Source organism: Sinohyriopsis cumingii, chromosome 5, assembly GCF_028554795.1.
Source record: "Sinohyriopsis cumingii isolate HCF-2022 chromosome 5, ASM2855479v2, whole genome shotgun sequence".
NCBI classification, from domain to species: domain Eukaryota; kingdom Metazoa; phylum Mollusca; class Bivalvia; order Unionida; family Unionidae; genus Sinohyriopsis; species Sinohyriopsis cumingii.
Genome location: NC_142965.1, coordinates 35,714,056 through 35,771,360, shown reverse-complemented (window position 1 = coordinate 35,771,360; position 57,305 = coordinate 35,714,056). Strand labels below are relative to the sequence as shown.

The 57,305-nt window shown below is 34.7% G+C and overlaps 1 protein-coding gene across 3 annotated transcripts; it reads right to left on the bottom strand.

Moving 5' to 3' along the window:
* Positions 1–586: 586 nt before the first annotated feature.
* On the bottom strand, positions 587–53,213 carry LOC149798936 (metallo-beta-lactamase domain-containing protein 1-like). 3 transcript variants are annotated; one of them, XM_089957848.1, is made up of 7 exons: positions 53,130–53,189; positions 46,617–46,714; positions 44,655–44,772; positions 40,949–41,047; positions 37,725–37,888; positions 17,074–17,188; positions 587–5,962 (listed from the first exon to the last, which is right to left on the bottom strand). In XM_089957848.1, exons 3-7 carry the CDS (start codon positions 44,704–44,706, stop codon positions 5,703–5,705), a joined length of 690 nt encoding a protein of 229 aa, XP_089813974.1. In that variant the 5' UTR covers positions 44,707–44,772; positions 46,617–46,714; positions 53,130–53,189; the 3' UTR covers positions 587–5,702. The 3 variants fall into 3 exon arrangements, with proteins under 3 accessions (XP_089813974.1, XP_089813975.1, XP_089813976.1); XM_089957849.1 differs by lacking the exon at positions 37,725–37,888 and adding an exon at positions 34,684–34,847; XM_089957850.1 differs by lacking the exon at positions 46,617–46,714 and having other exon boundaries at positions 53,130–53,213.
* Positions 53,214–57,305: the final 4,092 nt, after the last annotated feature.

The following is a 57,305-nucleotide window of genomic DNA, read 5'->3' as shown; positions in this document are numbered from 1 at the left end:
CAGTACTTCATGCCAAAACTCTACATCACTGCAACACTAGGCATGAAATTTCAAGGTCAGCTCTCCGAACCCAAACTCTGCATCACTGCAATAGCTAAGCATGAAATCTCAAGGTCAGTTCTCCATGCCAAAACTCTACATCAATGCAATAGCTAAGCATGAAATTTCAAGGCCAAACTTTCCATAAACTCTGCACCACTGCAATAGCTAAGCATGAAATTTCAAGAACAGCTCTCCATACCCAATGAATGCAGTAGCTAAGCATGAAATCTGAGTATCAGAAGTCCAGTTCAAGATGTTGCTGACATGGTTTTATACCCACTTTTGCACAAAATTCCAAAATAGTGGCATTAGTATGGTAACATGCAATAATATATAGTGATGCTGGATCATATCATAAATGGCATGGACCTCTGGCCAGTTAACCTATTGGGGATAAAATATGGACCTCTGGCCAGTTAACCTATTGGGGATAAAATATGGACCTCTGGCCAGTTAACCTGTTGGGGATAAAATATGGACCTCTCGCCAGTTAACCTATTGGGGATAAAATCCCTTTTATATGAAACAAAACAAACACTTGTCCTTATAATTAAGTCTAATAAAACAGCTTTAATGCAACAATCCGCTTATCAACAATTTAAGTGACACAAAAATATAAAATGAAATATGCTAAAAAGAAAGAGAACATCTCATCAGTGAAAGCCTCATTAGTATGCGACAAAATGAACATCTGTTCTTGCCAGGATTTCAATCCTTAGTAATTCAAATTCATGGAAGTCAGCAAATTGAACATACAAATGTAAGTAAAATGGTAACACACAATGGCATGATAATTTGAAAAGTTTTGGCAACATAAAAAATAACAATCAGATCATTTAAATAAAGTAAACACACATTATAACTATCAACAAATCATGTCACATGACCAATTTAAAGTGTTATACTTTTCAGCTAAATCTACTCAAAGAAGTAAAGTTACAATATTCATTTTGGTACAAAATTTAAATTTATTTCTTTAAACCTGAATTTTACATAATTCACCATCAATTGTATTCTCATGTCTTTTGAATTTAAAAATAATTAAGATGTGGATAATTATATAAAATACAACCATTACAGATACAAGTAAGCCAACTTTTCTTGCCTAATAATCAAAATATATTTCCAATTTGTTTTCTCTGTGGTGCCATCAAAATTAACAGTTTATTCACCTCCCTTTAGAAATAGTCAAATGCTAACAACTTCAAACCAACTTATTTGCACAAATTTTATTTTGCATAGTTTTTCATGCCTTCTATTATTATATCAAATAAAATCAGTTTGTTGTCATTTTGTGTGTGTGTGATTTGGATTTTTAATGCAGCTTTAACAATTTATCAGTCATATCATTATGTCTGCAGTGTGGAAGTTTATAGTGATGTCTAGCTTTGGGACATCATGCCAAAGACATGTAGCATGATGTCCCACCCAGTCACATTATCCTGACACCAGGCCGACCATTCCTAACACTAAATTCTTAATGCTGATAGCCTAGCGAGGCAGCTGTCAGTACCATTTTTGTAAGTCTTTGGTAGGACTCAGCTGGGGTTTGAACCCATGACCTCCTGCTTCCGAGGCGGACACTCTAACCACTAGGCCACGGAGCAGTCTTGTGGTCATTTTAATACTATTAAAACAACAAATCAACAATTTTCTTTAACTGACGATAATATATTTGCATTAAGATGCAAAAAACAACCTCTCCCATGAAAAACTGACGTCCAACTATTAACATCCAACGTCATTGACTATTCAGAAAAGAAAGTTTTGTTTGCATTAATTGTACATGAAAATAATTATATATTATGGTCAATATCAGGTGTGATAAAATATAATGTACTTTTAAGGTCAAGAAAGTAATTATAGGACCAAATAAAAGCCTGACATCATTCAAGACAATAATATCACACTACTAACAGTATTCAAATCAAAAAAAAAATTCCATTAATTTTAAATGTAAACATTATCTTATGCACTGCAAATAATGTTTGAAGAACACAAGATCAAAATTATCCTTCATGAAAAGAGACAGGAAAGCGTTGTTAAAATGACAGTAACTTGATGCAGTTAGATTCAGTGATTTACCAAAATTGAATAAAGAATTGAAAAATTCCAAAATTTTGAGTGGCTGAAGTTTAAAGTTTTGTCATCTAACAAAAACTTGCTGGATACAATATATTACTCACAATGCTTTTTTCTGTCATATTTATGCGCTTCTTTTATACAAATGGTGTTTTAAATCAATTTTAACACTGGGATTTTTTAAAACTTATCTGAAGTTACACCAACACATATGTATGATTCATTGATATTCTAGAGATTGTCTTTAAATTTAAATCGGATGAATTTGGATTTTTAGTTTCTCAGGAAAGTCAGTTTTAATTTTTGAAAATTGGATGAAAAATAATTCTTTACATCTAGAGAGGTAACAATGAGAGAGATACAAGATAATCTCATTCAAAATTTCACTTTTACAAGTCCAGTCTAAGATGGATGATACTGTACAAGTTTATCGACCAACTTGGGACAAAATATTTGAAATTTTGTCACCAATGTGGTAACAAGCTCAACTGATCAGATACAAGATCACCTCATAAATATGTGAAGATTTTGCTCAAAAACATATTGATAAAATAAAGCTTTTTAAATAGTTTCATAAAAATCTTATTTAAATATAATTGTTAAAGTCTTGACAGGCTCAGCCAATCAAATACAGTATCATATCATCAATATGCATTGATCTCACCCATAATTTTTCTCAAAACAGATCATATAAGTCTATTTAAAAAGTCTGATCAAAATCTTATGAAAAATACAGCCTCTTGAGTGATACAAAACCCAGCCAATCAAATGCAAGATCACTGCATAAATATGCATAGGTCTTGCTCATAAAAATACTCATAAATATCTTGATAATATTAGCCTATTTACCTTAAGTTTTTTTCAAATCAGTTCTTAGGCACCATCTCTGTAAAGTGGTAAAAAGATGCAAAAATCACCTCATTAATATATACAGGATCTCAAATGGGTAATGATTTAATACTGAATTTATGAAATGAGTTCAATAATGTCCAGCTTTTGGAGCCAAGGCTTGCAAAAGCTGGACATTATTCAAGTAGTTTCATAAATTCAATATTAAATCATTACCCATTTGACATTCTGTTTGTCACATAGATTTTGTTTTCAATGAAATAGTTTAGAGAGAAAAAGGAAGAAATAATTTCATTCATTCTGACTCGGTCACTGCACTTTCATTTGTAGCTCATAAAAAATAGTCCCAGACTCTAGTAAAAAAATTTGCATAGCTGTATAACCAGTAACATTTAAAAGCAGATTTTTTAATTTCTGCAAATTATAATCCAAAAACTTCTTCTGAATAACAGAACACTTGACTAAGTCATCATTTATCAAAACAGAATGTCCAATGAAAGTTCCATGTTGTGTCATATAGTTTGACTCAGGTTAGGTTAAGTGCATCAGTTTCACTATTAAGCATTCCAGTTGTTGGATATTCACATGAAGGGATGATTACTCACTCCAGAAGTTCCAGCTTTACTGTAATGCATTTGTGACCAGATATTTGTATTATCTGATTTGGAACAGCAGAGAGTCTGAATTGCAGCACATAAGAAACATTAGATTGTTTGAGCTATTTTGCAGCACAAAAATGCTGTGGTTTGACAACATTATGTCAGCTGGAAGACCAGTTTATGTTCATATTCTTCTATGAACAGAGGGTGAGTTTATTTACTCCAAGATGTTAACCTTTAAACCACTCTTGTATATAGGATGGATTCCATTTTAACAGGTATACCACCACCCCCACCCCACATACACTAGATCAGAAATATGGCTTCAAACATGGTAACAAACTTACTCATTCGCATGCAATTCTTAGTCATTCATAGGTGAATCTTATTCATTCCCAAACTCATCAAAACTCTTGATTATACAAGTCCATACTCCGATAAAAATGGACGAGACATGCGGTCTCCAGCAAAGTAACAAGCTCAGACAATCAGGTCCAAGTTGAACTCCATGATATGTTTGGATCTCACTCGATTTCAGATTTTCAGAGACCTTGAAGATATTAACCTACATTCCAAGTTTGATAAAAATCAGACCAGAAACAATACCTCCTAAGTAGTAAGAAGCACAAAGGACCACATGATGGCCAGGAGAGCTAAGAAAGTAAGTCTTAAAGCTAAGTTTCAAAAATCAAAGAGTCTTTCTTTGGGCTATTAAATATGTTCTTTTTCTGGTAGCCTGATGGACTACAATCTGAAATCTGTCAAACAGTATTATTCCCATGGTGCTTTGCAGGGTAGATTGAATATACTATAATTTGATCCTAGTTCACCTTTTGGTTCCAGCTCACCATAGTAAAAGATTACGATATGAATATATAATCTTTTGCAGAAAATCTTCATGACAACAAATCAATATCAGCAATCTGACATTATGTATATAAAGACACCTGAATCTAAAAATAGTAACATGCAGCAATGATGACACTTGCAACAGCTCAATTCAACCAACATTCTGCACATTGCTGTCAAAACAATTTCAGTGGAAATATAGAGTGTTCAGGTTACGGAATCAGTTTTTATAAAATTACTACCCGAGTGACAGATAATGCTTCTGATATCTTTCCAAGAAATAAAACACTTGTCCAATGAAGAGGTTCCAAAAACGCTAAAGCCATTATTTTCCATGTGCCAAAATCCATATTACCTGTCAAAGATGGAGTGGTATGGAATTGTCTGAGTTATTAACCAATTAAAGTTTATCAAGTTTCTATAAATAAGGATACATAAGACCCTTGTTATAAAGTGGTATTACAATAGTGGTAACAATATAATTACTATAGTCATTGTTACCAGAGCTGTTACAATAACTATATCAAGAGATATTCCTGGATGACAAGTTACAGTCTTCATAACTAACAAATGCATCCCATACCTACCTGATTAATTTCATCTATTACACAAACATCTGCATGCTTACTGATAAATAAAAATACAAATTTTCATACATGCTTGAATCATAATGTCATTTGTAGAACCTGTACATGAAATCTTAAAAATTACCATATTTGACATAACAATCTGTTTAAGCATTCAAAAGCCATATTTTTGAATACATTTTTATGTTTTAATAAAGGATAATTTTATGCAAGTGTTGAGCAAAGAAGATGGCTGTCAGTTATTATGACCAATATTTTATAGGTATGACATCAAATACAGTAAATAAATATATGAGGCAAGTCCAATTAAACATTGCACACAAGTTATGCTTCAAATATTATGGCAGTATGACCATTTGGAGACTGGTGCTAAGTCAATTTCTAGTAGCACAGTAAAAGTCAAGATCACATCTAGAAGTTACCTAATGTGAATATAATTCTGGAAATTTTGCTGAGCATTGCTTATGTAGTGTCGATCATGAGTAAAATGCTGCTGCAAGTTTCACAAAATATGTCAATGCTAGAACTATGCCAAAGAGTTCAGTCACTGTTTGCTATGCTTTTATAGCTAACCAATGCACAGAAATAGGCTTTGCCATGAGTTCTCATAACATGCACATTTAAAGGACAACATGAAATAAAACTGATGCCAAAAATCAGCACAAGTGAACAAAGCAGCGCATAATTTAACTTATCAGAATTCTTCAAAATATTCCTTATATTCTCTGGAGGTAGATGATCCATCAGTGACTTCTTTATACTCGTAAAACATAACCATCTTCATCTGATGTTTGTACTCATCAGGAACTTGGAACATAGGGCCATGCCCTGGGATAATGAAGTCTGCAATTTGCAGAATTTCAATACGATTTTGCTGCTGAAGCTCTGGATGTTCACTGTTCCTCTGCCAAAGATTAGGGTTCTCCAGATCATCAAGGCACTCAAATAAATCTCCTGAAAAATAATTTGGGAAATGTTCTTTGTACTTTGATTAAAACAAAGAGACCCATATTCCAATGATATCTCTAACCTGGCATGTAAAAGTTTTTACATTTTACTTAGTGTTTACTTTACTCCTTGGATTGTATTAAAAACAAAGACAGACATTCAACATCTTTCCATTAAGGCAGAATCATTCCAAAAGAAATTTCATACCTATGAAACACCACTGCTTGCCTTATCTACCAATAGTACCATATAGTCTCACTGTATTTTTCTCAGCATTTGATGATCCTTTGGTTTTTACTCCATACGACTAAGTGAAAGTGTAATATGTGTGATATGGAGTTTTAATGTGGCTTTAAAAAAAGTTCAGTCATATTGCTATGATGTTTGCAGTAAAGCAGTTTATCATGATGTCTATCACTGGGGCATCATGCCGCAGACATGTAGAATGATGTCCCACCCAGTCACATTATCCTGACACCAGGATGACCAGTCCTAACACTAACCTCTTAATGCTGAGCACCTAGTGAGGGAAAGTGTAATGACATGCATTGCTGGCATCAAATAATAAATACACTGATACAGTAAAATCTGTTATGAGAGACTGTCCTTTCTGCCAACAAAAAGCAGTCTCTTAAGACAGGTGGTCTCTCATAGCAGGTTGTAAAAAATAGACCAGTTTCCAAGTCCAGTTTCAGAACAATTTAAAGAAAAATAACCACAATCACTGTTACATATATTCTATTCTTTATTAATAGTTCTTGCTAACATATTGTATGCATTCATCTAAATACAAATTTAGATAGCAATAAAGATATACTTCTCTCATTAAACATGAAATCGCATTTATATTTGAAGATCACATATTTTAGCATATGAAATCATTTCTGATGTATTCCTTTTTATACCATTCAAAATTTGTTTTAATGATTATTTAAACTGCTTTTTTTGTGAGTTGTCTGCTCTTTATCACTTTTTTCAGTTACAATAATTGTTTTCTCCAGCCTTAAAATTCATATCTTTTTAGTTGGAGGTTTGTCCATTGTTATTAAAGTTCTAGGTGTTAACATTATTAGTGCTCAGTTGAATGTAAAGATGGATTTGAATGGGCTTTGGGAAAATATGAAAACTCTATACATGTGCATTGCATATCTAACAACTATTGAAATAAAAAGAAACAATTATCTCATCCAGAAACAGAATCATTTAGACGAAAGTCTATGGCTTCATTTAAAGAAGACATACAAGGATTAATTCTGTAAACAAAGTGTGTAACCTGGTCACTCCAACTTGAATAGACAACAGCTCTGTGATTGGGATGTAATCACTTAACACTGGGGGGAAATACAACAAACATCACATGTCTTGAACATTATCAATCAAATCCCACAAATGATTATCTCTTGCGGGTTTAATAGACAATGACCTTATTCACCCCCAGTTAATACGGATTAACTCTAAAGACAAATAATATATGCAACCACTATGTCAAGTTCGGCACTACAACGGCAATTCGGTACATGTACATCAGCCTGATTTATGGACTTTAGCATCTATCACCAGTAGCCACATCCCTTTTTTTCATTTATTTATTCCTTTTATGTTTGTTTTTTTATCAGAACAATTGTTACTAATCAGGTGGCTGTTGTAAGAATTGATTACATATAGGTCAGTGATGTTCTCGTGATACAGTCGTTCATAGGGATGCTGGGTCCTACACATACATATGATCTACGATAAGGTCAGGAAGCAGGCTAAGTTCAGGAATAATTAGTCTGGTTCCCTGCTTCATGTGCTCCCTGCATTGCTCTCCCGAATACGAATAATGGAGAACAATGCATGGAGCATATGAAGCAGGGAACCAGACTAGGAAATAATCTACATGTACTTTAGTCTCGTTTACAACAGAAACTATGAAACACTACAAGCATACCTAAAAAATTTCACATATCAGTAGCCAGGCTATTTTCTTTTACTAGAACGGTATGAGCGGTCATTGCTACAGGGATTAAATAACGGTCAGAGGAGATTAAACTCTTTTTTGCGATGTGGTTGTTCATAGCAGTGTTGAAATGCACATTCTGCCAATACATCACAGTTGCTGGTTGCGTTCAGAAGGTGGTTGCTCACAACAGAACATTTATATAATAAAATCGATCCATGCATTATGAATGTGGTCAGAAATGACAGGTGGTCACTCATAGCAGAGGTTACAACTGGCTAGACCAGGGTTAGCAATAAATGATATCCACATTTTGTATTATATAACCCTGTATAGCCAGTTATGAACATCTGTCTGAATTTGGTCTCCAGAGTGGTGACAAGCCCAGATAAAAGAATATCTCATTAATAAAGATAGATCATGATCATAATGAAATGTATCCAGCACTTTGATAGGATAAAACTAATCAGCAGGTTCATCAAACTCTTGGGAAGAAATATAGTTGCTAGTGTGCTGGCAAGCTCATCAATCAAACACAAAGTCCAATAATTAATATGCATGAATTTCATTCATACTCATTCAAAATCTTGATGATGTAGACTACTTATTTGCCAATCCTGATCAAACATCTATACAATTACAGTCTCAAAGAGTGGTTAAAAAAAGCCTCAGTCAGTCATTTGCAAAATCACCTAATAAACTGGCTCAGTTCAATTACAATCTGATCAGGTTCTTTGGTTTTAATTACACTTTTGACACATTATGGACTATATCATACCAAGAAAACAGAAGCCATTGCCAGGGACACAATAAGGCAGCCAACATATTGACCGGTATTATACCAGTGACCCTTGGATTACAATTCTTAGAATCTACCAAAACCTGATCAGAGGGTACAGTTACTTGAGTGCTGACAAGCTCAGCCAACAAAATGGAAAATCACCTCGTTATTATGCATGGATCTTAACAATAATTGTTTTGATGATTTAAGCCCATTTATCAAGTCTGATAAGATTTTGATCACAAATTCAGTCTCTTGAGAGGTAGCAAGCTCGGACAATCACCTGATTATTATCCATGGATCAACACATTATCAAACTTTTGTACAAACCTGGTCATGTAAGCCTATATTCAAAGCCTGATCTATATCATATAAAAAATATTTCTTCCACAGCAGCAATGAATTTAGCCAATTAGATGACAAAAGAGCACTTCATTACCAGTGGATATTACTCATTACCTGTCTCAGCTATCCAAGATCTTGATGACATAAGGACATCTAATACTCTGTCACTGGGACCATTAGATGACACCCATAATTCATGTTCCTTGTCAGATGGCTCGACCATGACTCGGTCTTGTGCATGTTGCTTTTAAGAAGCTATGTGTACTAAAAATGCCTCAAGAGTCTATACAGCATGCCAGAGATGGTCAGAGTGGCTGAAATTCCAATCAGCTGTGTGTTGATGTTGTGGCCTTCATACTTAATGGACTTTATACAGCATGCCTTAGATGGTCAGAATGGCTGAAATTCCAATCAGCCGCATGTTGATGTTGTGGCCTTCATACTTAATGGTCTCTATACAGCATGGCCGAGATGGTCAGAGTGGCTGAAATTCTGATCAGCTGCATGTTGATGTTGTGGCCTTCATACTTAATGGTCTCTCTGGCAGAAAGAACAACAGATGCAAAAGAAAGCTGAAAGGCTTTCATGTTAGACGTTAGGTTGTAACTGCAAGTCTGCTATCATGTACAATTAAGGTTCTGTTTAAACATGTTGCAAGGGATGTCCATATCCCATCACTGCATCTTCCACTGAGGTTAATTAAAGTAAACACATGCATACAGGATGGTGATAGTCACTGACATTGCTGAGAGTAAAATCACAAATGTTTTGAAAGTCTTTAATCCCAACCATGGTAATTGGATATATTTATCAACCCCATTAACTGGTGTGTTTCATCTGAAATATGCATTAAGAAGTTGTGTATAGAGCCTTCACATCTGTGCCAATATGGTTTCTCACAGGAAAATGTATGCTTGTCCCATAGGATTCACCACCTATAACTGTGTTTATCTGATCATGGGATGTTGATTAATGACGGGGGATTCAGTGCCATGTGCATACTTCATCCTAAACCATGTCAGGTTGAAACCTACAGATGGAGGCAAGTGGCCCAGAATGCCTCTTTCAGTAGTCACGCTGCTGTCCTGCCACTTGCCACAATGTATTCTGAAGATATTTCAGAAATGGCAGGGTGTATTTTATTTTGGTCCCTTTTAGGGTGTAATACCCACTAGAATGGTCATGGGTTAAGCTCTGCCATCCAAACCAAACTTCACTTAAATACATAGTTTCCAAGCAGTTGAACCATCCTGCTTTGTGCTAAATCTCCTGGAACATGTATTTGAATGAGTGCATCAGTTATTAGCAGCCATGAACCAAACAGAGAAATGGTCAAAACAACTGGTTATATGGAAATGCAAATTGCTGGATGAAGTTTTGGCAGAATTAGCTTTACTTTACTTTGACCATTGGTTGTTGTGGGATCAGTTCAAATGACTACTCATTGTCAGTATGGTAGAACAGTAGTGGTAACGGAGAGGATAACAAAGCTTTTATTGGTTCCATGCCTACTACCATGTGAAAAAGATCCTCATTCATTTGCCCCATGCCAGGTTTGACAGTGGAAAGCAGTCATAATGACACCAACATGATTGTCTTCTGCAATAAGTTTAAAGTGGTCAGAAACAGACTCATGGCAGCAGCAAAGCACAAATCGAGCCTGGGTATGATGTATGACTGCAACAAGAATAGTGTCCACCATCTGATCATGCCAATATGTATGCATTTGATGATTCATAGAGACACCAAGTTAATTACTTTACACAGGGTGATAAGGCTAAAAGTCAGGGATTTGCTAGAGCTGGAGTGGCATATCTCAATGACAGCATTTTAGGTGCATGTTTAGTCAATCTTGGGTGCACAAGTTGGTATGTGTAATTTGATCATGGGGTCAGATAATACAGACATGCACTCTGGAGTTAGATATTGCGACCCACACAGAGAATGCAAGCAAGACCTGGTAGCAGTACATGGGGAAAGTGGACATTTTACACCACAGTGCTGTGTAGGGTGGTGCTAAACATGATGATACAAGGACATTAAAAGACAAAAAGCACTGATTTAAGATGTGATACTGTTTCCATAAATCCCTTATTGACAACATGTTGGTGACAAATGCAGGTGTCCCAAACTAGGTCTGTGCTCATGGGCAGGTGTGACACCAGAAGTGGGAAGAGGCCTTAAAGATAATAGAGAGGAAGTCTATCAAGGATGCAAAGCTGCCAAATATCAAGATTGGCAATTGTAATACAGCAAGCTGAAAAGACATCCCAGGTGGCAGGCATGTTGACAATGTACACACACACACACACACACACACACATATATATATATATATATATATATATATATATATATATATATATATATATATATATATATATATATCATGAACATGCAGCTGAACATACAAAATGTCCCGGTAATGTCAGCTGCCTGGTAGCCTGACATTTTGGTAGGCAGGCAGCACAAGCATGGGAAGCCTGCATGAGAACATTGATAACTTACTGCCACACTGCATGGTGATCATCAGTCTTTGTGGCTGTGGGACTCACATGCATGTGATTTGGCAACTGTACTATATTCTCTGTGTCACCAGCCATGCCATAATACTTGTGAACCATACCAAAAATATAATATGATCTATGGCCGAAGGTGTGGGTGACCTTGGCATTGAAGAGATATTACATGGGTTTGTAGTAAAGCAGGAAGATGCAATGGCAGCTTGCACTGTCCAAACAGCGTAACACCAGCATAGATGCCAACCCTCCAGGCTCACAATTAGTGAAAATAGGGATAAAAATTAGTGAATTTTGATATGAATTCATGAAGTGATCTTCGAGTCTGGGAATTTTTGTTGGAACAAATGTTTAGCATGGTCTCCAGCTGATAAAGGTAGATTGTGTTCAACAAGAAAACTCACAAACAATGCTTCAGTGTTGGAAGCTTGCAAGTCTTCCGTCAATGGCTTAAAATATTTCAGAGCTGAAACCTGCTGCAAGTTCTTAATTTTCCCAACCTCTATGTGTTTTTTGCTACCAATGTGCTTCCTCACATCGTCTCTGCCACCATGCCCAATGCTAAAATTTGTGGCACACTGTGCAAAAAGCATGATGTATATCGGTTTGGATGGCTGAATGCACAGCCAAGTTATGGTATATTCCAAACTAAACTTCACTTTTTGTGCAATACAATTCTTTTTCCTTAGCGGTGAAGACATTTTCAAGATGCGATGCCAAATGGTAATTCAAATGAGTGCTGGCAGTGCATGCGCAGAGCAAAATTCCAGTTAGGCCCCAGTTTCTCTCAAAAGCATTTGTAAAACTAGTCTTACACATATAAATTAAAATATGCTAAAATGCTTGCTACCAGGTCAACTGTACCAATTAGCTATAGTTCAACTAATACCGCAACTAGCAGTACTGGACTGTTTTTGGTAACTGCCGATATCATGACTAGCACTTAATGGGAAATCGGTTATTTTATTAACGATTTAAAATAATTGAGAATTGGGGAATTCGTGATTTTTTTGCATACGGCATGAATCAGTGAATTGCTTAAATAAAAAAAGCTGAAAACATTTTAAGGGGTGTCTGGGGGTCCTCGCCTAATGGGGTCTCGAGGGGCAGCATCCCCCATCCGGGGGACCAAAAGCCCACTACACACCCACCCAAAAATGCATTTTACACTCATTAAAAACTGCTCCTGGTGCAACTTATGATCATAAAATAAACCAAAATAATAATTTTAAAAACTAATAAACTTACCAAAAATGTTCAACTTCAATAATTTCACAATATTTATAGTCACATGAATTTGTTCTCCAGTATTATTGATGCTGAAGTTATTTCATGTGCATGTCAGTGTTCACATTGTAATTAAGTCACAATAATTTCTTAATTTTTGCAGCAAATATATTATACTTCTCTCTTTTCATAACAAATCTGTTAAATAAACACCCAAGTACATCAACTACATACCAATAATCCCATACATTCACTTGTCTTTTTCTCCAGTGGACACAACCTATTGATATGCTAGTTGAGTTCTTTTATTGGCTTTGGCAAAGATTTCTTTGGCCTTCCTTTTTGTCACCACTGACTTTTTGGCTCAATGTGCAGAGGACTCATGCAAAAAATCTTTCTTCTTATAGTAATTAATTGCACTTTTTCCAGATGCCTTCAGAGCTTAAATTTTTCCGTATGCAGCTTCTTTCATAGGTGCTGTTCCAAACATTTCCAACCATGATTACCACAGAGCAGAGGTCACAAAATGCCAGTCCTCTAGCGTTCATTTTTCTTGTAAACTGACCAACTAAATTTCCGTCAACTTTTTGCTAAAGCCATTCCCATTTCCATATGTTTATTAAATCTTTAACTCAACTTTTTGTGCCATGGTCTTTCTCAACAACACATGATGCCATGTTTTGCAAGCATGCTTCTGCTTTCCATGGCCATCAGTTTCCATTACATGAAAATTCACTGGATGAATTTAAACCTTTGACCAATCAGAATACTCTTTACAAGAGTCATGTGCTAACTAATATATGAAACAAATAATTTACAAGGGTCGTTGCGGAATGGGAGCAGACAGACCGTTTTTTAAAAACCAGATTGGAGATATAAAAAATGGACTGTATCAAGAAAAATCTGATTCAAGCCAGGAGAAAAGCGGAATTCTGATTTAAAATGGAGAAAAATCATGTCTTATCACTGAAAAAGTTGTGAAATTCATGCCAAAATCATGAGGGTTGGCAGCTATGCACCAGCATGACTGTCTGTCTGAGTCTGTGGATTCTAAAGCAGCAAAAGAATACATATGTCAGGCTCATACTTTTGCAGGCCTCTAGATGATGAGCAATGAAGATGTAGCAAAAAACTATGGCATAATGATACTGGTGAATAAACAAGGGGCCAGGATGACTGCTTTGTTGCATTTGTATATGCTTGACCCGTAGTTGACTTTTTGCCCAGATGACAGTGAACACATTGTGAGGGATTTAAAAGATGATCTGGTCACCCAGGCCTACTAGAACTCTCTACTATAGGTACATCCCACCAATAGTGCAAAATGCACTTGGCATAACATACTGGCATAGTGATAAAAGGTCAAAAAGTAGCAAACAATGAATGGGGCAGCAGAATCAACAGTGCAATCCATACAAGTGCAAATAGAAATGTCAGCGATACTGAAGTCAACTGTGAGTGGTAACTGCACAAGTGCAACAGAAAATGACACAGTTCACATAGGTTAAAAAGCTCAGTTAATCTTGCTGATGGTATGAACTGCAAAGATGAAATGACACAAGACAGAGAAAACGCTGACACTCATGCTGTTACCACTTGAAGAGTAGTACAGGCAAGCACAGTGTGAGAACATGATAGCAAGGCACCATCTTGTTTCCTCATGGTTGGCACACCTTTGGCAGCTGATATGAATGCCTTATTCCAAAACACGCTTTCAGTTACAGCCACTGGAACATCAGGGGTGGTGGGGGTGTAGGACAAACTGATCAGGATATTATCAAAGCTGGCCTTGTGTATGTGCAGATAAGGGTCAAAACTACACAGGATGGCAACGAGCCCAAACTTTCTAACTTTTATATGCCCTTACCTAAAAAAATATATTTATTACTTATAGCCCTGCTACATAGGCTACATGGCCTACAGTGAAGCAGGCAAGTACAGGCATTATTTTGATGAGAGGCCCAAAGGGTTGTATTGTGGCTTTGTGGCTCAATCTTTGTGACTTTTACATGCCAACACTTTAACATAAAAAATATGAACTGATATTTATTGCTGGGGGCCTTGCTGTCACAATTTACATGACCTACAAATATTAAAACAATGTTATAAGTAGCAAATGACAGCAAGGGCTTCAGCAATGAATATCAGGCAAGTGCATGCAGTTTTTTGGTGATTTCTCCCAAGGGCAGTATGGTGTGGTACATGCAGCTGTTCCTGCATGATAAACTAGTAGCTATCCATACCAATATATGATAAAACTACTGTGACAAAATGATGGATTCAGAGTTTGTGGTGAGATTACTGGAAGTCTGTTGGAGGTATAAAAAAAGCTGCAGAAGCTGCCATGATATTGCCAGGGTATGGCTCAAGAAAAGCAGGTTATGCAGCAGATTTACCTACCTGTATTGTGCAACGTTGATATTACCAACCCTTACAAGGTGCACCAGGCCAGTTTCTTGTTTCTGCCACACAACAAGGTTCATGTACAAGTGTGTGTGTGCGTGATTAGGATTTTTAATGTAACTTTAACAATGTTTCAGTCATATTGCTACGATGTCTGCAGTGTGGCAGTTTATAGTGATGTCTAGCACTGGGGCATCATGCAGCAGACATGTAGCATGATGTCCCACCCAGTCACATTATTCTGACACCAGGCCGACCAGTCCTAACACTAACCTCTTAATGCTGAGCGTCTAGTGAGGCAGCTGTTAGTACCATTTTTGTAAGTCTTTGGTATGACTCGGCCGGGGTTTGAACTCACGACCTCCCGTCATGTACAAGTATGTGCTAATTGGTTGATATCAACAGCTGTTACAACAAAGACAAGGCCTTGGCCAAAAAGAAGGCTTCCAGGTTCATCAATGCATCTGCAGGTATCTACAAGCAGGGGATGCTTAAGTGGTCTAATCTGCTGCAGGTTGACCCCAGTCGTAAGTTTATAGGTGCTTTATTGCAACTCTTGGCCAATCATAGCATGCACGTGAGGCAGGGCATTGTGGTGAGGTTTAACGGTACTCTAGCAGAGCAGTTGTATTGGCACACCTATACACCCTGGAAATGTTGCTGGTCTAGATGACATGAACCACAGACAGCATACAACAAGGACAAGCAAAACATAGCACTGAGTGGGTTTGGCAGCTGCCTGCTATCAATGGTGAGGAAACATGGCTCACATGGAAAAAGCTACTGAAGATGTTCATGCTGTGACAGTGTGGGCTGAACTTGCAACCACTGTTTTGACTCTAATGCCAGTCTGAAAAAGAAATGCCTGTCCTCAGATATTTTGGTGTGATAGTTATATGTGCCAGGAGAGCTGGAAGGCAGTCAAAAATGTATCACTGACCCTGTGAGGTCCATAAAGGTGTATGGGTTTGAGTTAGTGGTTGCTAAAACTGGCATGTCCATACTATGTTCTCTGCTTAGCACTGATGATGCAGGGTCTAATACTGTGTTTGTGCATGAAGAGCTGCTGCAGCTTGTGCTCCCTGAAACACAGCTACCACCTAACAGGGTCTTCAGTCAAAATACATGTCACCAAGATCAAAACCACTCTTTTGCTGTACTTGAGGATTAATATTCCAGATGTAAGATAATATGCATAGATGTATGTTATATCAGTGATGGCCTGAAATGAATAACTTTACATTATGAACAATAAGTTTCTAGCAAGACTTGTCACCAATGGCAGTACATGGTACATACTGAACAAATTATCATAGTTTTGAAAACAAAATGAAAAAAAACCTCAATGAAAATGCAACCATTATTCTTTATTTCTTGAAGAACACTGAAACATTATGATGCAATTGTTCTTTATTGACTATCAAGGATATAATTCAGCCTTGTTTACCTACCTAGACATTGTACCTACCAATGCAAACACACAGACAATAATGAATTGTCCTAACAAAACATTTGGGAAAACTGATAATTTTCATTAACCTATGAATTTTTTGGACAGGGAGAAAAGTAATTATTCTTACTGTCTGGATCTTTAGGTCAATGAAAGTAACAATTAATTTGTGTGTGAATTTAATTTTATTTTTTGTACTGTTTTTTTCAGGCCTAAGAGCTACCATCATACAATGCTGAATTTCACAAACATGGCCAACAAACTGATCTGGAACAAAGCATGTAATTTGACATGACTAATTTATCTCTTTGTATAGCCTTCAAAGCATGTGGTATTTAATTTTTAATAGCCGTAGGCAACTCTTGTCTGAACAAAGAATGAATGGTGGGAAAACTTTTTTCATATCCCCTTTATGAAACAAAATAAGTTTGGAAAAAAAGCATTAACACTCACCTGTAATTGCAACTGTTCCTTTAGATGTTTTCTTAACTATAACAGACACATCTGAACCTGTATGACCCGGTGTTGGCATCACTTCTACAAATTCATCTATTTCATATGGAATGCCCTATAGTAAACAGATTATGACATTCAATTACAAATGAGATAATAACAATGAAAAATGTACCCCACCCAATAATTACAATGAAAAATGTACCCCACCCAATAATAACAATGAAAAATGTACCACACCCATAATTACAATGAAACATGTACTTCACCCATCAATAACAATGAAAATCTCTCATACAGTACCTAGTAAAAGCAACTCAACTCAGAATAATGAATGCATGATAGAAGCGACTTTTCCTTTAGTACACAATACATATACATGCCATTTAAAGTTGTCTGTCTCCATGACATTTTATTCCTTCTCAAAAACTTAATTTGGCAAAGTAAAGATCAATAACCTTTTCAATGCTTGGGTCAAAATCTAGATAAACACTGGAAATAAATTTAAGCTGTATTTTTTGTACAAAGTAATTCCTAAACCTCTTTTTGGCAAAACAAATGAAGAACTTAAAATCATATTTGCATTCTTCATTTCAAGTTGGTCAATGCAAAACTGTGGAGGATTAGAATTATGAAGAATGTAACAAAAGTATGCCAAATTCTGATGCAACTGGCCAAATTCTTGTATCCCACTTCAAACATGGCATGAAGTAAAACTTGATCTTTGTACCACCCAGGATGATTATTTTACATTCAGGTGCAATTTCTGTGTTAATGCATCCTCTGCAACAATGCAAATACTTTTACGAAGTATGAGCTGATAGTAATGTTCATACAAAAACGACTGATTGAATTCCAATTTACATTGACTCCTAATGTTAAACTAGAAACGTTTGGTCCCCTTAGTGTCCATTTTATGGAAGTTTTACTGTCTGTCTGTCTGTCCCATGTTGACTACAGACATATTACTTACCCCAAATTGAATACATTTAAATGACGACAAATAGCAAACACTGAAAGAAGAGCATTGTTATATAAAAATACCCTGCAATTTTTGTGTTTCTTTAACATTTTAATTTTAATTTGACAAAAACATACATAAACCTGATGTATGCAATCTAGTTCAAAATTAATAACCAAATTATTATTTCCTCATTTAGATAAAAACTGATGCATATTAATATATGATATAGCTGTCAACTGTAACTAGTGCCAGAATGTACCCGAGTGTTACTGCAAAAAGGGCCTTTAGAAAGCATGCACATATGTGTTATTCCTGGAAAAGCCTTTAGAGAGCACGTACCATAATGACTGTAAGTCTTGGGACATGGGAAAAAATTTGTCCAAAGATTATTATGAATTTAAAATTGATAGCATTCTTGGTGTAGCAACACTTTCAGATAAAAAAGTCCAGACAAAATTAGCACACTGCAGAGACAGTTCTTATTCCTTTACCACATCAAAAAGCTGTTACAAACTACAGTACTAGGATTGTTTTTAAGATATTATTTTGCATGTGCATATTTTCTTATGTTTCCAAAATGAAATAAACAAAATGGTAAATAGGAACTTCAATAATTAATTCACATGGCACTTAGAGTTTACTGGGTGACCTGTGCTATATATATTGCACAGAACACTACTTACACGCAGCAAATCATACATAGTGTTACTTATATCTTTGTTCCGACCCAAAATACTAGATGTAGATTTTGCTTTATTCATTGTTTTGGCAAATCTCATTCTTCCAAATCAAATTTAAACAAGACATATATTGCTGTTTTATCTATTTTGGCTCATGTGTTCAAGAGTTACCATTTTACAGAGATATAAGCAATCCAACAAAGTGATGTAAATCACATGAAAAGATACATTTTTAATTTTACAAAGCTCATAATCAGCACATGGTATATTCACATAACTGATCAACATCAATATGTTTTAATTTTATGTTTCGACTTACCATGACACAAATTTGTAACTTTCAACAATATATTCACACCACCTTTAACTTTGGGCAGCTAGTTGTTTTGGCATTTCCTTTCGTTTATAAGTGGCACATTTGTCTTTTGTTTTCTGACAGGAGCCCAGGGAATTGTTTCAACCATGAAACTGGCTTGGGAAAAGAGGGATTTTTGTCTGGCAGCAATCCACACCAATTGACTGTTGTAAAATCTAAAGAGGGTTGAACAGAATGAGATGCCATGCATAAATGTGATACAAAATTATTTTGCCCACAAAATTCATATTGGACTGATCACCCATTGACTATCATCATTAATCAATTAGGGTATCAACACTTGCATGATTGAGCAGCATGATTACCACAGCCAAGTAAGCAGGCATTTATTTATGGTCGCTTACATTATTTTTAGGGTATTAAAATTATTTTCTGAAACTTCTTCTGCATTGTATTTTGGAGGTATTATTTATATTCAGTTCAAGTCAAAATCTTCGATGTACACGAGGTGACACCATGATGTAAACATGCTCAATAAATGTTTGTACTGAACCATCCCCTTATCCCAGAGATACCATCTCCAGTTCCCTAAGGTATGTGAGACAGCTTCTAGGTAACCTGACTGGGTGAAGTTTCAAATAGGGAAACAATTTTCACCCGCAAATCCAGCAGAAGTAATGTCTTAAGAAGCTGTCGATTGACCTGCTGAACTGCAGATGTATATTCTACCAGATCAAACTGAGCCCTATGTGATGGCAGATCCTGGAGATAAAAGCGAGAGAATGTGAACTCCGATCTTCATCCCACAGCCTGAATGATATCAGTTAGCAAACAGTTCCGGTCTAATGCTAGGCTAGTGGCAGCTGCTATAATACCATGAGCCAAAATGCATAATAAGCTCGTTTGAGTTGGGATTATTACCCCATATGCTGAGCAAATAACCCACTTAATCCAGGACAAGATAGTCTGTGTTGATATATAATAATAATAATGAGGACTTTGTATAACGCCTAATCTTTAGAAGCTCTAAGCGCTTTACAACATTAGACAACACCTATAAGATGAAAAAAACATATATAATGATATGATTACAAAAACAAACACCATGAAATTAGAAAACATAAAAAACATGCTGAGAATATTTAAGGTAAGAAACATTATTAGATCTTTAAATTTGTTCTTGCAGTCGAAATAAGTGAGTTTTGAGAGCAATCTTGAATGGTATCACTGTGTCTTTGTGTCTAAGTTCAGTGGGCAATTCATTCGATGTTGCTGGGCCCTGGTATGCAAAAGAACGCTGTCCATATGACTTTGTTTTCATAGTGGGAATAATGAGTATACGATTGTCAGAAGAGGAGCGTAAATATCTTGCTGGTGTGTACACATGGGTGAGGTCAGATAGGCATGTTGGACTAGAGTCCGTCAAAGAAACGTAGCACAGAGAAAAAATTTTGTGTTTGATTCTGGATCAAATGGATAGCCAGTGTAGGGTACAGAGCAGTGGGGAGGTGTGCTCTGATCATGGTATTCTAAGTATGATCCGAGCAGCTGTGTTTTGAACTTTTTGAAGTTTCTGGAATAGATATTGAGATGAACCAGACAGAACTGAGTTACAATAGTCCAGTCTTGAAAGTACTAATGAACACACAAGTGTTTTAGTGGCATCAACTGAAAGATATTTGCAAATGGAGCTGATGCATCTCAGCTCAAGATATGCAGCCTTGCGTATGTTCATGACATGTTGGTGCAATGTGAGAATACTGTCCAGAGTAACACCTAGGTTTCGCACTGATTGTGTGAATTTAATGTTGGTGTTGCTGATATGCATTGTTTGAGGTAAAGGATGTGAATGAGAAAGTCTTTGTGTTGTGATGAGAATGGCTTTAGTTTTATCATCATTCATCTGCAGCTTGTTACATGTCATCCATGATTTCACATCAGGAGTGCACCTCTCTACACCTTCGATGGTAGCATCAACTTCAGTTGGGTGGCTAGATTTGTATATTTGCGTGTCATTAGCGTACAATTGGTGAGACACTGGATGATGATCTATGACACGAGAGAGCAGCTGAGTGTATAGAATGAAGAGAACAGGTCCAAGAACAGAACCTGTGGAACACCACAACATAGATCAACTGGGCTGGAGTGTATTTCATTTGCAGATACAATTTGTGTCCTGTTGACCAAGTAGGACTTGAACCACAGTAAGGCTGTATCATGAATGCCAAATACATGCTGGAGACAGTGAAGTAATATATCATGGTCTATTGTGTTAAATACTGCAGACAAATCAAGGAGGGTGAGGACTGTAATCTTTCCGCTATCCAATGCAGACAGAACGTCATTAACTACTTTTAGAAGAGTAGTTTCAGTACTGGGGCGATATGCAGATTGTACATTGCTAAAAAGACAGTTTGAATTCAGATGAGATACAAGCTGGGATAGAACAACCTTTTCTAAGATTTTTGATATGAATGGGAAATTAGAAACTGGGCGGTAGTTCTTTAAATTGTTATGGTCTAGTGTTGGTTTCTTCAGCAGAGGCTTTACAATTATGGCAGTTTGGAAAAATGATGGGAATTCCCCTGATGAGAGAGAGACATTAAAAAACATCAGTTAGTGAAGGCAATCCTGGATCTATGCACTCAAGCAGCAGTGATGTTGGAATTGGATGAAGTTCACATGACTTTGGTGCACTCTTCATCAAGACTGTATGCACGAAATCCATAGAGACAGATTCAAATGCTGCTAATGGTTGCCACTCAAATTCTGTATCCCAACTGTATGGTGATGAGTCAATTGAAATTGTGGTGTCAAGCTTATCTCTGTACTTTGTAACAGAAGAAATTTGCAAACATGTCCGGAAGATCGACTGGAGAGAAGGTAGTTAGAAGTGGTGTAGATTTGTTCCTTGACATTAGCTTGTTAGTAATCTTGAAGAGCTCTTTGCAGATAGAACTTTCCATGATCATAGCAGTGTAGTGGGCTGATTTCGCTGCATGGATTATATTTGTGACATTCTTTTTAGCGGCTTCATAGATTTGCTTATGAATAGTGAGTCTGGTGGAAAGCCAAAGCCTCTCAGCTTTACGGCGGTCTCTTTTAGCAAGTCGAAGCTGGTCCCTAACACTGCTATACAAGGAGAACACTTTTGAATTGATACCCTGCACTTGGTAGCTGGGGCACGTTTGTCAAGCAATGAACGCAGGCAGTTATCGAGTTGTTCTGCTGTAGGAGGTAAGCAAGTTGTTAGGTTTGCTTGGATGTCATGCATTAGTTTGGTTCTATTTATGATATGGAGGGTTCTCTTAGTAGCAGATAAAGATTGGGGGTTAGGGACTGATATGTCAAGATGGCATATAATGCAGAGGTGATCTGATGCAAGTTCATGAGATACCAGGGAGGACCATAGAATGTTATCATCAGGTGTATGAAGAATCCAGTCTAAAATGTGACCATGTTTATGGGTGGGCTGGTTAAATGAGGTTGAAAACATTAATGGAATCTAGAAGTTTTGATGTGTTTGGGTTTCCAGGGCAGTCAAAGTGAAAGTTGAAATCTCCAAGAATAATCAGGTCGCCACCTATCGAATTTCCATACTCAGGAGATTCAGAAACTGCTCCAAAAAGAGAGATTCAGTCAGCTTGTTTTTTCTACTAGGAGGAGGGTGGTATAGGCAGAAAAAATGTACTGACCTTTGCTCAAGTGTGAGTGTGGTTTGTACTAGTTCAAACGATGTGTGGTCAAAATTGAATGCTGTGGTGTGGTTAAGACATTTGATCATGGAGTTCTTTGTGATTACACCAATTCCACCTCCACGAGAGTTACAGGGGAATGATGGAGTAACCAGTGGGTGTTAGATCCGCAAACTTGGGCTCATTGCCTGATGTTTTTAGCCATGTTTCTGTCAGGAAAAAGACGTCAATATTCTGATCATTGATAAAATTAACTATTTCTGTGCGCTTTTCCGGTGGTCCTACTTATTGGGCATTGAATAATGCAATACGCAGAGGTATCTCTTGGATAGTTGACACAAAGGTTGACGAATTAATAGGGATTTGAATTAGGTTATCTAAATTAACGGTCAAATTTTTAAATTGTTGAGCCAGAAAGGGCATAAGGAAGATAACTGGAATTCTTTGTGTTCTATGCTGGCCAGCTTTGAAACGTTTCTTTTTTTCACTTCTGTTTACATTTAGGTAATGATGAATGTAGTCCCAGTTTGTTTAATCTAGAGCACAATGTAGTGTGGAGAGCCAAGGAGTGGTCATTTAAAGAGGGTCCATCATAGCATAAACGGGTTGACTTGTGAGTATCACGTGATGGCGGTTTGTTCAAAAGTTGTAGCAGTGAAGCAAGACAGCCGAGAAAAAGTCTAATTGTTCTCATTTCCAAAACAAGGAGATGACGAAACACATACGAACTGAACAGCCAATACATAATGAACACAATAACGTGGACAAAGACAGGCAACAAGCAAACATATCATGAAAACAGCATAAAAAAACGGAACAGCTGCTTTAAGCCGGTTAAGCGATAGAGGCCATCTTGTCACAGTACCTCCTGTCCTGTCTTGAGAGGTAGAAAGAGGCATCATCTCCCTCGACACAATGGCTCTTAAGGTACCACTTCAAAGCCCGAACTGGCTCTTGTAGGTGGACTTCAGCTGATATGTCCAGATGACACAGTGGTTTCATGACAAAAGTTGGGTTACCCGTGTAAGGAAGGTGGTTCACGGCAATGAAAGAGGATGCTATCATAAGTAAGACTGACTCATCCTGTCAGAACTGCATGAAATTTGGGTCAGCTGACAGGGCATGTATTTCGCTAATTCTGCCTGCAGTCACTAAAGCCATGAGGATGCAGGTCTCATAGGAAATGTGTGCCAGAGATTAAACTGGTTCAAAAGAGTCTTGTTCAGCCAGGTAAATACCCAAGATAGGTTCCACTTGGGCATAGGGTTAATATTTTCAGCTGTGTATACTCAAAGTTGGTGAGTAAGTCGGACAAGTCATTGTTTTGTCTGATATCCTCTCTTCCATGATGATGAAAGGTGTCAGTGATCATGGAGTGGTAACCTATAATTGTAATCAATGCAAACTTTTTTGAAGAGTCAGAGGAAGTTAGCTATTTGCGGTATAGATGTCTGGAGAGGTATGTCATGTTCGTACATTAATGTACCATGTGCCTTCGTATGCTTTCAGAGTGGAGGGCCTTCTTGCCAGAGTGATTCTCTCCATGATTGTTTGTGAAAATTTTTTATTTTCTGAGGGCCTGTATAATATAATCCAGTTGTGCAAGTTCCATAGTTCTGAGTAGGAATGAAACAACTGCCATCATTGTTGTTTGAGTAGATGATGGAAAATCTGAATTCCCTGAGGACTTCCCATTGCAGATTGATGAGGTCGTTGATTCACGGTTTCTCCTATCTGAGTACTGCAAGGAGGATAAGGTGACACTCTGATTCTCTTGCTTTCTGTATCATTTTCAGAATCAGAGGTGTTGGATGGTAGGCGAATGCAGTCAGGCCGTTTCAATCTATCAACAGAGTTTCAAGGCTTTGAGTCTGGGACTGGAAATCTAATGGTTGGGAATTTGGTATTTCACCTTGTCACAAACTGGTCATAGGAAAGGTTGGCACAAGCAGAAATAGTAGCTGAAGGGTTCTTAGTCTTTGCTATAAAGTCTTATACCTAAGAGGAGATCAAGTAGCCCCACCACCACATATGTTGGCTGAAAACCTTTTGCTCCGTTTAGCTAAAAGTAGTATCTGGGAGGGCTGGATTTGTGAGGTAGTAGTGGTTCTCCTCAGTTATTATGATTGGACAATGTATTTAAAGAAGAAATGAAATATATTTATTGATGTTTCAAACAAATGATATTGATTTAAAACATTTCAATGTAATAATTCATGATGATAGTGCATTAACAGCCATGGTTATTTTTTCTTCATTTTTATATGTCTTTGTGATTGAGAAAATACATTGGTTGATAGGTAGAAAAAAACGTTGAAGCTGTCCCATGGCTTATAGTACATGAAATAATTTGCCATAAATTTGTGTCTAACATTAATAGGTCATAAAATGACCTCTGAATGTAATTCAGGCTGTCCCAAAATTTACAGTGTCCCAAACCTTACAGTCATTATGTTACATGAGTGTTACTACTCACATAGCCTTCCAACAGAATATTTCCTTGCTTATGACATACTTTGTTGTAAACGAATATACAAAGAACAAGAAAATTCTCATATTTTTGTTTAAATTTTAGTCTGAATTATGGAGTCAGGGAGGTACAAAATCTATGATAACATTTGAATAGCTTTGTCATCACAATATTTATAAGAAAGCTACTGTTAGCTTTATATCATTTTCTGCCCACCCCAATCATATTTAATCTCTGCCTAACAAGGTATGTTTATCTTCATGTCTGCTATTATATGTACTGCTAATATGAAAATAAGTTGGGGGATTGGGTACTAGTGATACACTGTATGAGTGTTTGTAAATTACTGTTACTAGTCATATGAGTGTTTGCAAATTATTACAAGTCATATGAGTGTTTGTAAATTACTGCTACTATTCATGACTGTCTGAAAATTAGTTACAAGTCATACGAGTATATATAAATTACTGTAACTAGTCACAGTGTTGCAAATTACTGTTACAAGTAATATGAGTGTTTGTAAATTACTGGTACTAGTCACATGAGTGTATGTAAATTACTGTTACTAGTCACATGATTGTAAATTATTGCAAGTCATATGAGTGTTTGTAAAATACTGTTACTAGATATATGAGTGTTTGTAAATTACTGTTACAAGTATTACAAGTGTTTGTAAATTAGTTACAAGTCATATGAGTGTTTGTAAATTACTGGTACTAGACATATTTGTGTTTGTAAATTACTCTTACAAGTAATATGAGTGTTTGTAAATTACTGTTACAAGTCATATGAGTGTTTATATTTTAGTTACAAGTCATATGAGTGATTGTAAATTACTGTTATAAGTCATATGAGTGTTTGAAATTTACTGTTACTAGACACATGAGTGTTTGTAAATTAGTTACAGGTCATACGAGTGTCTGTAAATTATAGTTACTAGTCACATGAGTGTATGTAAATTACTGTTACTAGTCACATGAGTGTATGTAAATTACTGTAACTAGTCACATGAGTGTAAATTACTTTTACCAGACATATGAGTGTTTGTAAATTACTGTTCCAAGTCATATGAATGTTTGTAAATCACTGTTACTAGACATATGAATGTTAGTAAATTAGTTACAAGTCACATGAGTGTTTGTAAAATAGTTACAAGTCATAAGTGTTTGTGAATTACTGTTACTAGTCACATGTGTGTATGTAACTTACTGTTACTAGACAGCTGAGTGTAAATTACTGTTACATCATGAGTGTAACTTTGTAAATTATTTTTACTGGACATATGAGTGTAAATTAGATACAAGTCATATGAATGTTTGTAAATTACTGTTACTAGTAGTCATATGAGTGTTAATAAATTAGTTACAAGTCGTGAATGTTTGTAAATTACTGTTACAAGTTACACGAGTGTTTGCAAATTACTGTTACTAGATATATGAGTGTTTGTAAATTAGTTACAAGTTACATGACTGTTTGTAAATTAGTTACAAGTCACATGAGTGTTTGTAAAGTACTGTTCCTAGTCACATGAGTGTATGTAAATTACTGTAACTAGCTACACGAGTGTGTAAATTACTGTTACAAGTCATACGGTTGTTTGTAAATTACTGTTACTAGTCACATGAGTGTATGTAAATTACTGTAACTACTTACATGAGAGTTTGTAAATTAGTTACAAGTCATATGAGTGTTTGTTAATTACTGTTGCTAGATATGAGTGTTTGTAAATTACTGTAACTCATCACATGAGTGTTTGTAAATTACTGTAACTCATCACATGTTTGTAAATTAGTTACAAGTCATATAAGTTTGTAAATTACTGTAACTAGTCATATGAATGTATGTAAATTAGTGTTACTAGTCACACGTGTATGTAAATTACTGTAACTAGTTACATGAGTGTGTAAATTACTGTTACAAGTCATACGATTGTTTGTAAATTACTGTTACTAGTCACACGAGTGTATGTAAATTACAGTTACTAGTCACATGAGTGTATGTAAATTACTGTAACTAGTTACATGAGTGTTTTTAAATTAGTTACAAGTCATATGAGTGTTTATAAATTCCTGTTGCTAGATATATGAGTGTTTGTAAATTACTGTAACTCATCACACGAGTTTTTGTAAATTACTGTTACTAGTCACATGAGTGTATGTAAATTACTGTTACTAGTCACATGAGTGTATGTAAATTACTGTAACTAGACATAAGAGTGTTTGTAAATTAGTTACAAGTCACATGAGTGTTTGGAAATTAGCTACAAGTCAAATGAGTGTTTGTAAATTACTGTTACTAGACATATGGGTGTTTATAAATTACTGTTACTAGACATATGAGTGTTTGTAAATTACTGTTACTAGTAACACAAGTATTTGTGGGGTTTTTTTTGCATCCTTTAAAAGGTAAATTTAAGCTTCAAAAGGAGGGTTGGGGATAAAAGTTGGAACAAATAAAGCCTGCTAATTCTGAAACAACTAGATTTAAAAGCACCAAACCAAAACTCAGAATCATCAGTTCATGCACTACAGTTCAACTAAGTCCACTGACCATTTTCCATTCATGCATAACTGTACATGATAACTAGTTTGCACCCAACTACACTGAGTGTCATATACAATGTGTTATAGTTACTATAAAAGTTAAACACCTGCCAATGAGTTAAATACAAAAGGTTATCCAGGAATTTGCCTGGTAGACCCCTGTTTGTGACCATGATATTGAGTGTACTTATGCCCTCATGCACGAAATAACTGATTTAATCCAGCTGTCACTAACTACATACAGCAACACTTTTATCACTACAAATGTTGTAATCAGAAACCAAGAAGCTAGTTATCCACATTATTCAGTAAGTAGAGCCAATATTCCCTCCCCATCTCATGATTAGATATGGTCCAGCTTGACCCATATACTGTTTATACCATAAAGATTAGGTACAATGATCTGTTACTATTTTAAAGATAAAGTAAACAAGCTCAGTCCATACTGATAGGCGAACTGCAGTAGCTCACTTAATAGTGTGTCAGACTCACAATCCAAGAGTTCCATGTTTGATGCCAAGGCTGGGTTGGCTGTTTCAGTGTCTCCTTAACCAAGGCACTTAGCTCCTATTTCCATGGCATAATATGGTCAAAAATAAAGTGCTCAAAGTGCTGTTGTGTAAAAACAAAATTACTCAAAACGTACTAAAAAAGTACTAATCTGAAAAAGCCAACTCTTATATTGTACAAACTTTTATTGTGATGCAAAGGCATACCAAGTTTCATGAAGATATCTCATATGGTTCTGGAAATCTTAACCAGACAAGTGGGTAGTGGACTGACTGGCACAATTTGCAACAAAAATAAGGATAACTGTTAATTTACACCATTCTATAGACCAGTTTTTACTGGACACGGTGTCCAGTTAGGATATTTCAAGTGGTTCAGGCGATATTAAGTAAACAAACATGACAGATGGAGCAGTGTTGCACCTAGAGTGCCAGCCTGCTGGTTTCCTGCAGATTTTTGTCCATTGTCCCCCAAATTTTGACCCACTTTTGCATCTGTAACAGTTCAGAGAAAATAATTCTCAAATCCCATTGGTGTATGTCCATTTTGAAAGTAGATATAAACTGAAAAACTTGTTTATAATGAATTCCACGCCTTACATCGCTTGTCAATGTTCAAATCAACACTGATGAATATGAATAGGAGTGGCCTATTTGTGATGCTATCCTTTGAAGAAAATATCGTAATCAGCTGAATGATGTTGCTGTTGTGGGGTTTAACGCCATTTTTCAGCACATGATAGGCTATGCTTGGCTGCCAGTATTAATGGTGGAGGAAGAAACCGGGAAAACCCCGGGAAAAACCACCGACCCACAAGAAGCTACTGGCAAGCTTTCTCACATACCTACATTGGCCGAATCCTAGACTCAAACCACACAGACAGAGGTGAGATGGCAGTGATCCGCAACGGATAGCGCTTTAGACCACTTGGCCACTCTGGGCCCCATCAGCTGAATGAATGTTTCTGTATGTAATTCTTGCCAAGAAGGAATGCGGTAATTCAATAAAACTAATACTCTCCATTATTTGCTGAATCAGATTTGTCTGCATGGCATCAAAATCAAACAAGCAGTCTGTTGGTAAATCATAGCTTAGAGGAATATGTCCGATTCACCAATACTTGCCAGTTACTTGAGCAACCGTGACAAATATTTTACCCTAGCATATTGCCAAACTAGGGCAAATCACATGAAGAAGTTCCCACTGAAGACAGCAGCGACAAACTGTTATATGTACAACTTCTTTCCATGCCCAATAGGGACTTGGAACATATCACCAAATAATTGCTGAAGCTTGACATCTCGTAAGCAGGAGCTTTAAGTTTCTCATTCTAATGCAACAGTCAGCCACAAGTAAGACCTAGTGATTCTCAGGGATGTCCTGGTTGAGTTTCACATTTCTTGTGGCAGCTACAGTTGCCAGATTGGTCTCAGCTTAAAGGGACGAAAACTCAGACTAACACTCTTTCACTTACTTCTACCTTTTCTATTATTACTCTATCACTCATGGGGTTTATCGTTCATATGACACCTGGACTTCTGATATCATGGTCATTCCATTGCGAGATATGAGTAGTCATGTGACTAGCATAGCAAATTCTGAGTTACAGGTCAAATTTCAGTCAAAATGAATTTAGAGTTGAGGTTTATCGGGGCCTCCATTGGAAACCCTTTTTCTTTGCGCCATGAAATTTGCCAAATTAAAAATTTGGAGTCACTTTTCAGCCAATAGGAGCCATTTTATGCCATGATCCAGGGACTTAAATATATATGAAATATGGGCCCTATTTTTAATCTTTATAAACACGACAATAAAACAGTTTTTACATGTTCATATTACATTTCAAAGCACAAGAATAATTAGCATTAAATATTACCATACCATTATATACACGTGAAGTTCAGTGTATAGCAATATGAAAAGCAAGAATGAATAAGAATATTTCTTTATAACTGATAGTTATAGGTTGCTGCATTTGTATGGGAAAATATGAACTAGTTTTTCAAATGGAAATACTGCATGACCTTGGGAGTGCAGTATATCCATCCAAGAAAACAAGTTAATATTTTCCCATACAAATGCAGTAACCTTTTTATTATATGCTCATTTTTTTATTCTACCTAATGCTTAATTATATTAACAAAATACACTACGAGAAACAAAGTAACTGAATGTATGCCGTATTCCAAACTAAATACACCAGCGCAGATTCATCATTACACAATAACAACATTATTACTGCGCACATAACTCCGCCCAGATAAATTTGAACTTAGTCGCACACTCGACATAACTTTCGAAAGAAAGTGGCGTGTCTAGTTAAAATTGAAATTTGGAGTCATATTGTGAATGAATGTGCATTGCAACAACTTTTCCATTTGATCTGGAATGAATAGATTTTGGTATTTTTTTCGATTCTACGAAATTTTGTGATTATGGACTTGGATTTATATGTGACATTTCCACATGAAATACATTGGATTGAAAAAGTGAGGGACAAGTGTGTTGACATCTGCAAATGTGTTTCTGTTTCTGTCATTGAATGTTTGAAATCTTAATGTGGGAAAAATATGAAGTCTTTCAATTGCAATTATCAAAAAGACGCTATGGAATTTAATGCTTATTTCATTTTGAGTGCAGTAAGGAGGATGTAATTACACTTATATTCGAAATTACAGTACAATTTCAAAATGTGTAATCAAGATTGAGAACCAATGACATGCTATGTAATTCAGATTTGCAGAACTAATAAAGTACATTTTGAAGAAATTCAGGATGTAAAACTAAGTATATTTTTTTGCCATTCCTATCACCAGCTAAAGAAGACAGTATATGCCTTGTCACTAGTATGTTATTTGTAAGGACTCTTTCTTGTGTCTGTTGTATAGCTAGCCTAAATCCGAAACATTGTATCAAAAAAGTTAACGCGGAATGTGCCAAAACAGCTAGTATGTGGCAGTCCACAAAACATCTGCTTTACTTCATTCAGAAACAAATTTAAACAACCACAACGTAAAACACCTACTATGTGAGTGTACATGATTTGTTTACAAATCAAAAGTGCTGGTGTCTGCATCCATTGTTTGTTTACAATAGAAAGTAGTTCCTTTATGCACGTGAATGCAATACATGTATTTGCATGCGAGTTAAGTATCGGATAATATTGCATGATTCTGACAATGTAAAGTTAAAGGAGAAAAAAATCAGTATATGATAATGCAAAATACTGCTTAGTCTTTATGAATAATGTCACTGACACTTCACCAATATCAACACTGGGCCAATCAATAGAAATTCTCATTAAATTTTTCAGAGTAGATATACCCATAGAATTTCATAAGTTTGTTTTAATCAGATTCTGGCGACTGAATCCCCTCTCAAAGTCTGCAGTAGAAATAGGGGCAACAAGTAACCTGGTAGCGGCCTCAGATGCAGCTGAATATAAATCTATGTTTTTCAGAGCTTGATTAGCCATATTCTTTGTGCTTCATACAGACTTGTTTTATAATGTAAATTTTTAATTTTTCATTTATATAAGCAACTTGGGCTCATTACAGTCGATGACCGGCATCCTTGTAGCGGCATCCTGTGTTACTCAATAAAGTTCAAACCACAAAAACGTGTTATCTAAGTAAATAATCCCTAAAACATAAAGTAATCCCAAGTGCATCTCACACTCACAGTTTGCAATAAACATTAATTAACAACAAGTGCAAATAACACCAAATCTTTTTGCCAACCTGTTCAACAATAGATTATATCCCTCAGTCATCCCTTATTTGCTACTACAATAATCAGAATTTAACTGCTTCTCAAAACCAACATAACTTGTAGTTAGCTGCAATCATGTTCCAATAATATCTCAGGTGGTGCTCTACAGTTTCATATTTTGCATAGGGTTAGGATTTTAAAGAAAAACAATTTCCCCGGCTTTCCTCACTGGTTATACTGGCTATTTAAAAAAGACCTTGTATATCTTTGGTATAATTCAAAGAACCTTTAATTCCCTTTATTTTGGTGTATGATTGATTGGTGTAATATGGGTTATAGAGTATACAGCTTGGCCTTACTCCAGATGTGCACCTTTCAAAAAAGTGCTAGCTCCACTTGGTCATTTTCACTTCCTGAACTTCAGAGGTAAATTGTATAAAAAAGAGCCAATAACTTTTTTTATGTTTTACATATTTGGTAATTCATTCATTACACTTTCAGAAGCTGGTATTGTCTAGTCTGGCAAAATTCATTTCCCCTATTTTAATAACTGCTATGGATAGTGTACTTTAGACTAATTCAGGCTGATTTTTGTAGCACAAGGGAGCAGTCACTTTAGTTAGCAGTGTGTTTAAATCATGTACAATTTCCAAAGAAATGTCATCCACATTAATGTAGCATAGAGGTATGCCAACATTCTCTCCATTGTGCATGTTTTAAATGCAAACAACTTCACCTTACATACGTCACTCTCTCAAAAGTACATAATAACTGGTGAGCGCTCCCTTATTCATCATCTACCAACAAGATCACCTGACTGCTGCCGATAATGAAAACAGGTTTTAAGTGGCCCCAGTCACTTATATCAATGAAAAATGAAAAATTTAATTTAACATATTTTTTCACCTGCAGCTTTCAAGTCAGTAAAAATGTAGTGCCACTTTCAAAATTCTTTTGAATTTGTCGCCAAATGTGAAGCCTAGCAGAGGCCCTGGTTTATGACTTCTTACCTAGTCTTAGGCTATGGAGAGCAGAGAAAGACAGAAGACTATTTCAAAACTGATTAGATAAGATGATAGTTCTACATGTAATCTTAACCCTTTACCTCATAGAGCATAGTGACAAAGTGCAGCTTGCTATAAATAGAACACCTGTTACCTAGCCGACCACATATGCATAGCCTGCCTGTGAAATGTTAAGCAATGTAGTGTATGTTACGTTTAACAGCAATTTTAACCATTTTACATTTTTGGTACACATCTATTATATGTGGAAAAATTTAAAAGTAAAGTCTGAGATGTTATAGCTGTGTAATTATTTTTCACAGAAGAATTTTTTATGTGCTTTAAAATCTTGAGAGAACTCATTCACCGTAATGTCAGTGAGGCCGCGTGACCAACCATAGCTGCCATTTTTCATACTCGAAATTTACATGTTTTTCATCTGCGTCTACATCACTAAGTCATCTGAATTTGATAATTTATAAAAACTAATTGCTGCCTACATCAATATCAAAGCTTTTACCTAAGTTATTGAATCTTTCATAGTTGTGATTCTAATCGTGAAAACTTCGTAAGTACTGAATGAAATCCTGCCTGTGAACTGTTAAGCAATGCAGTGTATGTTACGTTTAACAGCAATTTTCACCATTTTACATTTTTGGTACATGTCTATTATATGTGGAAAAATTTAAAAGTAAAGTCCGATTGTTATAGCTTGTAATTATTTTTCACAGAAGAATTTTTTATGTGCTTTAAAATCTTGAGAGAACTCGTTCACCGTCATGTCAGTGAGGCTGCGTGACTAACCGTAGCTGCCATTTCCCATACTCAAAATTTACATGTTTTTTGTCTGCGTCTACATCACTAAGTCATCTGAATTTGATAATTTATGAAAACTAATTGCTGCCTACGTCAATATCAGAGATTTTACCTAAGTTATTGAATCTTGCATAGTTGTGATTCTAATCGTGACAACTTCGATGAAGTTCGTAAGTACTGAATGAAATACACGACCGCCATTTTGGAGAGTGGAGATTATGACCCAGTTACTTTAAATAGCAGATATCGACCAGTGCATAAACAGCGACCATGTGATCTGACGCAATTGTCATTCTCAGAAATGAATGTAGTATCTAATAGGGGGGTTTTCCCCGAAGGTGGCGCTACGGAAACCAGCTCAAAATGGCTGATGTTTACAGCAGGCGTCAAAAGGCGCTTCCATGCGAATGGAGTAGAGGCATCAAAAGGCGCTTCCATGCGAATGGACTAGAGATGTCCAAAGATGCTTGCATGAGGTAAAGGGTTATGTAAAGATATGTATGCTACAAAATGTACATGTGTAATTTGAGCTTTTTTATTATAAAATTCAACATCTCTTTTAATAGTTTTCTTGTCCTTTTAAAAATGTGCGTGTCCCCTTATGCCTTGCCCATAGAATGTTAGGTGCAACACTTGATGGAGGGAGAGATAATTATACTCTAGTATACTCCCCCACACTTCATTAGCATGTGTATAGCTTAAGAAAAATGCAAGAGCCATGTATAAAAGTGCTACAATGGAGATCACATTTAGAAAATCTCTGAATGGTGTCTAGAGTCTACCAGCACAAATGAAAAATGATCAATTCAATTTGTGTGTACTGTATGTGTAGCGCAACAGTTACAACTGGCAATCTCCAAGATAAGACATGCAATGTGTTAGAAAAGGTGAAGCTTGATACCTGTTTAAAGTCATGCAGACTATAGTTATCTCCTACACATACATCATATGACACAATATGAACTGCATTGGTGAACACATTCAAGTTGCCCACATGATCTGAGTGCCCGTGGGTACATATTGCATAACTTATTTGTTCAGGTGACAGCTCATTCTTTTTCAACTCTGAAAATACAACAAAAGTCAAATTAAAACCAACTTGTATGCAAGCATTTCAGCCAGTGGATAAAGTAAAATAATTTTTGGTACAAAGGAGGCATTATGAATGAAAAGAGTTTCATATTTAACATAGTTCTCAGGCGTTGTTGTTGCCAAATTACCCTATATGAAAAACAATGCTGACAACATGTAAAAAGGGATTTCTACCTATCACTGATAAAATCCATGGGACCAAAAATGAAGTACAGAGGGCATTAGCAATTCTTGTTTTTTCCTTCACATTTCAGGTGGAAACTGACCATTCTAAAATATCTTGATGCCTTACAATATTCCAGACCTGTCAACCCAGAAGAGTCCGTCCCAGTTAGGTAGTTGTTTTCCGTAAGATTGACCAGTTTTAGTAAAATGCAACAAAAATATCAATAACTGCTATTGTAAAGCTGGAAAACGTAAGTAAAAGTTTGACGCATTGACAATAAACATTATGTTCAACTGAAAAGTTTGTAAAGTATGCTTAGACTTTATTTACCACTAGTACAGTTGCACAAACTCTAGTTCCAAACCCTATGCAGCTCAATGGCTTGTTGCTATCTCTGAACATATAATTCTTGGAAATTCTTTTCCATTTCACATGACAACAGCAATCATATCTCCCACCATGAGACATATTCAAATTGGCATGTGATGTCCAAAAAACATTACTGTGCCCTTTCCAGCTTTTATTCACAAGAATCTGAATACTCCTTCTTCTGTGTTGATTATTAACACTTTTCTAGAAGCTTATTTTCCCTTTCGTCTTAAACATGCATCACTTTCTGTATGCCACTTTATAAAAGTCTATAATCAATTGTTTGATCATGCAGATGCTAATAGGTGCAGTTTAAAGATACTGGGGTACTGCTGTAAAGTTAGTCTGGTTCCCTGACTAATTTTACTAATTCTAAGATGAAACCCAGATCCAAATAAAACAGATGAACCAATTATCTGGATTATTCGGCAATGACCATTTTTCCGTAGTTTTTGCTAGTATGCTGTAAGTCTGTATTTTAAGGATAATTTTCATAAGACTTAGGCAAAATCGTGAGAGGTGGCAGGTCTGATATTCAAATGAGGTTTTACAATAATTTAATGCCTTGCAATATTCTGGATGATGTTTTACAATACTATTCTTCCTGAACTTAAGCTTTTGGACAGAATCCATGAAGATCTGGTGTTTCATTTTTCAGTGAAAATTGCATTGTGTTCACCAGTACTGGAAATTAAACAGAAACAATGTCTGCTTCTGTCAGAAGTTAAGAAGTACCTAATCATATCTGAAAATACATTTAATTACATAGCAAAACATATTTAATCTAATCATGAACTTATAAGTAAAAAATTTTTAAAACCTTTACATCACTTGTAATGATAGATTTGATGGTCTTTTTACTGTGCTGGGACAATTTCAGTAGCATAGAGTACAATGAACTCCCACACCCACCAAAGAAAAGGTGAAAAATTTGTTTTAAGGTAAAACCAGTGAATTTTGTAGCACTTCCAGTATTAAAATAGTTATTACCAAAACTGTATTTTTCTATTCCAGAAAAACTATATGTGCACTGTTTAAAAACAGACATAGTAAATGTCTAATCTTGTTCATTTTGACTAACAGTCTAAACTTGTGCCAGCATTGAACTTCATTCAAATGGTTGATAAATATATAGGGGCACATTGTAGGGGTGTTAGGACTGGTCGGCTTGGTGTCAGGATAATGTTGCTGGGTGCGACATGATGCTACATATCTGCGGCATGATATCACAGTGCTAGACATCATTATAAACTGTCACACTGCAGAGACTGTAGCAATATGACTTAAAAATTGTTAAATCTATGTTAAAAATCTAAATCACACACACACTGTAGGGGTATTATCAAGCTTTTCAAATACATGTAGCTGATTATTAAGTAAAATAGGTACATGCTGGTTAATATTTTGAGAACGATAAAGAGAACTGGTATTCCCTGCAAAAACAAGCTTAGATAATAAAATATTTTTCATTTAAATAATTAATTATTAATCATACAAAAATTATGTTAATTGCCATTACTCTACATTAACCCTAACTATTGAAGAAAAAGAAATTCAAATTAATTTTCTTTATTATAGAAAAATGCTCAACTGTCTTATAATTTCTACTTTACATGATGAATGTTTAGTCAAGATGACAATGTAATTAGCGGTAAGAGCTGAAATGTTTATACATATGATTATGCACTACTACTATTTTAACAAATGGATGAACCCGACTTGAAACTTAGATCCAAGAATTTTTCTTTTGCTCATATTAGTGGAAAGCAAGACACATCAGTCAGGCAGTGTTTACATCATCAATAGCTACATGAAGGTGTTTAGTAATGTTTGTGCAATATTAGATACAACAGTTACAGCAGATTGATAAATATAAGCAAAAATTTGTATATTTACATTCTTATTTTAATTTATTTTTTATATTTCATTAATTTTCATTAAGGTTTAAACATTATGTTTAGAAAAAATGAATAACTGTCTGATAATACATGGAAAAGTCCCATTTTACCCCATGTTGACTCTATAGCTTGCATGATCATTTGATACATACAGTATACGGTCAAATTGGATGATGCAAAATAGCCTTTGCTGTTATTTGCCAAGCTGGATATTACATCGAGTCTGCATCAATAACTTCCACAGATAAGACTTAATATTATATTCCATTTAACTACAGTCTGACAATACCCCAATTTACATTATATGATACTGTATTATGCACCAGTTTCTTGTGATACTTGCATGCTGCACACATCATGCCGAATTGACAGAATTTGAATAATGAGCATATACACAGCATGCCACTGATGTGATACCTGACCAAATCCATGACACTTATAACTGTCACCATGCGACACTTCGCCGGACACAATATGTGTGGCCCTTGTAAAGAGATTTAGATTTCCTAATTTGTCAGTGTTTCCAGATGTGCCAATGACATAGTCAACATCAGCAGGTGTCATGTCCAAGGAAGCAAGCCCTAGCAATACCAATAAAATTCATAACTGATATAATTCTAAAATGGACAGCCTGAAAATTAACCAAAGGAAAACAAAAAACCCTCAAAGAGACTGATACTCTACTGGTTGATAAGAACTTCCAGGAATCCAAGGTAAGTGCTGAGTACTGAACATACTTGTAAAATTACAATATACAAACTTTGCTAACAGAGTAATTTCTCACATGTTCACAAGATACCTGTATTCTCAAAGCCCAATGAAACAAAAATGTGTGCAGTGACTTCCAAAATGACACCACAGTCAATCAGGTCTGGTTTTCCAAATTTGTTCCCTGGAATGTTGGTATGACTGGCATCATTTTCATTAGGACCCTACATATAGTTAAAAATACATATCAGTATGACAATGCCTTTAAGAGGATCACTAATAAAATGATTTTCATTAAGGCCATCATGGTGAAGGTTTGATCAGCACCATTTTAATTTTTATCTCAAAGTGAAATGACCCTGTTTCTATGACTATCTTTTCAGAAGATATGGCTATAACAAGTTTTTCATGATGGCCAAACAACTGTCATTGTCCTGGAGGTTTGATCAGCATCATTTTCATTTATGACAAGCTCAACATTGTAAGATGTCTTTTGGTGAAAATCACATGTCAATACTACTGTCTAAAGATGGCTAACGTGGCCACAATGGAGGTTTCATTGGCACCATCTTCATTTGGAATCAATTAAACATCATAAAATGATCTGTTACTGAAAACCATGACTATCCATTAAGAAGAAACTGAAAAAATAAAATTTTCAAGATGGCTGCCATGATGGATCTTTGCAGTGTATCATTAACTTTTGGGACCAACTCAACATCTCAAGAAATACTTTAATAAAAACCACAGGTTAGTATGGCCATCTGTTCATGAGAAGAAGAAATAAGAATTTAAATAGAGACTGTCACATCTGCACAATTTTCAAAGGCAACTCAAGAAGTCTCTTAGTAATACCCTCTGTAAATATGACCATCCATTCATGTTGGATGTCCAAGATAAACCATTTTCGTTAAGGGCCAACTGCGCTGATAAAGCCCTGCAAGTAGTTTAGGAGGAACAGCAATAACTGATGCAAAATGATAACATACACCACACAACAGCCATCACATGAGCTCTTAGAACCTATAACCATTCTAGCTTAAAATTAAGTCTAGAATATACTGACCGAGTGCTAACTGGTTATTCAACAATGAAATCCCTCATTGTCTGATTATTTCATTAGCTGCACCAGCACCATTAAGAGTTAAAATTCAGGGGTCAACTTAATATAGAACTGCATGAAATCAACTTGCCCATCCAAATCAAATAATATTAATTTCATTAGCATGTTAACCCACAGTATTTTAAAAACATGCTTGACAAAACAATGGAATATACCAGCATCAGAAACTATTGTCAGTTAAAATTTCATGATTTTATAGATTTAAAAAAAATAGAAACTGTAAAATTTAACTGGCCCCATGAATCTACTGTTCCTTCAATCAGTCTGCATAACAAAACTATGCATAGCTCTTGTTCAAAATACATTAGTAGTACAACTGAAGACGCATGACCTTTCTTCCTTTCTTGCATGAAAAACACACTTTGAAATATCAAGGTACAAGTCTACCAACTATATACAACTAAGTCTAATAGCTTTTGCATATATATATATATATATATATATATATATATATATATATATATATATATATATATAATGGGAGGACAAGTGCCACTATTACTTATTAACTCCATTAATATGTCATTTTACATCACAAAAAGTTGAAAATTGTCGGTACATTTAGGTATGAAATATTGTGACTTCTACAGGTTCTGTGTGAGTGCAATTCAGATTTAATCATGACTGAAGGGAAAGGATCAATCTTGTGCACGTGTCCAATCATAAATAACAGTTGAAAAAAACTCTTTTAAGCAAAGAGATGCTAAAGAATTAGGCACATAAAGATGGAATTAATAAATATATAATGAATAGCCTGGATTGTAGCTAAACTCAAAAATTCAGAAACTCCATGCTCCTCACAGCTCATAACCCTTCTGAGTTTATGACTGCCTTAATGCTGTTTAACCATTTGATCATTTCAATTTTTGTTCTTAAACACTGTTGATTAATTAGTTTAGAAAAAAAACAATTTCAGTTGACCCTTTTCTTGTTCTTTTATGACAATACTATCCAGAATAAAGCTAAATGAATGCGACTAAATGCTTATATGCACATCATTATCATGTCATTGGTTGTGTTAATCAGATCATATATTATGTCACTATCCACATGCGTCTTCTCTTGACAATACTACATTATCTGACTGAAATTTCACATTCTTCACAAAAGATAAAAGATTGCAAAAATGCAGTCTCAATTTAGATTGACAAAGCAACTGAAGGGTATGATCTTTTTAAGCTGTTTGTACCATAACTGTCACTGTTTTCATTTTAGTCATATTTTTGGCTAACCTTTATATATGGCATTATTATCAGTATTGCCTTGTGTCTGAATTGCCAGGCTACCACTCTCTGTACCAGGAACTGATGCTGAGGATATGTCATATTATCATCATCACTAATATCAGCTCAGTCATTTCCTTTGGTCACTAAATGCATAGTAACAGCTTCTATATCAGACCAATATCATAATTACATTAATCAATCTAATTAGTCTGAGTGACAAAATCCATTATTCTTTAATTACTTATGATTTTCAGAGGTCTGTCAAACCAGGAGGTAATCTCATTCAATGAGAGCCCTGCCTTGTGATCTGAACATATGAATGGGGAAAACTAACACAATAAGACTGAAATTTTCCAGGAAAAGAAAAAAATACTGACAGGCTCCTATTATTTAGTCTTGTTTGCAAGGTGATTTCTGACTAAGAATGAAATTTTGATAATTTTCTTTCTCACTTGAATTTTCAGGCGATAATGGGAAAATAAACATTGTTTTTGAATTGGGAATGGGGCCTATATCTGACCCCAAAATTTCTATTATAAAATCTCTGATGTGGTACATATAATCTGCAAGATTACTGATCTCACCTTCCAAAATGAGGTCTCTATCCCAAGGATTTCCAGTATCCACTATGATATTCTGTGGACCTTTAACAAGAGTTATGGTTCCACATGCTTTCTGCTGACCTACAACATATCAGGAATCCTGATTTTAAAAGATGCATGTGATATTCTACACATCTGCATAATTATTAATGTTAAACAAATGTACAGTGACATGTTGTACACCTGCACAGCAATATCCTACACACTTGTACATTGACATCTTATATACTTGTGCAGTCATGTATTACACACTTGTACAATGGCATCTTACATACTTGTGCAGTGATAAATTACATACTTGTACAGTGACGCACAGTGACATCTTACATACTTGTACAGTAATATCTTACCCACTTGTACAGTGACTTCTTACAACTGTACTTGTAGAACAAAACAGTTGTATTTTATTGCAAGTTGTTTTTATTGACATAAACAGTCAGCTGAGAACACTTTTCAATAAGGTGATAGATGCAGATTTGAAAAGAACAGTTTTAGGAGACCTTTTAGTATTTAACAGAAATGCACACATTAACCAACTGTGTTAAATAAAATGATGAGATATCACCGAAGAATGAGTAAGCATTATTTATTGAAAGCCGGAAACCTCTTATTTATTATAAAACAGTGAAGTGAGACAAAATGATGTCATTATAATCTAATGACATAATTCTTCTATGTAATAATATAGGAGTGATGACATGAACTTGAGGAGACAAAATTTTTATGCCACTAAAATCTAACTGCTTAGTTCTTTTATTTTAATATAGGAATATCAATACAGCACACTTTAGGAATTACCATTAAATTATTGCAAAGGAAAACAAAATGATAACTAATTGTATATCAGGGCTTTCCATAATTTTCAGAAGTTTTTTTTTAAAAATGCGTGGGAGTGAATGCAATATGTGTTGGGGGAAAATAGTTTAAATCAAGGACGCAACAATGGTGCAGTTTAATGTACTTGTGGACTTTTCCCACGAAATATATTTTTGAAATGAAATAACCAACAATGGATGGAGACATTTGTCAATTTCTGGCAATTAGGGGAACCCCAGGTATACATGAAACCATATGAAATTATCATTAATTTGCAGCATATTGCATAGCAGTCTGTTAATTTGTGTCTTTGCATTTCTGTTGAATAAAGTTTAGAAGAAAAGAAACCATCTTTTACTAAAACACCAATTATCTTTTAAGTAAAAGGAACGTCTACAGTAACAGTAAATATTTGCAAAACCCTATAATGCTATGTTTAATTGGTTAAAATGATGTTAAAACTGAACAATTCAAGCAAGTTTGGAAATATTGTGCAATTTTTGTCATCAAAGTAAAAAGTATATTTCAAATAAATACCTTGCAGTCCAAGTGAAAAACTGACTTCAAATAATTACTTTAGTACTACAAGTGAAAAGTTTATTTCAAATAAATACCTTTTGTAGTCTGAGTGAAAAATTTATTTCAAATAAATAACTTTTGTGGTCCAAGTGAAAAATTTATTTCAAATAAATACCTTTTCTAGTCCAATTGAAAAATTTATTTTCAAATAAATACCTTTTCTAGTCCAATTTAAAAATTTATTTCAAATAAATACCTTTTGCAGTCCAAGTGAACAATTTATTTCAAATAAATACCTTTTGTGGTCCAAGTGAAAAATTTATTTCAAATAAATACCTTTTGTGGTCCAAGTGAACAATTTATTTCAAATAAATACCTTTTGTGGTCCAAGTGAAAAATTTATTTCAAATAAATACCTTTTGTGGTCCAAGTGAAAAATTTATTTCAAATAAATACCTTTTGTAGTCCAAGTGAAAAATTTATTTCAAATAAATACCTTTTCTAGTCCAATTTAAAAATTTATTTTAAATAAATACCTTTTGTGGTCCAAGTGAACAATTTATTTCAAATAAATACCTTTTGTAGTCCAAGTGAAAAATTTATTTCAAATAAATACCTTTTCTAGTCCAATTTAAAAATTTATTTCAAATAAATACCTTTTGCAGTCCAAGTGAACAATTTATTTCAAATAAATACCTTTTGTAGTCCAAGTGAAAAATTTATTTCAGAAATGCTCATACAATAAAGAGTTTTTAGTTTACAATAGTGTTGATGCCAATGGCACAATTTTCATCACCACCCAAGCTGTTGATAAAAAAGCAATTTTCATCCCCTAGAGCAGTGATTCTCAAACTGTGTGCCGCGAGAGATTTGCAGATGTGCCGTGGGAGTTTTTAAAAATATTTAAAATTGCTAGCGTTTTGAAACCTTCAAGGACCATCAGAAAACATCATCACTGCAACATAAAAACTGACATTTGATGAAAAGTTGTCGCTGTGGCAAAGTAAGGTCTCAAAGGGAGTCCTCGACTACTTTCCTACTGTCAACGAATCTCATTCAAACAAGAAAATCATCCCCGAAATTCTGGACACACTGAGAGACCTACAATCGGCACTGCAACATTACTTCCCATCACATGCAAGCAATGAATATGGACGGGTGATCAATCCACTTGGAAACAACGAAACTACAAATCTTACAACCGAAGAAGAACACCTCATTGATTTAAAAAACGATATATTTTTTCAGTCAACATTTCCCGAAAAGAGCCTGGATGAGTTTTGGATCTCAATCAAGAAGTCATATCCTGCAATTAGTTCAAAAGTAATCAAAGTAATTCTGCCATTTGTGTCTTTGTGGTTTTGTGAGTTTGGATTTTCAGCACTGACTGAAATCAAATCGAAAAAAAGAGAGAGACTTCTAAAAATCGACGATGAAATGCGCGCTTGTTCGTCAACTTTGGAGCCTCACTTCAATCTGATTTGCTGTCGAAAGCAGGCACATCCTTCACATTAAGTTTAAAATTAAATATATATGTAAAAATAAATAAGTTCTTCACCACAAAAATTGTTAAATCTTTTCAGGCGTGCCGTGAAAATTTTTAGATCTTTTTGGTGTGCCGCAAGACAAAAATGTTTGAGAAACACTGCCCTAGAGAATCATGTTTTGGTAGAATATTATCAGTGTTGCAGTATTAAGAATGTACAAAACTTAAACCTTACTGGTGCCAGTTTAACCCCTCCCCACATTGGCAAAAACATGGCCATGTGTACCAGTATGTTTTAAGCTACAACTTTATGAGAATTTAATGGTCTTTTTACAAAACAACAACCAACTGAAAAGACTGTTCTAGTCAGCTGCCAAAAATTTTTCCAACATATTGATAGTTCTGATATCGAATGATAGGCTCCGCCCACTTAGTTACTGTTGCTCTGGCACACAAGGTATCATGAAAATGTGTATCCAACATGTATCTATACAGTGAATTCAATAACTATTTTTGATTGGTCCAAAATAATTAATGTGCCCAGTTTGATTGACAGGTTGGAACTAGGCTGTGTGTTAAAACCAACTCTCTCTGATATTTAAAAGCAATAACAAGATGGTTACTATTGTGGCAATATTAACTGCTGGATCAGCACTAATTTATTTCTTTTACAACAAGCACAAGAAAATACATGTTTCATTATCTGTTAGGAGGACTTAAATTCAGATAAAGATATTGTCATTAAATATTTGCCAACATTTTGTAAATAATGGTGTAGACTCGACATGAAGCTTGGGGTTAACATCAAATAAATACAACATATTATGATGCAAATTTAACCGGTGAACAGTCCGTCTTCCATCTTACCTGGGCCTTCTGATATACTATAGCCATCCTTAAGTACTATAACCTCGTACATTCTTGGTTGAACAACAGCAGAGTCCTTTGTTAGGTTAAACAGGGTCTTACTTCATAAAAGGTCCCACTGCAATAAAAATGTCAAAAGCTGATTGGACATTCACACTCCTCTCAGTGGGTTTCCTCTCCTTAGTATGATAATCCCACTGCAATGATGCTGTAAATTTGGTGGTAAAAGGCAAACTGGAGAAAACTCTACTCTGATAACTTTATAACACAATATTTTAATTATATATAGTCATATTGTACTTACATGTCTTTGCTACAGAAACTAAAGATTCTGTATCATGCCAAATAAAAATTCAATGGATTCTTTACTTTCTGTGATAGAAAAAGAACATCCAAAGATGTTACTGAGCAACATAATAAACAAATGATATTATAATGTAACATGACTGAGCTGCCACATTTAGTCTGGTTCCTTTAACACCATTTTTAATGGGATTTGACATATGCATGTAACAACAATAGGAATCAGTCAAGCTTATATTGTACAGTACTAATTTGCAAAATCAATGAATAAAAATGCTTATATGACACATAAAAAGATGAAATCATCATTAGGGCAGCAATACAATCAGCGAAGAGTAAGAGCAGTGAGGAATGTGACTTAGATAGATTCACTAAACACTCGTGCTCCTTGAGTGCAAAATTCTATTTCAAATACAGTGGTTTCTACCATTAGCAAAAGACCACCAATTTACAACAGAACTGTTTCAGAAATAAGCAAAGAACCCCAATTTTTAATTTTTTACATTTCTCAAAAAAGTAGTACATAAGGTCTAGGTTTGGAAGCCAGAAATTAGTTTTTTAAAATATTAAAAATTGAAATAAATTATTATCAGAAAGCAAATTACATGTTTGTTTTTGTATCCATTACTTTTGACATTATAATCAGATACAAATTGCAAGAACAGTGCTGGATTATTTATGTTCTTGCTTATATTTCATTCCCAAAAACTGTTTATCAGAACAATTATTATATTTATTCTCTATTGGACTAAATATCACAATTTTAAAAGAACTGTACCATTCTTTATCCACCGCTTGACTAAATATCACAATTTTAAAAGAACTGTACCATTCTTTATCCACCGCTTGACTAAATATCACAATTTTAAAAGAAATGTACCATTCTTTATCCACCACTTGACTAAATATCACAATTTTAAAAGAACTGTACCATTCTTTATCCACCACTTGACTAAATATCACAATTTTAAAAGAACTGTACCATTCTTCATCCACCACTGAACTAAATATTGCACAATGTCAGTAAGAGGCAATATTCAAATCTAGTCACTTTTGTAGTTTATTTTACATGGCACAAGCCAATTTATCTCTGATTGTAGCTGAGAGTTTTAAAAAAAATGTCTACCTATGTACAAAACACTGCAAACAAAAAAACATTGCACATTTTTCTTGTAAATCCTTATCCTCTAAAAGAAACAATAAAATCAACTGATAATAATTTTAAAAATGCCACCATCACAGCATATTTGTCAAGCCATACAATAAAAACTAGATGCCTACAGTAATTTCAGCACATAACATAGTAAGATGTGCACTTTTCTTCTATAAATTCAGAAGAAAACTGATTAGCCAGTTGGATTTAATTTGGATTTCCATTAAAGTTTATTCATAACTTTTATTATTAGGACTTGTGTCTGTAATTCGAGGATTATTTTCAGATTTAATTTGCAATACCATACGTTTTGTTTTTATTTTTTTTATTTTCACTTTGTATTCTAAGGCATTTCCATTTCCAAATATCAATGACTGCATTGGAAATGCAAAGTAAGTCCCCAAATCTGACTTTCTGAAAGGATTCTGGTAAATTCCATTAACAGAATGGGCAAAGGGAAATTGCAGCATTGACTCCAAATGGAATTTATCAATATAAAGTGATACCTTTTGGGATGAAAGGTTCACTGTACTTTTCAATGTTTAATGAACATGATTACATCTGGTCTAGGTAATTGTGATGCTTACATCGTTGACGTCAGAATCTACAATGACACATAGAAAGATCAGTTAGAGACAATTTGGAAATTCTTTGACAGACTCAATGATGCAAATTTGACAATTAATTTATCCAAAAGTGAGTTCTGCCATGCTTTGTTATCTTTCTAGGACATATCGTGGGACATGGACAAGTTAAACCTATCGATGCTAAGGCCAAGGCTATCTCTGAATTCCCTGTGCCTACCAGTAAAATGCAACTGATGCGATTTTGGGATATGGCTGGATACTATTGGAAATTTTGTTCCAATTTTTTAAATAATTGCTGAATCCCTGACAATTTATTGAGCAAGAAAACCAAGTTTCATTGGTCTAAAAAATGTCAGGAGGTTTTTGATAAGTTAAAGGCCATACCTAAGAGTGCATCTGTTCTTTCAGCTCCAAATTTAAATCATTTAAAATGTCTGTTGATGCAAGTGATGATAGGGTTGGTGCAGTAATGATTCAAGAAGCCAAAAAGGGTGTGATCATCGAATGTGTTATTTTTCTAAGAAATTAAATAAGCACCAGAGAAATTATTCCAACACTGAGAAGAAATATTTGGCTTTGATACTGGCTTTGCAAAACTCTGAAGTCTACCTTAGTTCAGCCCCTTCATCGATTATTGTTTAGTGATCACAACCCTCTTACTTTCACTGGCAAGATGAAAAACAAAAATCGATGAAAAACAAAAATCAGAGATTATTAAGGTATAGAGTTTGAAGCTGCAGGAATACTATATTGACATCAGGCACATTAAATGCCATTTTTCAGCAAAAGATAGGTTATACATGGAAAACCCATGAAAGAACCACCAACCCATGAGAATCTACCGGCAAGCTTTCTCAAAATATATATATAAAATTTAGTCACACTCAGATGGACCGACAAGAGCTACAAGTCAGTGGTACAAAGAATGTGGAAATTAAACTTGATGGCAACCAACTGTTCTTCTAATCAGCAAAGTTAACATTTTCTGGAGGGGACTGCAACTTTTGCTGGTGGGACTCCTAATTTTACCCAAAAAAAAGTCCTGGACTCCTAGTTTTAAAATCCTAGTGAGACCTCTGTACAGTGTGTGAGAATATTTGCATAAAAACTCTGAATTATGTCTTTTATAAAGGTCACCCATGCCAGCAAGAACAGTAACTCTTCCAGGCATGTGTATACATAACAAATGTGATCAATTTAAAAAATATGACATAAACTAAGTTCAAAAGCACATTAAAACTTCATTTTATGAAATAGCAGACACTGATAGCAAGGAATCAGATTATACAAACATACTGTCAGTCATTAAACTGCATATATTACATAACTTTAGCACAACTTTTGATGTATGATGTATTTTCGAGGTTATACTTGGACTTGATGAATGACAGGTGATACTGATGCTATATAGTGATTTATTATTATAAGTTTGTGATTTTGACCACCTTGATATTGTAATTTTCAGATCATCTGCTCCATGTACAATTCTTATATAGAAACATTAATATTCAAATAACAATTTACATGGTTTATATAGGTGACAGAGGGAACAATTAAATTATTTTGAATAATTTTGAAGAAAAGAAAACCAATTCATACCATTCCTTGTGAATATCAGTCTGAACAAATATTGTCATTATAAAGAACAGAAAATCAATCTGTATCATTTCTCTATTTTAAAAAAAAAAAACACAATCATAAATATTTCTTGACAAAAATTCTGTGGCAGTTCCTTCTCTCTCATTTCACACTTTAACATTAAGCCATAAGCTGTATAATATTGCTCAAAATGGGTCAGAATTAGTATGAAAATATCTAAAATCTGGGATATCCAAAATTTAATGTTTCAACATCCACAATTTACACCAAAGAAATGGAGATTTACTGTAATAAAAATGTACCTAAGAACCTGTACAATATGATAAACTGAATGAGGAATTTCTATCTTATCATTACTAAATTATAAAATCCCAACTGTGGTTTACTAAATTGTGATGTTATTTCAAATCTGTGTCTGTGTGTGTGTGTGTGTGTGTGTGTGTGTATATATATATATATCTAAACTGGGATTAAAAAAACAACATAAAACGCTGAAAATTCTGTGCAACTAGTTTCGCATTTTAATCTTAAAAGAAATGGATGATGTCTTTTATTTTAAAATAAGCATTACATCTTGTAATGTCATAAATGATATGCATCATCATAACAATTATATATATATAATAACAATTACATCATTATGTAATGTCATAAATGATATGCATCATCATAACAATTTTATATATATATAATAACAATTACATCAATACATAATGTCATAAATGATATGAATCATCATAACAATTATATATATATAATAACAATTACATCATTATGTAATGTCATAAATGATATGCATCATCATAACAATTATATATGATAGGATCTAAAAGAAAACGAGTCTCTATAGAAACCTGAATTAGTAAAATAATAAAATAAAATAGAGACAAACAGTCATACATATAATTTTATTGTTATAAAAGATATACAAAAATGTAAACCTGTAAAAAATGTAGCATGCAATATGTTGGACAAGCACTTCAACAAGTTTCTAACAGAATGAATAATCATCGCTTTCATATAACAATTATAGAGATACTCAGTTTTCCTCTAACATTTCAACACACTTTAACACCAATAATCACTCTCTACTCAATTTTTCTTTCATGCCAATATATATTGTGCGTGGTGACATGAATTGACTCATAAAAGAAACATATTGGATTCGTTAAGTTAGATACTTTGTATCCTAATGGCCTTAATGCCAATGCACTATATAAAAGTGAATAATTCTTTTTTTTTAAACTGATATATTGTATATCCTTTATAACAATATAATTCTATGTACAACTGTTTGTCTATTTTATGTTATTATTTTACTGTGTATATATATATATACATATATATATATATATATATATATATATATATATATATATATATATATATATATATATATATATACACACACACACATACATACCAGTATACGTACACTGAGGTCTCGCTAGGATTTTAAAACTAGGATTCCAGGACTCCCATTTTGGTAAAAATAGGAGTCCCACCATCAAAAGTTGCAATCCCTTCATTCCTACAGAATCAACACAGACATGAATGCATCTATTTTTAGATGGAGAGGTTTTTGTTATGTAATCACTCACTTTAATATAGTTTCATTACAACAGTACATTGACAGGATTGCAAATTTATGGTTTATTTATTTGTCTACATACTTGATGTAATTTTAGGCAATGGTTAAATAGTATCTGATTTGCTGTTTTTCCCCTGTATTTTCACAAATACGTGTTAAGTCAGAAAACAGCTTAGACCTTAAAGTGCATCTTGCGAATTCCACAACATAGCATTGTCCCATAAGTTTCTGACCTACATAATTTGCATTTTAAAGTTAAATCTTTAATAAAATAATACCTACGCTTTACTTTCAATGATTTGCATATTTTTCTGAATATATTTGCCCGATGATTTATGAAAACAGACAATCTAATATACTGGTATAGCCCAGACTTAGCAAAGTCTGCCATTATTTCCCGTTAGGCCTACTGGTTCACTTACAGTTTCAAACTAATTTTATGACAAAATAGTGTACAAGAGGCAGTTAATATATATCCAGATCACCGATTCTGATCTTAAAACACATGTTTGTATGTTTTATCATCAAAGGATATCATGCAGAAAATTGATAGTTGCTACCTTACTCGGAAAAGGGTTAATGGTCGATCAGCTATCAGAACATAATGCTTGTGAATGGGCAAGAGTTTGTCAATGTAATTGATTTCAAAACTAGGCTTAGCTACTGATGTCTTGATGAATACATTTCACTACAACACTAGAACTATCCGGGCTAAGGCAAGGGGCATTTTTAGAAAAAGTATGGTCAGTCAATGTACCTCTTAAATAGCTCTTGGTCATCCATCAGAGTGAGACTGAATTTTGTCAATCCAAGTAAGGACTTATTCCAAACACTAAGCTAAGCATCACACACTTTCTTACACTTAGCTACTGTCCCATCCGAACTATCAATTCTAGCAGCTTTAGCACTCTTCTGAACCTTGTTACAATCTTTTTAAGTTTGCCGTTTAACCCCAAAATACTTATCCAAATTCATGAATGGCATTTTGTCCAAGTCTCAACATGTCTTGATTCTGAGGTCACATGCACTACTTATTCTGATACATTTGGAAATAAACACAATAACGAAAGCTAAAGTTGCTTATTTTATGTACTTTTTATAAATGACCACAGGTACATCTCTGGACCTTTCTGCCTCAGACTAGGTCAAGAAAGCTGATGTTGGATTGAACTATAATTAGTTCGGGGGGAATCAAGGTAAAGGTACGTGATCAAGAATTCATGCACATTTTCATTCATCTCCTTTATGAATGAGATAGAAGAATAACATACATTATTTTATGTTTAATTTATGAATGAGATAGAGGAGTAACATAAAAAAAATTGTATGTTTTATTTTTTACTTGTACATATGACATTTCATCAAAATTATAATTTAGCATAATGCAAAATTTAACTAAAATAAATATGACATGACAGCTGCTTACTACTTTCTTTTATGTGCAAGAAGGAAGACATTTTTATGGGATAAATAAGTATTATATACAAACCAAAATATAAGATACAATATAACAATAAGATATCTACGAAGTTCCTTAATTACTTCCAATTTATTAGACTTGTGTGCCATATTTTTACTGCCGGTGTTTTCCCAAGCTTTGTTTATGAATGACAATTTTTATATTTGTAGTAGAATGGATTCCCAACAGCAGGCGTGTTCCCTATTACATCATAGTGTGCAACAGAAACCAGATTAAACAAGATCACCTTGCTTAGTGAATGCGTCTAAAAATGTTGATGCATGTTATCAATTAAAATGTTGTTAAGCAATTCAAGGAATTTGTACAATAATCTTCAACAGAAATTTTATGGACAAGGTGCGAAATAAAGTTAATTAACGCCATATAGAGGTATGTGTCATCGGATTCTCCAAAATGACACCTATAGCTGCAAAAAGTGACTCAGAGTGCGTACATATGTGAGCTTAGTACTAATATTAGTACCCTTACTTGTACCTCGTGGACAGGGTACTAACATGAGCATATACGTGTTAATGGAGCAAGCCGGGTGTGATTCACACCCGGAGCTCTTTTAGCCTAATAATAACACTTTAAACATATTCCTTGCATATAATCCAATAAATTGAGTAGTCCTCTTATTTAATACCTGAAGTATCGAAAATCATTGTAGAAATAGTTGTAAAATCTCGTCTACCTTTTTTAGCTGATATTTTTGTTTAGATCGTCTGCCATATTATTTCAAATAATGATTACTTCCGTTCTCAGCCTCATTTGTTTGTGTGCCATAAATGGACATTGACGCCTTATTTGGAATAGTAAACAAATCGTAGCAACAATTTGGCGCCATTTGGGTCAGAAATTCTGCACATTAAAAGTAAATACGGTTTATCGGCAACTTTGAAATTCCACCAAGAAGCGATTATTCGCACTTGATTGATAATAATATAGCGTAGAATATCCAAAATATTGTTTGGCAAGCCTTACGTAGAAAAAGGGTCACAGCGAAAGTCTCGTGTTATCTGTCATGGCAGACAGGATAAGGTTAGAGTAACCATGCCAATTTATTTTATCGTGTAAGGGCTTAATAAATTCAAAATAAGCCAAACTTCTTTCACAGCATGATTATACTTATGTAGTTGATTTATACACTGTTTGTTTTTCTGACTTTAGTGATGATTTTTTTTGCTCCATTACATGATATGGGATTAGTTCGTAGTCTCAACCACAACAAATCAAGTTGAGGCTACGACATCATAGCTAATGTGAGCAGTACTAGAATTATACAGAAAACATTAAATTTGTATTTATTCCAATTTTCTGAAAGTTTTTATTTTTCTAAATTTCTAAAAAAATCATCCACTGTTGCTAATTAAAACCTTTATGCCAGTATTAGTCCTACAATCTAAAATATATCACGTTATTTATGTTTTTAGTGCTGCAAAACAAAAATATCGGGTGATGCGTCTTACGTTGTAAGACTATGCCAGTACACGCATACTACGATTTAGCTCAATATGAATGCGTTTCGCTACTGCACCGATTGTTTGTACATTTTAGTGCCTTCTTGTATGTGCTAGTGCCTTTTTAGGGCCAACTTATCTCAGTGCCTCTTAGCACTGTTTAGTAGGACAGTCAAAATCCATCCACGCCACCCACTCTCAACAAATTAAATATTTATCGGTGGCTACTTATGGCCCAAATCCTTGTGCCTATTATGTGCGAAAATGCAAACAGAGATATTAATAATAATATACTATCAGAAAGAACCACTTTGTATTTATACCACCAATTTGCCAAAATTAAGTCAGTCGCGAAAGTACCTTTTTTCTTCTGTTTCTAGGAGCGTCTACTGTACACTGATTGTTCGTGATTAAAAGGACGCATAAAAACAGGGGTCCTACTAAATACACACAAAGCCAGTCAAAGCCCGACAAAACCTCACAAAGCCCGACAAAGCCTCTCAAAGCCCCACAAAGTAATGCAAAGTCAAATAAAAAAATGTGCATTTATATTGTTAATTATATTGATGAATAAACTGAACAAGCCGAAAGGCTAGTTTTCAACATATTTATGCAGAATTAAATGACCGAAAATTGGGGGACAGAGTACAAATTCGAAATTGAATAGTGACAACGTAATAACAAGTCTAACAAAATCATATGTAAACTGTTTATTACTTTATAAATTGTTCATTGAACTTATCGAAAGAAAGTGCAATTTTTTTTCTCAATATATACTAATCACACAAAGCCAGACAAAGTCATACAAAGCCTAACAAATCCTCACAAAGCCTCACAAAGCCTGGCAGTGTCATAATAAAAGTCATATTAGACAAGTGTATTTATATTGTAAATTATATTGACAAATAAATTAACCAAAATGAAGGATTAGTTTTCAACATAATTATGCCAATACAATTTGGTGACAATGTTCGAATTAGAATAATAAGAAAATCGTATGTAAAATGTTTTTTATTTGATACATTGTTCATTTGAAAGATTATCCAAAGAACATGCAAATTTCAAAATGTCCCAATTATACAACGCCTTACAAAGTCATAGAAAGCTAGACAAAGCTTCATGAATCCTGACAGAGTCGTGCGAAGTCATATTAGAAAAATGTATATTATAAATTAATTTGACGAATAATTTAACCAAACTGAAGGACTAGTTTTCAACATAATTATCAAAAATGATAAAGTACTGATGAAGTCTGAAGAAAAAAAATTGAAATGTTTGGTATTTTATAAACAGGTCATTTGACTGATTATCGAAACATCGGTTGACAAACTCAACAAACCTTTCGATGTTTCATAAGAAAGGCATACACAGTCTTAAAAAGTCATACAAAGTTATGATAAAACTGTGTACTATTGTTGTATAGTGTTTTTTCGGCATAAATTACAAAGAAAAATGCTGGATTTACTACGCACACCATAATGAATAACTGGTAATTGGGAGACAAATTCCAAATTCACTCCATCTAAAAAAAGGCACACAGTCTGACAAAGTCTTAATTGGAATGTTTATTATTTTAAAATGTCTGTATATGTTATACTATCGACTTAAATGATTATTTTTCACACAGGCACACACTGTCATAAAATGGCATAATAAAAATGTGTTGATTGAGTTAAAGGTAGCACGGTCCTACTCACCTACTTGTGATTGTAACAGGCGTTGACGTGTGTTAATGGAATACAGTAGCACTTCACGACCATATGCCATAAATTTTATATCAACAAAGCACGGTCCTACTCACCTACTTGTGATTGTAACAGGCGTTGACGTGTGTTAATGGAATACAGTAGCACTTCACGAATATATGCCATAAATTTTATATCAACAGTAAATAATTTCCATTAGTGTAAGTTTAAAAACGTTTCTATACTTGTACTGAGTTAAATAGATAACAACAAAAATAATGACCATAGACAAAGCAAACATTTCCTAATTCTGTTATATTTAAAAAAATTATCTTGAGAAAAAGAAAAGAAAATATTTCATCTAAAAGGACGATCCCCCCCGAGAGAGAAAAATAAATTGGGCTGGATTAAAAACATTGAAATTGCACCAGGTAACCGACAAGATATCATTCGTCATAACGGTATGTGTACACTTCCCTTGGGACCTATCTAAAGTGTTTATATAATCAATGATACAGAATTGCAATGTCAGTCGACATAGTAAGATAAACGCCATGGTTACGGGGCACTCATATGTAGTGTATTTAAGGCTTTGTTTCTGTTGTTGCTATATCTTAAACCTATTATATGGTTATAAAAATCGATTATTATTAATTAAATTTTAAAATATACAAAGATGTTTCTCTCTCTCTCTCTGTGTTGAACAAAAATATCAAGATAAATGCGAAAATCCACGAAAAGACGACGACAGAGGAATTTCGCATGTGAAATACTACAATGTCTCTGGACCTATGAAGGAAGATGGTAAATGTTAAGTCAAACCGGCCAGAGAGAGAGAGCGAGAGATGGAGAGAGAATTTGTATGGTTGGTAGTAATGTTAATTAAGGCAGAATAATGACTTAGATCAACTTTAAATATATTAAATTATTTTAATTACCTATTGTAGGTTCGTTATTTCGCTTAGATTCTATTCCACGCTAACATCCATGGTCCTGCACGTCAATGTATTGATGAGCGATCATTATTCAAGAATCTTTGTTTGTAGTGCCCTACTTTCTTCATAAAAATCATCTTTCATGTATAAATCGTAAGTGTGACTTATATTGATTTAATCAATGTGAATATAAATAGAAACTCAAAATATATAAACAATCAACTTATCAATATGCAGAGGTGATTGTGAATTGGCACAAAAGGACATTACATTTTGTAGTGGACACACTCGGTTAGGATGTGAGTTCGAGGACTCGGTCAATACACAGTTGCCCGTAGTCAGTCTAAACTCCGTTCCAAAGTCATATATGTGTATTTGTATCTGATATAAATAAAATATATGCATAGTATGTACGCTGTATCCATAACGTACCACTCATTATGCAAGCCTTGTTTCCTTTTAATGAAAAAATTATACATTTCGTGGTATATCATTCATACAGTGTACATAATATACATAAATTATGCTAATACACCCTTATTCTGGTCATAAATATGTGTCTTTAAATTGTGAGTGTGAAAAAGGTCTGGTAAAGTGTACGCCATTTGTCGGATGAGAAGTCCGTGAGAGAGTGGAATATATATTAGAAAACTGAATTTTCGTTCGATAATCAATCGAAAGAACAATTTATTAAATAATAACAAACATTCCCAACATGACTGTGTCTTACTTTATCAATACTTTATGATTGTTTGAAATTCGAACTTTGTCGCCCAATTTTCGGTCATTTAAATCTGCATAAATATGTTGAAAACTAGTATTTCGGCTAAGTTAATTGATTCATCAATATAATTAACAATATGAACACTCTTTTTTTAATCTGACTTTGCATGGCTTTGTTGGGCTTTGCGTGGCTTTGTCAGGCTTAGCAGTATTTAGTAGGACCGTAAAAACACTAAGTCTTGTATCAGCATACAAAGGCAACAGTTAACAGGCTTGCTGGATAAAGTCGAGGGAAGGGACTGTCGTAATAGAGTCCATGCTGGTCCTGTCTGTACATAAATCCCACCGAAAACAACAAGACATTAACCTAACCTACACACACACACACACACACACACACACACACCATTTATATTTATAGGAACCAAACAAAAAGCAGATAAGTATACACAACAACAAATTAAACTGCGTACATGCACACACACACACACACACACACACAAAACACCCCCGCCCCCAGAAATTACAACCAAATATGAATAACTCTTAAATGACATACTGAAGGACGTACCTACATACAAACTATCCCACTAAAATCTCAGTCCTAACCTATAATGCCAGGAAACCTTAGGAACACTGACAGTGATTAATTACAGTCCAGTCTGAAAAGCCACCACACAACTATCCAATTACAGACAGTACTACTACCCAGGGAGTATTTACCAAATCTACCATGCCACTACTGAAAATTAGATAGTTAACCCAAAAATATTAAGATATGATCTAGATAGTGCCAGTCCATACAGAAAAACATACAGTTACAACAGAACACACACATACAGAAAAACATACAGTTACAACACAACACACACAAACAGCACCACACCGGACATGAATGACTATGGCAAATCACTTCAAAATAATAACGATAACAAAATGGGAGCGAAAACTTTCATCCTGAACTTTTGCAAAGGGAAAAGGAGTACGATCCTAAGTTTCATGCATGTAAGGTTCAAGGCAAGAAAATAATCACATGCACTAGTGTTTTGCTAGTATTGACCTGAGAATGGAAACCGACCTATGTACCGAGTGGGAACGGAGTACATCTCATAACCAGCATGCAGAAACAAACTCGAAAAATACGACGAAACGAAAC

Excerpts from the sequence above, each read along its gene's own strand:
- LOC149798936 (XM_089957850.1), bottom strand. The coding sequence starts at position 44,706 with ATGTACGAGGTTATAGTACTTAAGGATGGCTATAGTATATCAGAAGGC. Across the intron at positions 37,889-40,948 it reads TAGAGACCTCATTTTGGAAG|GGCTTGCTTCCTTGGACATG; the intron begins GTGAGATCAGTA and ends TGGTATTGCTAG. Across the intron at positions 17,189-37,724 it reads AGTGTCATGGATTTGGTCAG|GGCATTCCATATGAAATAGA; the intron begins GTATCACATCAG and ends TGTTTACTATAG.